Raw genomic sequence first — 69,735 nt, 5'->3', positions numbered from 1 at the left:
AATTAAGAACAATTTGGGAATGAATAAAAATTCTAATCCTTCTACCAATGTCCAATTCCTCGTTTTCCTCTTGTGTAATGTGGTGATAACAGTACCTACCTATATATGTTACACAATTGAGAGAAACAACAATAAAAATACCATAATTTGGTTCCTTCATCTAGAAAGTACTCAGATATGTACCTGACTCTGTCTAGGGAGGCTGTCTGTTATGCCCTAATGGCTGATAATTCTGTGACTAACAGCTCAAAGATGGAATAATTGAAAGTGATCTCTATACATTAGATAAATGATCCATTGAAACCAAGACACGTTATGGCAGGAAAACTTCTGAGGCAGAACAACTCCAAAGTAAGGAAAGACTTTCTAAACCCAAGTCTGACATAAAAATACTTAATACTTGTAATGAGAAATAAATTATAAATGAACCAGCAACAGGAGGTTGTATGCAGAAAAGCAAAGAGGATATAATTAATTATGAAGAGAATGATAATCCTTTAGCCTTACAAATGAACAGTTTCTTGCTGATTATTAAAAAGTCTAGATTTGGTTTCTACATTCTAAACGGGATTTAAAAAAAACTGATGGGCTGGTCAAAAGTTCGAGGAAAAGGACTTATAAAATTTGTGGGGATTTATATTTAAGGAGAGTATACAACCCACTTTACACCTGTGGTTCCGGCATAAGTATTTTTGATGGTAAATTATGCAGTCTCCGTATTTCATAACCGTTTTCCCGTGGATGGAAATGGTTATGAAGAAGATATCGAGCAACTTCTTTCCATCTCCCCCGTATCTTACAGTAAAGAAGACGGGAAAGAGATAAAATTATTTTTCTCTGGCTCTAGTCTTACCATATGGCACTTATCTTAGTAGAACCCCTGAGTGGCTTCATATTTACTGTTAGAACAAAGCTCAAAATGTGAAGCATGGATCACAAGGCCATTTGTGAACCTGTCCCTGCTTATCTTCCCAGGCTCATCTCTTTATCCATCTTCCCTCAACCTGAGCTCCCCAGTCAGAGTAAACTTCTTGGAATTTTATTCAAACAACACTCTCTTATCTCCAGACTTGGACCAACAAACGTCCTGCTGGAATATTCTCTCGGCCCATGCTTCTCACCCTGTACCTTGCTTTACTGACTCCTAGTTGTCCTAGTGGTTTCGGTTCAGGAGTGGCTTCCTCCAGAAAGCAGTTCCTGGACCACTAGCAGCATCCCTCCCAGGCGTCGTCCACCTTAGGTACTTCGGTAGCACTTTGCACTTCCTGCAGTCACGACACTCATCGGAGCACGCTCTGTCTGTTTACTTTACTGTATGCCTAATTAAACCGGACATTCCTCACAGACAGGGCCCTGTCGAAACTCAGTGTGTAGCCTAGAGCTTGGTATGGAATAAGCGCTTAGTGAGTATATGCTGACTTGGTCTGTTGAGTTAAAAACACTCTCTAGTATTAAGATTTTCTGTGTTAACATAAATAACTGGCCAGGTCAGGACAAAAGTAAATTTGAGCTACAATCTGTAGCTCTGGGTTGATCAAACACAAAGCTTCTAGGACTTGTCAGTTCTACCGATGTTTCCAGTTCACGCTTCAGCTGCCCCAGACAAAGTCTGCCACGTTTGTCTTCAGTCCCTGGGGACCGGCAAACCACACTCCTTTGGCAATGTCGTTGCTTCGATCACATTAAGGAATTCACAAGAATCAACTTTTTAAAAAATACGAAGTTTTAATTAATTCTCTATGTATTCCAAATAACTTTTTTTCCTCAAGAAAGGCAGACGGTTTTCACTGAAGCAATGCATTTGTTATTAGAGAGGACCTATTCTTGTGTGAAAAATGGATGTCAAGCTACAGACGAATATACATCTAACAATGTAGTATTCTACAAAAAACTAGCTCTGAACAAGCATTGCTAAGTTTCTTCATATAACAGTTTTAAAAAATAATTGGACCTAAAATTTTTGGGATCTTAATATCTTTTTAAAAAAATGTATCAATAGTACTGTTACAAATTGGGTTAATATTTTCCAAGTCATTTGGATGAAGAGAGGGAATTCAGGTATTCAGGACAGCTTTTGTCTAGTAAATATATTCTACTTTAGATATTTTCTTTAATTATAAAGATTTGCAAATCTGATAAAGTTTTACCATGACTTAAGTGACTTACCATGACTTTAAGATGCTGACTTAAGTGTGTTCATGGATGAGCTAGTTCTCACAACTCTATGAAGTGAGAACATTGTTACTAAACAATAACAAATAAGGAAATAAATAAGGAAATATTTTTCTTACAAATGAGGAAAATAAATCCCAGTGTTTTTATAATAAATTAACATAGCCAGTGAGTAATAGATCTGAAGCCAGGGATGCTTAACCACTATGCTGTTAATATTATGAAGTTAAATATAAATATTTCTCTTAATAGACTAATGAGAGGAATTGTTCACTTAGAAGTGGAACAAGTCATCTGAATATGGTGGACTAGCCCATGAAGCAGAATATGGTAAACTCACGATGAACAATCAGAGATTTCATGGGATGGGGAACCAGGCTCACACTTTCAAGGGGAAGCCTACACATGAGGCTGGGAGACATTACAGATGGAGTCACGTGGAGCATCTCCAAACACATGTCCACTCATCCATCAATCCATTAATTTAATATTCATTGAACTCTTAATCACATAATGTCTGTAAGTTCCAATAGTAAGCACTGTGAAAAATTCAAAATAAAATATGACCCCTTTCCCATGATCTTATTTAAGTATGAACAAATGTACGTACTTTAGGGTCTTGCTGAAATTTTGCCTTAAGATTGGGATGATGGTATTGATAATATAAATAACAAAGCTTACAAGCCCCAAAAGGCACAGTGCAGAGTACCCTGCTTCCATGAAGTACTTTCTAGAGTTAAGTACAGCTCCCCAGGTGGTTTTCAGGCTCTGTAAATTTAGAGAACCATGGAGACGTTAACCTCGAACTTTCTTTGTTGTCATATGTCACATCATACAACAGGGTTCTTAATTTTTTTGTGGGGCATCCATCCTTTCAGCAGTCTGTTGAAGCCTGTTGTAGATGTGTGTTCCTGAAATACTTAGAGCACAAACGAGATATAGCGTGGTGAACATTCTGAGTTAAACTGTGTTCCTTCAAAATTGGTATTTTTGAAATGTTATCTCCCAGTGTCTCTGAATATGACCTTATTTGGAAGCAGGGCTGCTTTAGATGTAATTATGGTGAGGTCATATTGAAGTAGAGTGGGCCTCTATCCAACATGACGGGAGTCCTTATAAAAGGGACACACACAGGAGAACACCGTGTGGATTGGAGTTATGCTCCACAAACTACAGAACTCCCCAGAGAGGCCCGGACGGATCCTAGCACTTTCGGAGGGGGTGGGCTCTGCTGACGCCTTGATCGCAGACTTCTCGTTTCCAGAAAAGTGAGACGGTAAATTTCTGCTGTTTAAACCACCCAGTTTGTGGTCCTTTGTTATGGCAGCACCAGCAAGCCAATACAGCAGGGAAGAAGATACTCTTTTCCAAAATTCTTGATTAGGCTTCTAGATTATCACTGTGTAGAAGTAACAGATACATTGAGGTTTGGGTCGCCCAGAAATATTCTGGAAGTGGAGGGAAGCTTGGGAAAGAAGTTAATGGTTGGGGAAACAATATTTTTTATGGAAAATGGGCTTTAATGTTAGAAAGACCTGGGTCCCAAATCCAACTCTGCTGTTTATTAGCTGTGGCACCCACAGTATGTTAACCTTTCTGGGCCTTAGAGTTCTCATCTGTTGAATGGCAAATATAGACAATGTCTACCTCATATGGTTGAGGAGATGAAAAGAGATAATATCTGAAAACAGACAAAAAACCTTAAAATTGTGCTGTGTCCTATGGAAGTATTCAATAAATGAGAACTCGCCTTCCTACCTATTGTTATTATTATCCTTCAATTAGTGTTAATCCTATAATGATTACCCTATAGAAAGAGAGCAAAACCAGTTTTATCATTGCTTTTCCCCCTTAGACTAGATATGAGAACCTTAGGAGCTTCCTGGTTTGATGGCTGGAGAATTGTGATGCCTCCTTACGAGCCTCACCAGGCAATTTATTGGTAGATAGAATTTACAGCCTTGTTAGTAAAGTGATTTAACTTTTAAATAAATACTTCAGTTTATCTACAATCCAGTGCAGCCCTGACTCCTCCCAGAGAGCCCGTTCACCAGATCAGACAGGTCCAGCCTAGACAGGTCCGCTCGTGAAACATGCTTCTTTGTGTCCCAGGACAATTTACTTTGAACATGCAAACTGACGCAGTGGGACAGCAGGCAACTCAAGAACATTATTTTTTGATAATAAAAGTAACGCTTCTTATTTTAGAAATTTAGAAAATATAGAAAAGAAAATGAAAGTCACTCTTCATCACAATAGCCTGAGATTAAAAAAAAAAAAATCAGGGGCTGGTCCCGTGGCTGAGTGGTTAAGTTCATGCACTGTGCTTTGGTAGCCCATGCTTCGCCAATTTGGATCCTCAGCACAGACCTATACACTGCTCATCAAGCCATGCTGTGGCAGCATCCCACATGGAAGAACTAGAATGACCTACAACTAGGATATACAACTATGTCCTGGGGCTGTGGGGAGAGGAAAAAAAACAGGAAGATTGGCAACAGATATTAGCAGAGGGCCAATCTTCCTCACCAAAAAAAAAGTAAAAAAAAAATCACTAACTTCTTCATGTATTTCCATATATGTGTATGTGCATTTTAAATAATATATATTTAACATATATAGATATATAAGTGTGTGTGTATGAGCAAAAGTGAATAAATAAATATGGCTCAGTCTGTCCGACTTATTTTGTAATTTTTCTTTTCTTTTAAAAAAATTTTATGTTCTGAACATGAATATCATTTTTCAAGAATATGAGACAATAACTTGAAATATGTGTCCATATATTTGTATATTTCATTCTTTCCTAACCAATCCCATATTTTATACATTTATATTGTTGTTTTAAAGCATTAAAAACCATTGGTGTGAATATTGTTGAACATAATTCTTTGTGAATGTTTCTGATTATTTCCTTAGAATAAATTCCTAAAATTAGACCACACAAACCTTACTTTCAGGTGACTGATGATTAAAAAAAAAGGCAAGAAATCTGAAATAGGATGCATTTTTCACATGGAGCCTATTTTGACTAAATTCAGTGAAAAATAAAGTTGTAATTAAATAGCCAATGGATTTGTGACATATGAGAACCAACCATCAGGCTTCTTGTTTTTGTGTTCTGTACACAAGGCCTTCGGCGGCCTGGACCCCAGCCTGGCTGGAAAACACCGCTGTCTCACGGTTGTCAGCATCATCACTATTATAAAAGCTAACATTGCTGAAATGCTGCAATAGGTGCTTTTTGTATTATTTTAGTAAATCCTTTCAGTAGCATTATGTAGAAGGTATTACCATGTCCATTTTGAATAGGAAAAAGCAGTCTAAGAAATACCAAGTGAGTTTCCGGGTTCCTACAGTATATGGCAGAACAAGGTGAAAGTTAAGCCCGAGGCTGACTCCAGAGCCCGAGCTCTTGTGCAGGAAAATTCTCCAAAGGTTCCCAGGAGTCTCACGCCATGCACAGCTTGGATCAAGTGTCATCACTCTTGGTCGGGCACCTCTCACACCTTCCTTCGTGTTTCTGCTTTTGGATGATGCTGGCTTCCTGTTAAATACCTAAGTCCTGGTAATATTCCCAGGGTGTTTGAAAGTCTGTGCATTCTAGAAGGTGGACCGTGGCAAACCTTGCCTGTGCCCACTCTCCTGAGCTTCCTGGCAAAGGCACTGTGTTCTGCATGCTTTCTCCGCATAACCTTAGGACTAATCCAGAAATTATGCAGTTAAAATTTAGTTTGAGGAGCCAGCGCTGTGGCTGAGTGGTTACAGTTCCATGTGCTCTGCTTTGTGGCCTGGGTTTGCGGCTCCCAGGCTCAGATCTACACACCGCTCATCAGGCTGTGCTGTGGAGGCATCCCACATACAAAATAGAGGCATATTGGCACAGATGTTAGCTCAGGGCTGATCTTCTTTAAGCAAAAAATGAGGAAGATTTGGGCCAGCCTGGTTGTGCAGTGGTTAAGATTGCACACTCTGCTTTGGCGGCCTGACGTTTACCAGTTTGGATCGTGGGTGTGAACCTACACACTGCTCATCAAGCCATTCTGTGGCAGGCATCCCACATATAAAATAGAGGAAGATGGGCACAGATGTTAGCTGAGGGTCAATCTTCCTCAGCAAGAAGAGGGGAATTGGCAGTGGATGTTAGCTCAGGGCTAATCTTCCTCAAAAAAAAAAAAAAAGTAACAAAAGAGGAAGATTGGCAACACATGTTAGCTCAGGGCAAATCTTCCTCACCAAAAAAAGAATAAAAAAAATTAGCTTGAAACACCACTGATGATGACTGGGGTGGAAAGTACAGGTTTCTACTTTTGATTTAGCATGAGGAGCATATGTGGTTGTTAAAATCTTATAAACTTGACATCTGATCTTGTTATAATTCCCAGAGAGCAATGTCCAAAGGAAATATTCAAAATATCAGACGTGATATAGAGAAATAAGCCCTTTATATTGACTAAAGACAGACAAAAGAAAAAACGTTTATTTGAAGAAAAGGATTTACATAATATTTTAAACGTTTAGAAAAATGTCATAAGAGATATGGATAAGTTTAAACAATGCTATAACCACAAATGAACTTATCAGTTTGATTAAAAAATTAAGTAAAAGGTTTGGATAATGAGTCTTCCTTTTAAATAATTATTTCAGTATTGTTAGAATAATCTAAATTCAGTTATTGAGAAATATATTTTGTCCTAGACTTGGAAAAGAGACTAAAAGGAATGGAGTGCGGAAGTTTGGAAATTAGATCCTGCCCATCCATAATGCTCATGTTCTTGTCAATCCATTAGGCTGCCTTTTTTTTAATGTAAAATTTAAGCTGTACTTAGAAGAACTGTTTGTATCTGTTCCTTAAGAAAACGAAAACAGATGGATTTCGAGAGTTCCCGTTGATATATTCATCACAGTATAAAGATAAAGGACAGAGAGAATGAATTACTTCCATCTTTTCGTTTTGGATCTCATTTGCGAGGATGTTTGCAAACCAGAAAGATGATGCTTGGCTAAACTTTCATTGTTCCCCAGTGTCTAGTCAGTAAAAATCTGCTTGAGTCAGAGGTTTTGTGCTGTGGGATGGGGAACGATATGTGGTTTTTGCTAAATCTAAGATTCTGCATAACCCTCAGGTTTATATCTTGAGTATGGGGTTTGGAGCTGGAGAGAGTGGTTAGACCATTAAGAAAAGAGAAGAAAGAGCACACATTACAATGCCTAGCACAGAAGTTGACACCCAGTAAGTGCTTTCTTTTTCCCTCTGGAGTAGTAAGAGAAGAGGGGAAAGTTCTGGGGAAGTTTGCAATCGCTTAGGATGAAGAACAGAATTGAAGCTGACAAAGCGAATGAAATATGCTTTCTCTTGTCTCTCTCTGTCTCACAAACCAACCATCAAAAATTGACATCAAAAAGGCACTGACATCTGACATTCTTTGGTGAAGTAATGAAATTAGTGTTATGTATCAGTGTATCTCAGGTTTCACAAAATCATATAAGAAAATGCACATTTTGATAAATTAGCTTATTCTTACATGCTTAACAGGATTCTTATAATGGTAGGCTCAAATAATACTGGGAGACAATTCTCCACGGGTCTGTCCCATTTCTAAACATTTTGTGAGTGAGGCACTAGTGGAACGAAATTCTAGACTGTCTTTTCAGGGATGTCTGAAGAGTGAACGGCCTTGAAGAACAGAGATAGTCTCCCTCCAGAGGAAAGGGCAGGCGGGCTCCTGTGCACTGCAGAAGACTCAGGATGTCCAAGCTCAGAGTTTCCTCCTTGTAATGCGGCCCACTGTGGGGGAACGCATTCGTCTGAGCCCATCCCTGTCACCCCCATGGCACTTGGGGAGGAGGGGAGCTGCTGCCAATATGGTGATGCCCACACTGCCTGCTGTGCCATAAATAGTAAATGTCTTTGTCTCTGACCCAGGAGTCTCGTCTTCTGCCAGCATCCACAAAACTTGTTAGTTTGCGAGTACGGTGAATTCAGACCCTTCGCAGTTATTGCAGACAGATTTTCAATAAACATCTGTTGAGTAACTGAAAAGTTTTCATGGCTAAAATGAGAATAGAATTTGATTTACATAAAGTTGACTTAACAACTTAAAAAAAACGTTTATACTGGATAACGTAAGATGTATCTATACTGACTGGATTCAGAATTGTCCCTCGGAACTGAAAAGAGAAAATCATCCTGACTCTTGTTAAAATGGGATGGAAGGCTTTATTCAAGACTCTTGCAATAGGAGTACAGCAATAGGGGAGAGAGATTGGGCTCAGCCCCAAACAGAGCAAAGGCAGTGGGGATTTGCAGCCAATGAGCAGAGTGAGGGGGTCAGTAGATGGAAAATCACTAAGATGAGACGTCAAAGATAGGGGAATTCTTGCTAAACTGGCTTAATAAGATTTTTGCTGAAGGCAAGCTAAGGGCTTACACATCAAGGGTAAGGAATGAGGAATTTGATAGATATCCAGGGTGATCAGATGTCAAGGGTGGGGGAATTCTCAATAACTGACAGGATGGGGGCCGAGGTTGAGGCCTAGTTAAAAAGAGACTTCAGAGGAGCCTAATTAAGTTTGGTCCAGGGAGAGTCTTTGTCAGAGTTCAAAGTCACGTGTAGAAAAATTCTGTTGTTTGAATGAGAGGCAGGCATAGGGCAGTGGACACTGTATGGTTTCTCTATAGGAAAATGTAGCTCTACTATTTAACATCCCTTTGTTACGCAGGATTTCTACTGACTTCATAGGAGTAAATGTTCATTACAATTTCTGCTCAGATGACGCTTCAACTGAGAAACCTTTCCAGATCAACCTAGTCAGAAATATTTATTGCTTCTAGGAATTCCCGCAGCTCGCTCTCTGTTTCTGAAGCTGAAGTTTGGCAGCTCATGACTTATTGCTGTGCACTATAGCTTGCAGTATGTGAATTCTAATTTGTATTATGTAAAATTTTGTTATCCTCCTGAGATTCAAAATTTATTGAAGTTTTAGTTATTGTCTGACTCATATTTGTAATCCCAGCAATAGTTCACACAATTCCTTAGTCAAAGTATCAAAACTCCCTTTTCCTCTCCCTCCCTCCCTGTTATAAGTGTATATATATATGGGCAAATATATGTGCATACACACACACACTCTGTATATACATATACATACACACATATGTTTAAACTTTTGCTTTTCAAGCTTTGAGATTATACAGGGTGTAACATTTCAATGCACTGCATATGGGAAAACCAGGATGGATGATGGCTATTGCAATAACCATGTTTAATGTATCACTTGGCAAAAACTGGGAAGAGATTACAAAGTTCTAAAAGGCATAATCTGAGGTACAAGGTTTGATTTTGAATTAGCAGCTAATGGGGGAACCACCTTTGATATTTCCAGAGCAGCTGGGTGCAGCCTTAGGTGAATTAACCACAAAGGGAGTTTGGTTCCAGTTTTTACTATTTTAGTTTTGTTTAAAATATATATTTGTTTTTCCTGAGCCACAGTGTGTTAGGATTGATTTCTGCTGAGAATCTTAAAGGCGGGGGAATGTTTTTGTGATACCTGCACAACCCATGATGCGCATCGTCATTTCCCAAGAAACGTTTGATCAATAAAATGAAAGTCTTGGCATTCTTTTATGAATTGTGAATGATACTTTGCATCTGGTTATAAAAGAAATTCATATTCATTGTGCAAAATTTTGAGAGTAAAGATATAATATATATACCCAAAGAAAGGAAAAGCATCTATAATTCCAGTACCAAGATAACCACTTTTAACATGCTAAACACACCTATTTCATTTCTTGTTATCATATGTATTTCAGAACTTTCATTACTATATACATATTTTTAAAAATGAAATCAGTACGTAGGCTATTTTGTAATACAATATGCATTCTGTTAATACCATTCTAAATACTTTCCTGTGACGTTAAATACTTGCTAGCTAATTAGCTGCATAGGGCTCCATTTTATAGATGTAGTACAATTTCCTTAATTGATTATCTACTTTGGAAATTTAATTTATTTCCAATCTATTTCTTGTTGAAAATACAGTTTTGAAGAATATCATCACCGAAAAAATCTGTATATACCCATTGTCATTACCTTAAATATAACCCTGAAAATGAAATTTCTGTATCAAATACATGCATAATTAGGTTCCAGAACAAAGATACTGATTTAAACTACTGCTAGTGGTGATAAACACTGATAATTGATGTTATTAATGTTTTAAATATAAATGTACAGGCAATGATGAAAAATAACATATGCTATCAAATTATATTAGATTCACCTGCCTACTGCTTGTCCAACTTTACAACACATATGTATTTAACTGTCTTACTTTGCATGTGAACATCAGCCTTCCTATTCAGTTTCTTAAACAAGACTGATGAGTCTAACCAAATATTTTTAAAAACATCAATATTGAATAAGAGATATTTCATAAGACACTTAGGTTAATCAGCTCTGGCTTAAAACAACTTCACGAGAATGATATTCCTTGATTCTGATATGAATATTTACTCTGGGTATTTATTTTGATTAGTCATCAGTAATTGTTATTTGCACATGAGTCTGTACTAAGTGTAGGTGTGGAAAGTGCCATCTTGTGAATTTTAAGTTAAATCTTATTTTCACAAGTAACACTAGAACAAAATCTCTGTCACAAAGCATTTCAAAGACTCAGCTGAGGATACAAATAGGTTAAAGGTAGAAACACAGGTAGATTAGAAGGGGTGGGTCAGACAATGTTAGGAAACACAACCATGTCTGTGTATTTTTTAACTTTCAACACATTAAACGAAAAGGCAGGTACATAATTTGAGCTTCATTATGTAAGAAAATATCATCATATTTGCAAGGGAAAGTCTCAAAGGAAGAGCACTAAAATGTTAACCTCCATGCCAAAAAAAAAGATGGGAAAAACAAAAAACACTAACACTAATCAAAAGAAAGTAGCTATCTTATTATCAGAAAAATTATATTTCAGAGATAAGAATATTGCCAGAAATAAAGGACATCGTTTTATAATAACAAAGGCATCATTTAGTTGAAAGGACATGCAATATGAAACGATCATGCACCTAGTAACAGAGTTTGGAAAACAGTTTCAGAGAAGCAAAACTGATAGAACTGAAAGGTGAAATAGACAAATCCTCGATTGTAGTCAGAGATTTCAATACCTTTCACTATGTGATAGAACAATTAGGAAGCATCAATAGGAATTTGGAATTGAGCAACACCTATCATCAAATTGACGTTTTCAGACCACCATCCCTACCAAGAGCAGAAGACACATTCTTTTCAAGTGTTCATGAAACATTTACCAAGACAGACCATGTTCTGGGCCATAAAACAAGTCTCAACAAATTTAAAAAGATTCACACCGTACAAAGTATATTTTTTTATTGTGATGGAATTAAAGTAGAAATCAATAACAGAAAGGTCACTGGAAAATTCTCAAACATTTAGAAACTAAATAACAGACTTCTAAATAACCCATGAGCCAAATATGGATCAAAAGGGAAATTAGAAAGTGTTTTGAACTTAATGAGAATTAAACACAAATATATCAAAATCTGTGACTCAGCAGTAATTAGAAATTTATAGTCCTACACATACATATTAAGGCAGAAGAAGGTCTCAGATCAGGACCTCAGCTTCCATTTTAAGAAACTAGAAAAAGAAGAGCTAACAAAACCCAGGAAAGCAGAAGAAAGGAAGAAATAACAGAGCAGAAATCAGTTAAATAGAAAACAGAAGCAAAATAAAGAAAAATCTATGAAATCAAATATTCCTTCTTTGAGAAGGTCTATAAAACTGATAAATCTCTACCCAGGCTGACTAGAAAAATGAGAAGACAGAAATTACCAATAAAGGTGTAATATCATTACAGATGGTATAGATTTAAAAAGCAATGAGAAATATTATGAACAAGTTTTTGTGAATAATTTGATACATAGCATCAAAGCTCATTCGGAAAGAAATAAGCTGAATAGCCCTATTAAAGCAACTGAATCTGTAGTTAAAAACCAACTCACAAAGGAAACTCCACGCCCAGACAGCTTCACTGGTGAATTCTACCAAACATTTAACGAAGAAATAATACCAATTTTACTTGAACTCCAGTAGAAAATTGAAGAAAAGAGAAAACTGGAGAATACTGATTTTTGGCAAAGGTACAAAAATAATTGAGTGGAGAAAGATTGGTATTTCTAACAAATGGTGCTTGGAAATCGCAAATCTGAATGCCAAAACAAAAAATCATAAAGTTAAATGTAAGTCTAAAACTATGAAATTCCTAAAATAAATCATAAGAATAAACCTTTGTAAACTTGGATTGGGCAAACATTTCTTAGATATGAAGCCAAAATCATGATCCATAAAGGAACAAATTGGTATGTTGCCCTTCATCAAAATCTAAAACTTCTGCTGTTTGAACTTCATTGTTAAAGGCATGAAAAACCAAGCACAAACTGGGAGAAAAAATTTGCAAATATCCATTTATCTGATAAAGAATTTGTATGCAGAATATATAGAGAACACTCAAAACTCAATAATAAGTCAACAAAAACGCAATATAAAATGGGTGAAGATTGAACATACCCGTTACATAATAGCCTATACAATGGCTATTAGGCACAGGAAAAGGTGCTCAGCATCATTAGTCATTAGGTAAATGCAAACTGAATCAGAATAAGATGCCATTAAACGCTTATTAGCATGGCTGAAATTAAAAAGATTGATCCTACCGAGTGCCGGTGTGCAGGTAGAGGACCTTCAAACACAGCTGGTGCGAACGTGGAATGGTGCCACCAACTTGGAAAACAGCCTGGCAGTTAATTCTAGGATTAAAAATCTACCTACATGTGATTCCATCATTCTACTCTAGGTTTTACCCAAAAGAACGGAAACCACATGTCTATACAAATACTTGTGAAGAAATATTCATAGCAGCTTTATTTGTAATAGGCGAAACCCAGAAACAATTCAAACATCCACCAACAGTGGAACGGAAGAACAGACTGTAGCATATCCATACCATGGAGTGCCACTCAGCAGGAGAAAGGGGTGAACTGTTGCTCATTGTATCTGAGCATATATGTGTACATGTGTATGTTCACGTGTATTTTGTAACAAAACAGATGATCCTTGTAGTAATTATGCTGAGGGAGAGAAGCTAGATTAAAGAAAAAGTACTTACTGTATAATTCCATTGACATAAAATTCTAGAAAATGCAAAGTAATCTATTGCAGTGAAAAGCAAATCAATATTTGCCCGGGGAAGGGAGGAGGCAGGAAGCTGGCGGGGATTACAAAGGAGCATGAGGAAACTTTGGGGGGCGAAGGAGATGTTCATTATCTTGATTATGGTGATGGTTTTATGAATATATAAGTATGCCAAAAGCTTCCAGATGGTACACTTTAAGTATGGGTCAATTTTTGTCAACGTGAGAATTATACTTCAATACGAAATGCTAAATGAAATTAAATTTTTTTTAATGTTTATTTGAGCATTTCCTCTAGGAGTTTATTGTAATTACTAGTCAGTCATTGTCACTTGTGTGAGATCTTGTTTAGAGTCTGAGTCAGGTACTATTTTATCATTTTAGTTTAAATCCTTTTCTAATAAGTAACATTAAACCAAAATATCTCGAGAACAAACAATTTTGAAGATTTAGCCGGTGAACTGATATAACGACTAAAATGATGTGAGGACGTGCTTACCTTTTCAACATCTCATTGCTAGTTCTACTTTAAATTGACAGTTCTTTTTTTTGGAATTCAAAAATGTTTTAAATGTGAACGTGTTCTAGACAAGTGTTTGCAAATCATTAAGATTACACATGTGTTATATAGCGAGGCCTGGAATATTCCTGTGCTTGGTGAAAGTGTGCCATGTGGGAGGAGGCAGAATATCTCAAGGTCCCTTCTTGGCAAATGTGACCGCCTGCTGCTGTCCCTCATTTCTGACATACAGAAGGAGAGGGGTCAAAGTCCAAGTCGTATGTGCCACGGCAGGCTGCTCGGTTGTCATGACGGGCATCTCTTCACAATCGTTGAGACACCAGCTTACGTTCTTCCATCCCACTCCACCCTGATGGCTGAGTAAAATGTGATTTTTTTTCTGTCATATCCATTTTATTTGGATCAAATACCGACATAAGACTTACAGAAAGTGTGAATCTTATTTTGAGAAACTGGGCTATCAACGTCTGTTAGATCGAGTGAGTGCCCACAATTTGTTAGGCATACGTGGAAATAAAAACCTTTAAGATGTGCACGTTGTAGAGATGTCTGAGGAATCCTTCCCTGAGCACGTTATTATTCTTTTCCCGACAACCCACTAATGGTGACAATAGGATTTCTGTGTGTGGATGAGGCTGAAAAGACAATATAGAACTCGTGTCACCTCTACACTGTGTACACTTGATATTTGTCATTTGCTTCATGCTGGCAGCTGCAATTTGAGTGTCTCGTTACAGTTTATTCTGAGCTGTGGCTAAAGAATTTCTTTTGTAGCTGGATGTCATCTTGATTTGTCTGTCACTGCTTTCCACAATTGCACCATGTTGCTTGAAAATGTTAATCAATGGCTCATGGAAACCTCTCTTGTTTGTGACGACCTCTCTTTGGTTCACTTATACAATAGCTGGTAGATTGTCCTGTTGTTGTTTTCCTTTGAAATTCTTGATCACGTCTTGGGGTAGCTGTAAGGTATGATATGAACTCTTTGCTGTTGGAATGGGCTCTTTTCCAGAAATTCATGACAGCTCATCTTGGCTTTCTATAGAAAGCTGTATCAAGTGAATGCTTGAGATCCTGAAAACGTTGCGTGTGGTTGGTCCATGTCTCACAGCCGGATCATAGGGGAGAGACGTGGAGATTCACGGACTAAATTCATTCGCCCGGCTTGTTGCTGGGGCTACGGCGTTAGACTTCTAAAGCAGACGCCAGCTTCAGGATTCCAATCTGAGCCCATGTACCATGTTTAATTTTTCATTTATTCAACAAATATTTCTTAATTACTTTTTTGGATCAGGTACTGGGGCTTTAGTGGAAAATAATAAAAAACTGTCATTTATCGTTGGGTCATCGGCTAGTAATAATTTTAGTTTGGGTAAGATCTTGTACGTATAGGTTATGAGTTGAGCTGTATCCTCCTGAAAATAAACTTTGGAGCCTTAACTCCCAATACCTCAGAAGGTGACCTTATTCGGAAATAGGGTCATTGCAAATGTAATTAGTTAAGAGGCGGTCATGCTGGATTAGGGTGGATTAGAGAGGGCCCCTAATCCAGCATGACTGTGGTCCTTATAAAAAGGAGACCATGTGAAGACAGAGACATGGGGAGCGCTGTGTGGTGACAAAGGCAGAGACTGGAGTCAGGCGGTGGCAAGCCAAGGAATGCCAAAGATTGCCAGCAAACCACCAGCAGCTGGGAAGAGGCAAGGAAGGACTCCCGGCAGGTCTCAGAGGGAGCCTGGCTCCATTGACACCTTGATTTCAGACCTGTAGCTTCCAGGGCCGTGAGACAGGAAATCTCTGTTGTGTAAGACGGCAAGTGGTACTTTGTGATGCAGCCCTCGGAAACTGATACAATAGGGGTTCAATATTTTTACTGGCTTAAATTATTGCCTCTTCGGAGAAATTGTTTCTCTGAAGTTGTCAATCTCCTTTGGGCACTTACTCCTACAAGAATTTGATAAAAGATATGTAAACTCTCCAAAAGAAAAATTCAGTGATAAAAATCCTAAACTCTTAAATTTGGAAAAGACCTTTCAAGGTCTCTGTTTCAACCTTCTGCTTAATGCAGGGCTGCTTCCATACCCTCAGTTCCCTACCAGAGAACTTGCAAAAAGGAGTGGTCACCGCCTTACAGGGTGGTACCTTCCACTCTAAATTTTTTAATTTCTTTTTTAACTGTGATTAATACATATAACATAACATTTACTATCTTAATCGTTTTGAGTGTATAGTTAAGTAGTGTTAAATATCTACATTGTTGTGGAACCAATTTCAAAAAAGTTTGCAAGAGCTTTTATTTCATCTTGCAAAGCTGCAATTCTATATCTGTTAAACAGACTCCCCAGTTCCCATAGGAAAGCTTTTCCAGAAAGTTCTTTTTTTCTAATGATTTCTAGAAGAGAGAATTATCTTCTTAGCTACTGACCTGAGCTCATTTCAATTCTACCCTCTGGAGTTGATGCAACTGGCATAACACCTCTTCTGCACGAAAACCCTATAAATGATTACTGTTATTGTTGTTGTGTCATTTGCCTCCCAGGAACCCAGTCTCTAAAGTGTCCACATCTAACCAGGCAGCAGCACCTCTGACTTGGGTCTAACAGTCCCTGGATTTTTGATCTCTTTTTGGAATCCATTTCCACAAGGATTACTCTGATCTATATTTACTCACTTCTCTTCATGTCCTTTGATTTCCATAAATCTATTTCAACCTTTGAAAATTATCATCTAGCTTCATGTAGGTACCAGGATAGTATTTGAAACACACCTTTGTGTCACGTTTCTCCTTTAGGACCTGTATGTTAGTCCTCCATTTCCCGTCCTAGTCCATCTAGTTCCTCAGGCCAGCGTTCTTTCCAGGTCTTTGATTAACACCCCCGCCCTCTGGTTCTGAGTCACCTCTTGACCCACCTTGCCATGCTCCTCCTGCTCCTTCCTTCGAGCCGCAAAGTCTTAGGATGTGTAGCATTTCCCAGCGCCATCTTTCAAGACAGACAGAACTGTGATTGAATTTTGTCACTTCCAGGTATGTGACCTGGGCCAATATATTTAGTTTCCTAGAATTAGGTTTTCCTCCTCTGTAAAGTGGGGATAATGTCTTTTTTATTTACTGTATTTTTATGAGAACTAAATGAGAAAAGGTAAGAAAAATGCTTGGTAAAGTGTTTCATAGTAAAAAATCAATACATTTTAATGTTTTTATTCATGTTATTATTATTTCTGTCCATTTGACGTGATGACCATTTTATGTACGTAAATCTTATTTCTCTGGTTAGAATTTAAGACTTCTAGAGGCAAGAACCAAGCCTTAAACTTCTTTTGAACTGTCCATAGTCATTGAGACAATGCTGTCCACATAGCAGTAAATGAAATCATGTATTAAATGAATACGTGAAGATAGTTTTTCTGAAAATAGGGTGAGTTAGACTAAGAGATTGCTGCAAAGTTGGCAGATGCCATATTTCAGATACTATTCTCTTGTACCCTTATGAAGATGTGTACAGATCTGTCTTATAAACAGGAACATTTTATGCCTCATTAGGGCACTGTAGCAACATTGAAGCTGTTTTGACAACAATATGGTCGGGGCATCTGTGAGGCAGCAACAGGATGGCTAATGATGGATGCGTGTATCTGCCCACATGTCCTTCTTTGGTCAGATGTGTAAATAACGAGAATCTCTTCATTAAGATGTGGCTTTGAAAACTTCACTTTCTAGAATCACTGTGACACATGCTACAGAAAAAAGCATTGAACTCTTCTTTCAGAGCAAGAGGCTGTGATGATCTCCAATCATGTGTTCTGTAATGTGTTAGTCATTGCATCTTACTGTGTTACCACAAAAAGCTCCACATCAGCCACAGTCTATACCATCATTTAATATTTATGCTATATCATTTCAAATGTAATTATAGTGTAAAGCAAGTTTTGCTTTGATACAGAAATCAAGGTAAATACTCACATATGGAATACAAGGTCATTATTAATGACAATGAAGGCTCCTTTTGAATTTCCTTAATATTTAGCATACCATATGTTTGCCCAGCCAGCACAGTGACGTTTGCTTTATATCACCTAGATTCTCTTTTCTCCTCTGCTGTACGTAGTTGCCTTCATTTCTGATTATGTACTTTCTTACTGTGACCCAACTTTTAAGTGAACTCGTTAATGTAGGAAATATTTACTGGGTGCTTTCTACACATCAGACTGCAAAGGGCAGGGGAGATGCTGTTGAATAAAAGAGATACAGTTACAGCCCTAAAGAGCTTACCTAATTAATTATTTCATTACAAATAAAATTAAAGATGACTTTAATTTTAGCAAAGAAATAACATAGGCTACATATAAGTGATGCCAAAACCAAACAGTGATGCCTGAAAATAGTTATTCTAATTGGCATTATGTAACAGCACTAACTCAATATGCTCTTAGAAATTTCAGTTCGAATTTACAAGATGAGTGAATTACAATGCATTTTGTGGCAGAAGAGAGTAATTACTTTCCTTATTTATCACACAAATTAAGGCACATTACTTCAAAATACTTCTACATTTTCAGAATGCTTTGGTTTATTTTTATTATGAGCTATGAATTATGCTTCAATGTCTGTGATTTTATGAATTAAGACAGAAATAAGTTCTGCTGATTTAAAATGATTTTGTAGATATAAAAACATTATTCTCGCAATGCCTCATCTTGTTTCTTTGCATTAGTTCACTTCTCTTCTAAAGCTTGAAAAATGCCTGTGCTGTTAATATTACTTTATGAAGCCAGATCGCCACATGCTCGTTACATGTTCTTTTGAAGATGAGGGCTTTTTTGGGTAGTGATTCACAGTGTCAATATTTTTCCCCATAAATAAAGATGATAGCACATTATTTAATTTATAGAACTAATTTTTACTAAATGTAGATTTTTATTAAATGCAAATTGACTACTAAGTAGTCAAATTTCTTAATGACCATGTAAGAATTAGTTGAGAAATGACTTACATTTCTGTTCTCTGATTGGTGAATAATGAAGGAGATTTTCTACTTACTTTGGTTTACTCAGCATTTCAAAAAGAGTTCTCTAGAATCTATCCAGTTTTCTAAATCCTGGTGGAGTTATTGTTGAGGCTTGGCCTGCAGTGTGAAAATATACCCTTGAAATGAAAATAGAATGACAATTAGAATTCCCTTTTCCGTTTTGGGGTCTTTATATTTTAAATGGTGTTGTTTTAGGCTAAGGTATTTCCTAGTGAATTTAGTGTAAACTGGGGGGTGAGAAACATTATAAAATTCAACTTGTGGCTTTTCTAATTCTGCTTATTCTAGGTCATATGTAATCTCTGGTGATATTACTTGGAAATATAAATTAGTGTTTGTTGTGATGTTGCAGAGAATTATAAATAATCTTAGCTTTTTTTTTTCTTTTTCAATTTGTTATTCGCTCAGAGGCTCTTTCCTCACTCTGAAGATCTGTGAAAAGAAGATAACGTTGCCCCTGCACCCCTAGATTATCGCTGCTTGAAATCTCCCTGGACATGATTCCTCGTACATTATGGAATTGAACAATGTCCAGTTCAATTTAATACAACATGACTGTGAAATGTTATCCCAGGTTTTTTTTAAAGAGGTTGATCCTGGGCTGGCCCCATGGCTGAGTGGTTGAATTCCCGGGCTCTGCTTTGGCGGCACAGGGTTTGGCCGGTTTGGATCCTGGGCGGGGACGTGGCACTGCTTGTCAGGCCATATTGAGGCGGCATCCCACATGCTACAACTAGAAGGACCTACAACTAAAAAAATATATATACAACTATATACTGGGGGGATTTGGGGAGACAAAGCAGAAAAAAAAAAAGATTGGCAACAGTGGTTAGCTCAGGTGCCAATCTTTAAAAAAAAAAAAAAAAAGAAGGATGCAGCATCTGTGAAGGATCAAAAGAAGGGATTGATTTGAGCCAAGAAAAAAAAAAAAAAAGAGGTTGATCCTCACATGAACTTTAGAAACAGATTGAGATATGCTTTTGAAACTTCATGTTTCATCAGATTCTTTCGACGTTAGGTCTCCTTTCCAACCTTCCAGCATATCGTATCATACTGTGTCATCCGAAACTCTGGGCTTAAGGCTTATCTCAACTATAATTATGATTTTTTCCATGAGAGTGGGCTTTCTTTCAGCATCACTTTCCTTCATATTACTAAGTTTAGTCACTTCCGTATACAACATAGGAATTTTTGTTGGCTAAGGTGCCCAGGAGATGGTCAGAAAAGTTTATCTGCAAATATGAGGTAAAGTTGTCCTGGGATGTAATCTTTATTATAGACCTGGTGACAAGTTATCTTTATGTGACAAAAGACACAAAGAATAAACTCCAGTATAAAATAGTAACTGATCTGCTGGGATGGGTGGGCTATATTTTAGGCACTGGTTTAAGAAGAAATGTGTGATTAAATTCATAGCAATGACAACACACAATGCTTTGACTGAGGGAAGGCTTGCCGGCCTTTGCTTATGCTGTTGTTTCCCGCCTGAGACAGTCTTCAGTCTGTGCGCCTTCCCATTCAAGCTCTTCAGATTTCCTAAGGAATCAGACAACCATCCTGCAAAAGTCTTTTTTCTGCTCTTCCAGTTCTCAGCATACATTAGATGGTCTTTTTGCTGGTTGTTGTTAAAAAAATATTGCTGAGAGGAAAAATTGGGAAAAGCCTGTCATCACATTATTTTTTCTCAATTCACCATCATAAAGCAACACAGATGGTGCTCTACTGTTTTATATTAACTGTGCTTATCGTTAGTTATTTTGAATTTGGAGAAGTCTAACAATTCTTTCCTTTTGACCACTTACTTTGCCTTGAAAGCTTTTGTAACTGCTCCTAATTTCTGGATTATTCTCACGAAGAATGCCTTTTGGAGTGAGGCAACTTATAGACAGGGTTATCTACGCTGTGTTGCCTGGGTTGTTGAAGATGCTCCAATTCAGACCTGATGATCAGTTATACAATAGACACACATTCCGAAGAGCTTCAGAATGTTCCCGCAATGTTTCCACTTTGGAACCGAAAGGGAGTGAACAATCACTGCTTATGTCCTTGTGTGTTGGGAAGCTAAATTATACAGAGCACTCCTATGTAGTAAAGTCCTTTTAGCAGGAGCCATAAATCTTTCAAAAAGCTCTAAACTAAAATATTGAAAATGTTCTCAAGCTAAAATGTTCAATGGCATAGAGATGCATTCTTAAATAGTTACTAGCTGGACTTGATTGGAAGCAAAATGGGTATTGAATTATCAGAAACAGTGATCAGCAAGAGGTCAGAGTCTTTACATAGAGACGCACAAAAAGTCAGCTGTTAGTCGCTGCCCGTTTTAGCTACTTGCAACTTTGGGAGAGTCATTTAAACTCTTTGAGTAACTATTTCCCTCTTTGTAAGTTAGGGACTTAAACTAATAACCCCAAACACATCTTTCACTCTGAAATTATCAGCTATCTGGATGGTTTTGAGTAGTATATGTTTCTGTGAATAAAGTAGAAAGTAATGAAATGATTACATAACTATTAAATATTTACCTTTACTAAGTAAAGCCAGTTTAACCAAACTTCTGTAAATCTTCTAACAGGCCATTGATTCATGATTTTGAATACTATTTTCTCATGAAAAATTCATTGAGGCATGATGCGTGATGTGCAAAGGATGAAGAATGAGATTCCTCTTTCGTCTTCGCCTTTCATAGACTTTACAAGCGTCATTTATGCAGAACCATCCAGGCCATGCCTGCAGGAGGCCAGTGCTCTCTTATACTGGACTGAACTGAGCCTCCTATCAAGAGCCCCCACACTGATGTCCTTACAGAGTCGCCTTCCTTCTCCGGCTTCCCTTCTACCTCATGGCCCTCTGTAGAATTTACCGCCTCTGCCTTGTATCAGGCACATTTTTTCTCTGTGCCAAACACCCTACTAGACTGAAGACTTCCTGGCTATGCAAACTATGCTTTGATTATATTTTCCACAGTCCTTAAAATTGACTTAGCATGTAGTCCTTTAGTAAGTATTTGTTGAATTGAATTCATCTGCTTTTATTTACATGTCCACAAAGGTTAGATTAACAATTTTTGGACATGCATGAGGTGACTTGATCTGTGAGATCAAACCACATTCAGAATGTCATTTCCAGTGAACGTGTGGTCAGGCCTGGGTGGTTGGGATGACTAGAATGGTCTAAGACTGCCCTCCAATCTAGGGTTTCAATTGAGAGGTGACCGTAGCCTGTGGCCTTGAGACTTGCCAACACCAGGGATTTTCAAGGTTGACCTTATCCACTGTACTTTCCTTATTATAAGATACTGTCCAAAATCTTTGTATTCTTTTACCAGGTCATCACGTTTTGGCACCTTAGTTGTAGGATGATTTTAATTTAAGAATTTAAGCAGCTCAGTAGTGAAGAAGGGGACAGTGGAAAAGCAATGATGTTCAATAGTTCATGTCAGAAAATGAGTGAAAATGAAATGTGTCACTGAAACCACAGGGCGATCCAGGGAATCACCCTAATAGATAGATACCTGGCCCCGATCCTGGATTGAACTCTGATTAGCAGATCTACTGGTTCTTGGTTTTACGGTTTGGCCAAAGAATAAGGTGGTAATTTACATGTGCTATTAAACTGAAAGAATGGTCAGATGATTAGAATGAAGCATCAGGTTGTTGGAGCAGTTGCTCTCCTTCTTGGGATGCACCCACACTGAGTACCAAGCCAAGTGGCTGCAAATTACTGTCACCACAGTTGTGAGCAAAATTAAATTGCCTTTGAGCACTAAGGAAATCATGTTCTTTAGATCATTTAATGGCAGATACTTTCATCACTATTTTGTTTGTCTAAAAAAGGGGAATAAATCAGATCTACAATTATTGTGATAAAGGGTAACTTTTAACAGCTGAACTGGGTTAAAGGGAAGCACAAATAAATCAAAGGTGCAAATTAAATTTCCGTAATGATAAAAATTTTGCATGATATCAAATAGTGAGATATCCTATTAGCTGATAATCTCATTGTTATGTACCTTAGTACACCTTTCTCACATTTTATGATAATTATTTCTTGCCCAGGAACATTTGTTAAGAAAAACATTCAACACTCACCAACAGAAAGGTCACAAGATACAACTTTTCTAATTAAATTTTAGGATGAATCAAACACATTCTTTGATTTGTGCTGTGTCTACGGAATTTTGCTGATATGATTGTAGTTGACTTGTGGCAACCACAAGAATGTAAAAACAAGTCAAATAAACAGAAAGGGGTAATAATAGTATAATTAGTGTATTTTGATGCAGCTTTTAAGGGCATGTGTTATAAATGAACACATCCATAAGTAGCTCTTTTTGGTAAATTTGATATATGCAAATATTAAATATTAATCGTTTTTGGACCAGATGACCAAGCTTTTCATTAAGCACCTTCCCATTACCCTTTTCTATATCTCTGTGCCATTTCATTTCTTTTCTGTCCTGTTTATTCCTTAGGATAGATGCTCAATATTGAGGGTGTTTTTGAAAGCAAAGATGAAAATTCAATTTCTGTCTCTCAATTTGTTCATCAAAGATTTTAAAGAAAGGTCCATTTTCCATTTGGTGTAAGATGGCTAATAGGGGTTCCTGCTTCACAGAAGGAGACAAGTTGCAATAGGTTGCCCCAAGGATGTTCTGGTTTAGAAAATCATAACCATAATAAAAATTGTTCAAAGAACAATAAAAATCAATATTGTTATAATAATAGTTAACTTTTACTGAGCACACCTGTGTCAAGCCCTATGTTCACATTGAAATATTCATTTATCTTCTTAACGGTTCTGTGAGCTGTGAGATAGTTCCTAGTATCACCATTGTATGGATGATTCAGAGCAGGATAGTGTGTGTGTGTATTTATGAATGTATGCATGTAGGTGTCTATGTATGCACATGCATACAGTGAAATAATCACACTTACATCTATTTTAAAATCTGAATTGTTCACATAGCAGTATGTTAAACAAACATTTCCAAATCAGTTGAGATAAATCACTACCTTTTTAGCTACCTAACATTTTAATCCTATTGGCAGATATTCAGATTGCTATTTTTTTTCTATCATTAATGATGCTATAATAAAATACCTATACACATTTATATTTATTCAGTTATCTGTTATTTTAAGTGGAATTGCTAGGTCAGAGAGTTGCATTCATTTACATTTTGATACATATTGTGAAACTGCTGTCCAGAAAGATTTTCCCAATGTGCATTCAAATCAATAATGTACCTGAGTCCTCATTTTTCCCACTCGCTTATTAGTGCTTGGTATTACCAATCTCACTAATTGTTGAAAGCTGCCCAATAAAAATTGGTAGGGTAGCATGTTATTACTTCAATTTGTATTTCTTTTATTATGAATGAAACTTTATTTTCATTATATTCATTCAAGATTTTTAATATTCATTTTATGACATGTCTGGAAAATTGTGTTGCCTTCTACTCTAAGGAAATTTCTTTCATCTATTTATATCAGTCTGGATTCATGGATTCTAATTTTTTTTTCTTATAGGTTATAATCACTTGCTATCATTAAATTGTCCCAGATTGACCTGTGAGAGCCTTTCTATGCTGGCTATTGTGTTCTATTAATATTTGCCACTTTTTTTTTTTTTTTTTTGGTGAGGAATATTGACACTGAGCTAACATGTGTGCCAATCTTCCACTATTTTATATGTGGGATGCTGCCACAGCGTGGCTTGATAAGCAGTGTGTAGGTCTGCACCGGCAAACCCTGGGCTGCCAAGCAGAACATGCAAACTGAACCACTACACCACTCGGCCAGCCCCATGCCACCATTGTTTTTAAAGCACATCTTTACTTTCTGACACAGCAAGGTGTAGAGAAATGAAGGCATAAGAAAAACTGTCATTTGGCAATTGCCAGTAATGCCTGTTTTAAGCAGAATCATTAATGGATGCTAAAACTAGCTAGTGAAAGCACGATGAGAGGCAAGATGCTTACATGGTCTCAAAATATCTCCCACAAGATGCTTATAATCACAAAGGGAAAATGAATAACTTTAAAGTGGAGAAACCTGAGGACTCCATCTTAACCAAGGAATTAAAGGTAACATCACCAGCAATAAGACCAATACATTCCCGCATCTCCTGACATGGTGCCCTGAGAGGCACACACTCTTACTGATAATCCTTTCCCCAGTGGCATAAACTACATCTAATCCTGAAGAAACATCATACAAAACTGAGGAAGATTATACAAAATAACTGACCTGTACTCTTGAAAAATGTCAAGGTTCTCAAGGACATAGAGGAAACTTCTAGACTTCCCCTAAAGAGACATGCCAAGTAAATGCAACATCTGATCCTGAATTAAATCTTGGACCAGAAGAAAAACTATGTTTCTTTTGCTATAAAGGATCTAAGCGGGATATTGGCAGAATTTGAATACAGTGTCTAGAATAGATTGTATTTCACTTTCTGATTGATAGATGTAACTGTAAGATAATGTCCTTATTTTCAGGAAATACGCACTGACTCATTTCAGGATAAGGCACATTGTGTCCTCAACTTACTCTCTAACGTTCAGAAAAAAGTAAGTAATATGTATGTAAACATATATATTGAGAGAGAAGAGAGACGGAAGTGGGTGGAGAAAGAGAGAGAGGAAGTAAACGTGTTACAATGTTAACATTTGGGGACTTTGGTGAGGTGTATGAGAATTCCTTGTACTATTTCTCTAACTCCTCTGTAAGTCTTAAATTATTTCAGCACAAAAAAATTGAAAAGAAGTTGATTGCCTTTGACTCTATTCTGGTATCAGTCCTTTCCTTATTGATTTGTATGTTCTGCTTTTTAAAGAGTGTCATAATGTTCTTTAATGGGATGAAAGCTTTTTAGTTTATCCCTTTGCTGGAATTTCTAATAGGGCTGCATTTTCCCTCCAGGCCAGGGAATTCAAAGAAGATTGAATTGGCGTTTTGATCCCTTGTGTTGATGCAAGTAATCCATAATTACTCTATAAATCAAAACTAAGATGAGTTTATCATGAGCCAATTTGAGGCCCATAGCCCAGGAGAACTTTTCCATCAAGGAAGGAAGCTCGCCGAAGAAGTGGGGTCTGCAGAGTGATTGTATACCATCTTGGAACAAAGAGCATACATCACATATCACAGGAATCTCTCTTTTACGACCGTCACGAGATGCTTTGCTAGCACAGCAGGTCAATAATTAATCCTTAGTTTCTAGGAGGAAATGCTTATCCTTAAAGAAATGTTGATATAGGGGGAGGAAACATCCCTATCTTTAAGGATATCATTCTTGGCTTTGGGACACTGTAAACATTTAAAGCAGATGTACAATGCATGCTCAACAGGACATGTCAGGCCATTCTGGAAAAGCAAGGTCAGGCTGAGTTAGTTTTAAACCAAATGGCTTCCTCATAGACTCCAATAGATCCTACTGCTTTCCACTTATTTATTACTTGCTAACTCTGGATGATAAATATCAACATGGCTAAGAGATCTATGACCTAATTTAGATTCACTTATCATATGGAGAAGTAACTTAAATGTGTTTTAATTGTGTGTTTTGATTTCCCCATATGGGTTATAGTCTATTATTCTAATCTCATTCAGGTTATTAAAAAATCTTAAAACATATTTATGATATTTCCTTTTTAACAGCAGATACTAATTTTTACTTGCATAGGATTTAAATAAAATTTCATATCTTCTAGCATTAACAAGGCAACTGCATCTTTGAAACTGAGGATGAAGCTGCTGTCATGAGTTTCTTCCAGCACTTTTCTTTCTTTCTTTTTTATTTTGAGAACATTGGTTTATAACAGTATATAAATTTCAGGTGTACATCATTATATTTTCATTCCTGTGTAGATTACGTCGTGTTCACCACCCAAGACTAACTAATATCCATCACTGCACACATGTGCATAACCACCCCTTCACTCTCTTCCCTCCCCCCCTCCTCTGGTAGCTACCAATCCAGTCTCTGTCTCTATGTGATTGTTTGTCGTTGTTTTTATCTTCTACTTATGAGTGAGATCATACGGTGTTTGACTTTCTCCCTCTGCCTTATTTCACTTAGCATACTGCCCTCAAGATCCATCCATGTTGTTACAAATGGCTCGATGTCATCATTTCTTACAACTGAGTAGTATTCCATTGTGTATAGATACATCTTTTTTATCCATTCGTCCCTTGATGGGCACCTAAGTTGCTTCCAGGTCTTGGCTATTGTAAATAGTGCTGCGATGAACATAGAGGTGCATGTGTCTTTATACATTTCTGTTTTCACGTTCTTTGGATAAATACCCAGCTGGATCCTATGGTGGTTCTATTCTTAATTTTTTGAGGAATCTCCGTACTGTTTTTCATAGTGGCTGCACCAGCAGTATACCAGGGTTCCCATCTCGCCTCATCCTCTCCAACACTTGTTGTTTCCTGTCTTGTTAATTATAGCCCTTCTGACAGGAGTGAGATGATATCTCATTGTAGTTTTGATTTGCATTTCCCTGATAGTCAGTGACGTTGAACCCCTGTGTGGGCTACATGTGTCCTTCTGTTGTGGCAGGGTTGCTCTTGCTGCAGTTGCACAGGGAGGCTAGGCTGTCCCCCTGGCTGGCTGGTTGTAATGCTTAGCTGTGTGTGGCTGCTATGTACCCTTCAGTTGCTTTTTCAGGCTTGGGAGCCCCAGCACAATTGGCTGCAACAGGAATAGCACATTCCTGTTGCAGTTTTTCTGCTAGGTGAGTAGGTCCCCAGCACGGCTGGCTGCTAGCCTCAGGGGCTCACAATTTCTCTAGGCCTCTGGCCTGCAAGGCTCTTGTCAGCTCTCTCAGGATTGCAGCTGAGTGGGGCCAGCCTCAGGCACGGGAGCACCCAATTGTTTCAGGCTGTCAAAGGTGGAGCTGATCCCCTGTGTGGCTATTTGAGAAGCACAGTTCTGCAGCTGACAGGCCCTACTGCCCACAGGGCCGCACACACCGTCCACACAGTCCTGCCCAGTGCACATGCCCCAACCCCCTGAAGCAGACTCAGTCGCTCCACTGCAGAGGCCCCACACCACCAACACCTCCCACACTCTACCCTCTCCTCGTGCATGCCTTGCCCTGCAGAGGTGGACCCACTCACCCAGCTGCAGAAGATCCAGGCACCCCACCTATGCAGGGCCACAAGTTGCCTGAGGGCTTGCTGTTGGGTGGAGCCAGTCCCTAAGGCAGGTTCTCTGCCCTGTTTGAGCTGGATTAAATCATTGCTGTAGTGGGTGGGGCAGACTCTGGGCTAACTGGCCAGGGGAAGAACTCCAGTGGTGTCTGCCAGCGTCTATGTCAGCACGCCTGTACTTAGATTGCAATAATGGCTGCTGCTGATGTCTCAGTCCCTGGAGAGGTCTCACCTGTCATCAAGATGCACCAAGAGCCTATCAGGTGAGTCTCTTTTCACCAAAGGACTGTGTACCTTTCTTTCTCCTGATTTTAGGTTGCTTTCCAAAATGGGTGAATTTTAAGAACAGGCTTTTTTCTGCTTATGTTCAATAGATTTTCTGGGGGTATTCCCTGTTGTTGTTAGTAGCCAGCAAAACCAGATATTATGACACTTGTCTCAGTTGTGCTGAGTCCAAAACTTCTTATAGCAGTAATGCTCCCCCGTTCAGATCCCCCACTCCTCGAGGGAAGGCTGTGTACCTTAGGATTGCTCCCAGCTGGCCGTGAAGCTCTGCAGCTCATGAAAGTGGCTTTTTTCCTCTCCAGAAAGGAATTTCTGCCTCTTCCACCGCAGTCAGGACTGTCCCTTGTTGTGGGAGTTCTTTTTATCCAGTTTTCAGTTCTCTCTCAGCGGCAATTGTTCCCAGAGTAGTTGTAAATTGGTTGTGTCTGTGGGAGGAGGTGAGTTCAGTATTCACCTACACTGCCATCTTGACCCAAATCTTCTAGTACTTTTCATAATTAACTTCTTGGATGGGATTCAGTCTGGACCTGCCTTATACTCTCACACAAAAGGGAGCTGGACTGAAATAAGACCATAGAGTATTCTAACCTATAATAATAGCAGGTTTTCAAAGATGAGGACTTATTTTAAAAGGCTGTGGGTTTCCTTAATGCAGGATACACCAAATATCCCACGGACCAACTTAGGTTTAGAAGTGAGACAGGTGCAAGCTGAATTTGACTCTTAGTGAGGACCACAGAACCCTGGATGTAAAGATAACATCCCCACTGCTTAGATAAGATGGGAGAGCACTGGAGAAAGGAATGGGCACACAGTGCTACTGAGAGGAAATGCACAGAGGAAGAGATGTTTTCAAAAGCAAAGGCAAACTAGAAATTTTAAAAAGAAAAGGATGCAGTAAATTATGCAACAAAAACTTCAGTTAAATGTGATTTATAGTGACATAAAAATCCCTCCCCATTTAGCAAAGACCAGCTGTAAAAAGCATCTCATAAAGCCCAAGGTAATGCTGATGCTTTGAGATGCGTTCTAATTATCTCCTGAGTCCTTGTTTGGGTGCTTTAATTAACCTTGGTAACCCAGTCCTCAGCCTAAACTTCAACCATAGCTGAGCTGCTACAGAATTAGGATCCTGTTCAGCAGTGGGTCACTGAACTGAATGATGTATGTCTGCTGATTCCTAGCCTTGTTTCCGTTCTGGGACTGTGCAACGAAATGAACCATGAAGAATTCTGGTGACCCTAGGGTGTGGTACGTTTTAGCTTTTACTTCTCTCCCTGAATAATTTCCCTTTCCTTAGATAAAGTAATTCACATTACTTGTGAATATCTACCAGAAGATTCAGTCTTACTAAATTTATCATTATTTTGATGAGAAATTTTTCATAAAGGATTAAACGGAATATTTGGGGAGGCATTTTATGATAAACCAATGCTGCCTGAGTGCTCAACACAGTTGTTGGAACCAGCGAAGCCCTCTTAGCCTGGCCAGCTTCGTGAAGAATATAGTGCATGAGGGAGTGTTCAGAACTCGTCAGAGGAAGGGGCTAGTCTCTGAGTGACATGGGAATCTTGGGGAGCCAAGTTGGCAAACATCTGGAATCACAGTTTAGATTCCTTTCAGAGAATAAACTTACACATGTCATAAAAACAGGTAAGATAACTGGCATATTTACAAATTTCCATTTTATTTTTCCTTCTGCAGGAACTTTGGAGTATTAGATAGTAAGATCAGCATGGCAGATCGCTGGCTTCATGATAAAAACATGGGAAACCTAGTGGTGTTGACAGCTCATGGCTAAGGAAGGGGAGAGCGATGTGTGTCTGTGTCGTGTGCATGGCTGGAGTGCACTCCTGGCTTTGCCTGTGTGTGACTGGACCGTGAGCAGAAATGGGTCTAACTGCCAGGCAGGATCCTTCATGTTTTTCCTTTTTAGCTTGCCCCTGGCATCCAGTTGAAGGTACAGAGTTAGGTGCAGAGTTTCCATCATCATGAGTTCCAAAATAATTGAGTAGAGCAGAACCCCACTTCCAAGGACTACACTGGAATGTTAATATGAGTTAGGAATAAGTTCCTGCATATGAAGCTACTGAAAAGTTAGGGTTTATTTATCATAACATCTAGCATTACCCTAACTAATATAGAGGGTGATAATTAACAGCATGATAAAGTACTGCTGAATTTAAAAGTGAATGGCAGAAGAATGTAAGAGTAGATAAAAAAAAGTAATGAAAATATTATGAAATAACTATAGCAGCTGGGCCGGTGGTGTAGTGGTTAAGTTTGCACGCTCTGCTTTGGTGGCCTGGGGTTCACCGGTTCAGATCCTGGGTGCGGACCTATGCACCGCTTGTCAAGCCATGCTGTGGCAGGCGTCCCAAGTGTAAAATGGAGGAAGATGGGCACGGATGTTAGCTCAGGGGTAATCGACCTCAAGAAAATAAATAAATAAATAAATATAGAGAGCAAGCAATGATGCTAAATAAGAAATCAACATAAAGTAGATGAAAGAAATAAAATGAAGTATATGCCTAGTATGAATGGGATGATTTCCACTAAAAGGCAGACTGCTAGACAGAGCTAGAACACAAAATCGTGCTGTGTGCTTTTTACAAGAGAAACAAACTACAAAAACAGGGAAGAAAGATTGACAGCAGAGAGATCTTGGCAAAGACAGACAGTATTGGGCAAATGCAAACCTAAAGAGAGCAGGGGGGGCAATATTAATAACAAGGTCCTATTTAAAATTAAGAGCTCTAAACAAGATAAAATAGGACAATGTGTAATACAAAAGGCATATTTCTGAAGAAGATACATTAGTAATAAACCTGTATGAAATGTACTTGGCAACAAAGAAAACTTCTGCAATTTTTAAAAAATGGACAATTTTATTGTAATACTCTCTGTTCATAAGTCAATACAATTGAAATAAGTAATTAGAAATTGAACAAAATATTTCAACTACTTAGAAAACATTACCTAGATAACTCTTATATCAATCAAGAAATAAAAAAAAAGAAATCGTAAGCCATACAAAAAGCAATGGGAGAGAACCCTGCCTATATGGTATGTAGAAAAAGCTAAATGCACAGGATGCTGTACGGCCTTGAAAGTCTTCTTATCAAAGAAGAGAAAACCAATACAGAAATCAAGTACTCATCTTAAGAATTTGAAAAAGTGCACTGGCTAGGAATTCAAATTATATAAATTTCATGACCATGGGAATTAGTCTATTTCTTCCCCCACCCCCCGAGTTTTATTGAGATATGACTGACATACATCACTGTAAAAGTTTAAGGTATATAGCATAATGGTTTGACTTACATATATTGTGAAATGATTCCCTCAATGAGTTTAGTTAGTATCCATCATCTCATATAGATACAAGAAAGAGAAAAAGCAAAACAAGAAGAAAAAAATTTTTCCTGGTGGTGAGAACTCTTAGGATCTACTCTCTTAACAGCTCTCCTGTACATTGTACTGCAGTGTTAACCAGTCATCACCTTGTACGTTACATCTTCAGTACTTACTTACAACTGGAACTTTGTACCTTTTGATCACCTTCCTCCAACCCACCCCTGCCCCCCCCCCCCCGCCCCGGTATCCACAAATCTGATCTCTTTTTCTGTGAGTTTGGGTTATGTCTTTTTTAGATTCTACATATAAGTGGGATCATATGGTATTTATGTTTCTCTGTCTGACCTATTTCACTTGGCGTAATGCCCTCAAGGTCCATCCGTGTTGTTGCAAACGGCAGGATTTCCTTGTTTGTTATGGCTGAATAATATTCCATTGTACATACATATGGCAACTTCTTTAGCCATCCACCCCTCACACTTTGGTTGCTTCTGTGTCTTGGCTGTTGCAAATAATGCTGCTATGGACATGGGGCTGAAGATATCTTTTCAAGTTAGTGTTTTCATTTCCTTTGGATAAATTCCCAAAAGTGGAATTGATGGATCATATAGTAGTTCTATTTTTAATTTTTTGAGGAAGTCTGTTTCTTTAGATTTGTAATGTCAGGTCTTAGTAGAATGCTAAGCTCAAAAGAGGCCTTTGGCAAAAATTTGTTCAACAAATAAACCATAGGAAACCCAATAATAAAAATAGCTACTGTTTACTAAGCATTTACCACATGCCGGTCACTGAGCTTTGCATGGATTACTTCACCCACTCAGCAATCCTATGAAGGTATCAGATTTTTATAAATGAGAAAATGGAAGCTTAGGGAAAGGTTTAATGAATTGTCTAACCTAGAAAAGCTAGCAAGTGCAAGGGCTGACATTGGAACCCATGAGTCTTATTTCAGAAATTCATGAGCTAAACCACTATTTCACCTGGGAATGAGAGAACCTGAATAACCTTGCAAAAAGAGGATTACATTTTTCTTATAATTAGGGGATATCAAATTTTGACCTGTCCAGCCAGATGTAAACATGGCTCTACACGAGTCCAGGTGTCTGCATGACAAGCTAAGGTTATCTGTATGCTGCATTATATTCCCTCTGTGAGGAGTAATGGGTCAGTCAACAAACTTATTTGCTGGACCATATTAGTTTCCTGTGGCTACTGTAACAAGTCACCACAAACTGGTGGCTTAAAGCAACAGAAATATAATCTCTCCCAGTTCCAGAGCCAGAAGTCTGAAGTCATGGTCAGCAGGGCTGTGTTCCCACAGACTCTAGGGGAGAATTGATTCCCTGCATCTTCCTGTGTCATGTAGCTATCGGTGGCCTTGGTTTGTGGCCGAATCGCTCCAGTCTCTGTCCTCCATTGCCCCCTCCTCTGTGCGTGTGCGATCTCCCTTTGCTTGTCTTTTGTAGAGACACTTGTGAAAGCATTTAGAGCCCTCCTGGGTCACCCTGGGCCATCTCTTCATCTCAGCATGCTCAACTTCATTGCCTCTGCAAAGGCCCTTTATCCAGACAAGGCAACATCTGCAACCTTCCGGGATTAGGACTTGCTATCTTTGAGTGGCCTTTATTCCACCTACTTCAAGAACTCATCAAGAGAGAGCTACCAGCCTAGTGGGGAAGCAGGAACACGTCAATGTGGACGGGGGATAAAAACTGCTGAAAGAATTGGGAAAAGAGGGGAATCGTTTGGACTCCGGTTTTGGGTGAAAGCTTCATAAAAATAGGATCTGAGGTGCATTAGGCAGGCTTTCAATGATTTTGTGGAGGAAGGGTGAGCAGAGACGTGGAGCTGGGAATGTCTAAGATGAACTTTGGGATGATGAGGAGGTCTCTTGGCCAGGATCTGAGAAATATCACTCAGGACAGTCAATATTCATCTGTTGTTAAGTGATTAATATCAAATCATTATTTTTTAAAAACTACTGTGCATGAAATTTTAAATGTGAGACAGCTTTCTCCAATAAAACTTCATTCTCTGGCAGATGTTGAAGGAGCAGTTCAGAAATCCCAAATGTTCGCCCATATGCACATTGAGAAGCCATTTGTCTTCCTGCATTAGGGCTCAAAGCCCACAGCATCAGGACGGGGGTCTCTGAGACCCCAGAGTGGGATGTGGTCCAAACACACAAATACTTTAGGAAGGCTGAGGTAACATCTAGGAATCGGAGAACCAGAGCCTCTGCTCCTGGAAGATTATCAGTCTTTACGGATGCTGCTTCGTTATAAATATAAATCCTCATTTACCAGAGCTCTTTGCACATGCTTTCAGCTCAGTTCTATGTCTTACAGCTTCCCCTCACTTGGGGCTCACAGTGACTCTGGTAGCTTGATTTTTGCATGAGATGTATTTATTCTGCTGGGGAATATCACCATTTTTCTTCATTTTCTCTGACATTTCATCCATTATATTCTGAGTTTGCCCAAAGGACAGAAATAAATAGCTCAGTCTTCTTTAAAAACAGTGAGAATTGAATAAATTTAGAAGCAGCTTGGTGCTCTGGATGCTGATCAAAGAGGGTCTTTCATCAATTTATTGAGTCCCCTCTCTTCCTAAAGGAGATTGGTTATTTATTTTGGTTCATGGAAAGAGCTCTTGGCACCATGGTCGGAGCCAGAATAATTGCAAGTAGTAGTTGGACTTAACCATAGCTGAGTAACGATATAACTGGAAATCAGATTTACTTTGTTTTCTAAGGTAAAAGCAACAGCCTTATATCAAGCACATTGTGTTTGTAACTTAACACTTTAACATTTAAAAATCCTACTCTAGTGCAATTAATTGTGTGCTTGTGTTTCTGGGAGAGGCAGTGTCCGCGTAGTCTTCAGTGATTTTTGGTTTATTTCCACAGGGGGCTGGTAATTCTCAGGAAACCTGGCTCTCAGCTGCCTGTCCAAATGGAGGGTTCTTTCAAGCAGCAATTTCATGGTGAAACCCTTTTGGTCTAGGAGGATCAGAGCATCCTTACAGGAGGTGGAATTCAAGAGTCTTCTTCAAAGCACCTTCTAGACTTTCTTATCCCTCCTTAGCTTTTGAAGGATGTTAAGGACCCTGCTGTTGCTTTGAATTTTCCCTGGCTGCACTTCTGACCCTGAGACTCGGGCCTCTTCTGGGTTCCATCACCCACGTGGTAAAGAAGAAGGTCAGGGAGAGAAAACTAATATCCTCACTCCCCTCTGTCACTGAATTACGTCCTGGGACATTTCCTGATGTCCCAGCATGCTACTCAACAGACATGGGCATGATCTGAAGAAAATAGATAAAATTGGATAGCTCCAGATTTACATGGAAGAAGTTTTAGGATGCAAATAATGCCAGAAAGGGTTAGGAATAGAATTAGCTAAAGAGAGAAAAGACTAGAAGACTGATGGCCAAGTATTAATAATTTCAAGTACCTACATTCACTCTGCTGATGTGGGGATGTGCATAAAATTTTTGAGAATTTTTGACATGTGGTTTCCTGTCATACCAAGTTTACATATGAGCTTAACTATTGTAGCAATGCTATATTCTAACAGAATCATAATTTGAGTGGGTTCATATTTCTTGGGTTACAAACTCTGGTGTGTGTTATATAGAACCATTTTTAAAGAAATTTTCCAATATTGATTGATTTCTATCCTGATTTATATTCCACTAGAACTGACTAGAAATTTCATCCTAGTCAGTTCAACATAAACATGCTCAATTAGGGGTTTCTAAGTCAATTCCAGATTTCCTAGGTCAATTCTCTCCTCCCACTCTGTGGTAGGCAGAGTTCTAAGAGAGACCCCATGGTTCCCGCCCTCTGGAGTTCACACGCTTTCTTTCAGTTACTCAGTCAAGCACTAATCTAGGCCCTGCTGTGAATGGATTTTGAAGATATAATTAAGCGTACAAATTAGTTGACTTTAAGCAAAGGAGGCTATCTGGGTGAGTCTGACCTAATCGCATGGGTCCTTTCCATCTGGGTCTAGAGGTCAGAGACAAGGAAGTCAGAGAGACCTTAAGCTAGAGAAGGATTTGATGTGAGGGAGGTTCTTCATGGATTGCATTAAAGATGGAAGAGGCCACACGGCAAGGAGTGCAGGCAGTCTCCAAGAGCTGAGAGTGGCTGTTTGGCCTCTAGGAGCTGACAGCTGGCCAGGAAAAAGGCCTTCAGCCCTATAGGCACAAGGATCTGAATTCTGCCAACAACCTCAATGGAAGCAGATTTTTCCTGAGCCTCCAGACAAGAACCCAGCCTGGCAGACACCTTCATCTCAGCCTGTGACGTAGTAAGCAGGGAACTCGGTGTGGCTGCTCTAGACTTTAACCCACAGAACTGTGAACCTACAGGCATTAAGTCCCCTAAATTCGTGGTAATTTGCTGCACAGCAATAGCTAATACACCCTCTTTCTTTGGGGCTGCATGTCAATTCTAACAGGCCAACATACTGTCAAAGTCTTGGCTTGGGGGAGAGGTCAGGAAATAACACCAGGTGCTGAGTTGCCCTCAGTCCCTGCTAGAAACCCCCTGCCACGTCATCATCTCCTCCCACTTCTGTCTCCAGTAAGCAGGCCTTCCACGCTGGCATTTGTTCTATATTCTCAGTTCTGCTCCTTCTCCCGTTATTCCGTGCTGGCATCTGCTGCTGTGTCCTTCTGTGCTCACCACCAGCCTCTCTGGGCTGAGCCCTCAGGGTCTCTGTGAAGCTGCCCACAGGATGAAAGTCCTGGAGTCCTTCTGCAGGCATTTCTAATCATTGTTCCTCACCATCTGGACATGGGATTTCTTACAAGCCTGAAAAAATTCCTGGAGCTTTACTGGGGCAAAAAGAAGTTGTCCTCGGTGCTCTTCAAAGCACAGACTTTTCTGAGGTCCTGGCATTCTCAGCGATCCATTTCTCCAACCCTCACGCCAGATGTGTGAGTCAGGCGAGGGTCAGGGTATAAATTGCCTTCTTTAGAGATCGTATTAACATCTAACATCTATGGCTTCGCTCCTCATCGTTTTTCAGGGAAATTCTATATCCCCTTGCCTGGGAAAAACCTGTAGAGTAAGTATTCTTCCAGTTTTATTTGTGTCATACCTGGGTTTTGTTATATTAAAGTGGGAGCCAATAATGTGCCTCATGTGTTGTTTGGTTTTTCTGTGACAACTCCATCGTAAGATGATGAGGGCTGCGGGTTTAAAAGGACCTTAGAGGAGAGAGGAACAAGTGAATTAATGCTTTAAATACCCTTCACTATACACGATTTTTTAGAGTAAATTAAGAAAGGTAGAGCCATTTAAAGAGAATATTAATGTCTAGTTGTCAAGTAAAATTACACAAGAATGATGACTGAGGAACTAAAAGTATTCTCCATAGGACAGGGTACTTAAAGTTGTTTTAGAAAGATAAAGAATTAGTTTAATTAGCATGCTATTACATAATATTTTTCAAATATTTATTAGGATAAATATTTTGTTAAGATTTTTCAAATTGTAATCCAACATTCAGTTTTGAAAGGATAATTTAAAAAGATGAAGCTTTGGAAAGTTCTTCTGGGGAAATTGGCCCAAGTGTTCTGATTTTCCCTATGTGACTCTAAAACATCGGCTTATATATTTTTTCTCACCTGAAAAAGCATTTTTATTAGATACTGAATATAGTTTAACAAAATAATTCAAGAATTTGTAGAACAATAAAGTCCTGGGAGTATAAGGGGACTTACTGATAATTTGCTTTAAATCTCAACTGTTAATGCCACACTGTATTTACCTAACTTACTCATGTTTATAATGGGCATTTGTTCAGTTTCAGCCTGCACTGTTTTTCAGTAGGAGTTTTAACCATATTTAGGTCATATATTTAAAATTGATCTATTTATGAAAAATTCATAAAACTAAATGTTTTAGATTTTGGATTTTAAAATTTGTCTTTAGGAAAGTAAACAATGATGGAAATCAATTTTACAACCCTTTTTTTTTTTTTTTTGAGGAGGATTTGCCCTGAGCTAACATCTGTGCCAGTCTTCCTCTATTTTGTATGTGGGTTGCCACCACAGCATGGCTGCCCACGAGTGGTATAAGTCCGGGAACCAAACCCAGGCCACTGAAGCGGAGTGTGCTGAACTTAAGCACTGGGCCACGGGGCCAACTCCCAATACTACATTCTTAATTTGAAAACTTGCTTTCTATTAATGAAATGTTTCCACAAATGTAAGTGATAAGGAGAGGACTGTGTTGATAGCACCATATGAAACAGACATTTTTAAATATTACAAAGTTGTTGCAGCTCAGGGTTCAATACTTTTGTGTGTACATTGTACACAAAGTAAAATTGACTGTCAAATGTTACGATTTACCAATTAAAAATATTACTTCTGTAAATGGTAAGGGGTAATATTTGTGAATAGCAAGTTTTAGCAATATCATCTCATTCAAATTTTGAGCACTCCATTAACTGGTGGATACTGAGGTTAAATGCATCAGGTTTGCCATTGGAAATGAAGAAATTGGCTTAGTCTACAGCTACTTGTCTTTGATGAGTATCTTACATTATTTAGTAGCTATTTAGCAGACATCAGGGTGTATAGGAAGAACATGGGTCTAGAAATTAGGAAACAAATTGTATTTAGGATCCTTACCTTTGCAAATGATAGAAACCCGACTTCCACAGGTTAAACAAATGATGGAAGGACCAGGAATGTTAGCTGCAGCCTGAGGCAGTTTCCAATGATGTCAACATTTATTCTCTTCTCTTTTCTCTCTCCACTCTGTATTTTAGCTAAGCTTTGGTCTCAGAGCAGCATCCGTCTAAAGAGAGAGATGACTTTTAAAGAACTCTTATGTCCTTACTTGAGCTACAATTCCACCCTGGACCAATTACAGTGACCCAGAGGTGAAGTGGGGTACTCTGCGTGGCCAGCCTGGGTAACATGACATGCGAATGTCAGAGGAAAGCAGGCCTACCTAGTTTACCACCTCATGCAAAAAACACTGAGTGGAGGAAATGTGGTTCCCAAATAGGAAAGATCCTGATAACCAAATCCTCTCTACCTGTGTTCCATCACATTCTTTCTTTCATTGACTAGAACTGTGGCCCACAATGAGTCGCTTAAGTAGTCTGGGCCTCACTGTCTTCAAAATGAAGTGTTGTGCTCTATGATTCATAGTCATCCATCTGTCCATCTATCCATCCTTCAGTTAGTCACCACTCTCTGCCAGGCACTGTGCTATTTGTTAAGAATTCAAAGAAGATTAAATACACTCACTCCTTTTGATGGTCTAGGGTGGGGTGGATGTAAGCTAAGCAATGACAATGCATGCCTGTGTAGAGTGTGTGGATTGCCAACAGTGACAGCTACCATTGGCTAAGAACCTATTGTGTGCTGGGTTCTGTTCTCCACGTCTTGTGTATGTTATAGGATCTGGCCCTCATGTTACATGACAAGGCATTTGCTGAGCTAAAGTCCTTTAAAGATGAGGAAAGCAAGATTAGAGGGATTTGGTAAGTTCCTCAGGATCAGGTGATCAGTGGTAGAGGCTGGAAATTTGGATTATTGCCCGACTCTGGCTTGTCTGTTCTCTTCACTGCGCCATAAGCAGAGAGGGAAGAACCACCTGTGCCACAAGGCTCAGAGAAACCTTCACGGCAGAGGTGACAGGACAACTAAGTAGAGAGATAGGAACTTGCCAAGTGGAGAAGAGAAAAACGCCTGAAAATGTGTGGTCTTCACGGGGAACAGTGAGCAAGCGTTCCTGCAGAGTCGAGTCAGGGCTGCAGGGGAAACCGAGAGGGACCCAGTGAGAAGAGGAGGTGGCACAAACCTGTGACGGGCTCTGGACGAAGGACACTGGACTGGACTTGTGGGAAGTAGAGATACTGTGGAGGCCTTAGGATGGAACTCTGAAGAACCATATTTTGATTTGGAAATATCATCTGAAGTCCTTTAGATGCTAGTATTTTATCATCTAGTGTGACACGCAGTTGTACATTTCATTAGATCATTTAAACAGAGGAGCTAGAAATATTAGTGTGTTGAACAAATATTATAGGATTTATTATAACTCAAGTTTTGAATTCTATAACGTCTTTCATATAAGAGTTAACATGTTCTCTCTTTTTTTTTTTTTTTTTTTTCATCCCAGTTCTCTTCTTGGTTGGTATTTCCTGAGCATTGCATGATGCAGAACTTTAGATCTTATATTTTTACCTGGTACCATGATTATCTTGTTTTACATAAAGGAAAACTGAGATACAGAAAGCTCTGACTTGTGTGTGGTTGTGTCTATGACTAGCTTTTCAATTCAACACCTTTTTCATACAGAGCACCTTTGTGTTAATCAACCACTAGGATGATTGAAGAGTCTCAGGGTCCTTGTCTCCACGGGAAGAGACAGCATGAGCTGAGGGTGATCGGAGCTGCCGTGCTGACCGCACAGGCTGCCGCTGCGTTAGACTTTTTATTTATTTTACAAGGTGGACTCTCATAAATTAAATGGAATGAGCAAATCAACTCACTGTATATTAACAATGCTGTTAAATTATTTTTGACTCATTTTATCTGGGATTTAATTATGTTTTCATGTTAAACCATTATTCATTTGAAAATGCCCCCTAGTACTTACAGTGCTGTCTCATTCATTACAATAATTTGAGTGTATGACATAAAAATTGTACTTGAGTTATTATGGCTTTTCTTGAGAGGATGTTAACCCTCTGGCCTGGTGCTGAAAATGTCTCGCCGCTTTAAATAGATTAGACAATGTCTTGATACATGTAATAAAGAATGGTCCTACAGGATCCTGGAATTGCATGAAAGTTAAACCTTGTATGCTTTGAGAAATTAAAAGTACAACACAAGTCTATTGTATTTTTATCTATTTTTCATTATGTAAGGTATAGATTCTACTGGTATTTTTATTTTAAGTGGAAGTTTAACTCCATTTAGATAACCAAACTCATCAAACTTCCCTTTCTTGATTCTTTTTCCTTGACTCTCATTTCTGGACGCAGGAGCTGCGTGACAATTCTAGTGTTACAAACGTATTGCAAGTCATGCTGGGTGAACACATTCAGAAATGAAGTGCCATGTCCAGCATGTACAATGGTTCAGTCACATTCATCTTGGAAAAGGCTCTCTCTCTCTCATATATATACGAATGAGTTGAATAAGTGTTTGGCCTCAGTCAACATACTTACACTCACAATGGCACTTTTCCTTTCAATAATCCTTTCTATCTATGGACACTTAAAAGCCAATGCCCACCTGGTTTGACTCCCAGTCTCACTGCATGATTTGTTGCTTGGTTTATTTGCTTTACAGATGTATCCATGATTTATGCGTAATTATGTTTGCTCTGTGACCCCCTGGTGCTGAGCGGACACAGTACTATTTCTCATGGTTGACTAAAGGAGAGTCTTCGGTACACAATTATGCTGTTCCATATTTGCTAGTGCAGGAGTTCAGAGAAGGTTATGGATTAGAAGTATATAGTCTTTATTTGACATTGTATAATGTCCTTGCTGACATAGGGAAGTTTATACACTTAGTAGTAAAATTCTCTGTTCACTGCTCAAATAGTCTAGGAAAAGCTAACTTTTAAAATGCAGTATTGATGAGAGAAGGGCTGAATATGTGGAAATTATTTCTACCTAAGGGCATAGTGGGTAAAACTGAGAGGAGAAAATGAATTAAGAAAAACTGTTCTGGAATTTGGTTAAAAACTGGGTCTGCTTATGGTGCTTTCCCGGGTTAGTGCTCCTTTGAGGATAAGAGCCCCTCTGAGGAGACCATGCAAAGGCCACGGGCATTTTCATTCCTCTTCGAAAAAATAGATCAGACTCCAGAAGACGGCCTGCAAACTGCTTAGAACGAATTTTCGTTTTCTAAGAAATAATGTGAACCTTCCCTACTAGAGAAGTAGGTGACATTTTACAGAATGAAGTTCATCCAATGAAGTATTACCTAAGAAGAAATATTTCAGTAAATGTTCAAAACAGCTTTATGGAGGTGTAATTGACAGACAATAAACGGTGCATGTTTAAAGGGTACAATATTTAAGATATTATGTCTAGATACAATTCCTTTATTGGATATATGATTTTCAAGTATTTTCTCACATGTGTGGCTTGTCTTTTCATTTTCTTAATGCTATGTTTCAAAGAGCACACGTTTCAATTTTGATGAAGTCTAATTTATCAGTTTTTCCTTTATGGATTGTACTTTTGGCACTGTGCCTAAGAAATCTTTGCCTATCCCAAGGTCACAAAGATTTTTGTCCTATATTTTCTACTATTTTTTTTGTAGTTGCAGCCTTTATAGCTTTGTTCATGATCCATTTTGAGTTAATTTTTGTATAAGATGCGAGGTATAAATTGAAGTTTATTTTTGTATATGGACATCCAAATTTTCCATCACCATTTGTTGAAAAGACTGTCGTTTCTCTACCGAATTGTCTTTGCAACTTTGTTGAAAGTCAGTTGTCTGTGTCGATATGTTTCTGGGCTCTCCCATTATTTTTCTATTTTTACAGCTATGCGTCACTGTCTTGATTACTCTAGATTTTTAAGAAGCCTTGAAATCAGGTGGTGTTGGTTCTCCAACATTGTTCTTTTCCAAGTCGTTTGGGCTAGTTCCGTGTCTCATGGTCCTTTGCATTTCCATGAGGATTTTAGAATCAGTTTGCCAATTTCTACCAAAAAGCCCCCTGAGATTTGGATTGTAGTGTATTGAATCTATAGATCAATTTGAGAGAATTGACATCTTCACAATATCGAGTCCTCTGACTCATCAACATGGTATATTTCTCCTTTTAAATTTCCCTCAGCACTATTTTGTAGTGTTTAGATCTTGCAATAATTTGTCAGATGTATAGCTGAGTATGCCATACGTCTGTGATTATTGTAAATGGTATTGTTATAAAATTTCAATTTTCATTTACTTGTAGTTATTTTATAGAAATGAAATTGATTTTTGCATATTGAGTTTGTGTCCTGCAACCTTGCTATTAGTTTTGTGTAATAGCTTACACTGAGTTGTCTATATATTTAAATAATTTTATACTAATAGTTTCATCTATCACTATGCTTGACATTTAGGGCCCATAAACACTTAGCAGTTGCTTTGTCTAAGGTCGCCTGTGAAGAATTTAACAATTCTGTAACAATTAACATTTAGATCTCTAACAGAGATACATGGTGTTTTAAGAGTTATGGCTAGGACCCAAATGCAGTTAGAAATAAAATAACCATCTTTTGCCAGAGACTGTCGCTAACTTGAAATTTTAAACAGCTCCCTATATATATTGTTAATGCTCAATAAATATTAAATATTAGTGAAGTTAAGTGGGCTAAAACTCTTTCCTCCCAATATTGATTTCCTTCATATAGCATTTATCTTCTAAAGAAACAGAATAATGCATTGAGGCAATCACAATGTCTCTCTTTTAGATCATTATTTTCTGTTCTTTGTCCTTTGGAACATTATAAAGAGCTTTAATTAGGATTAGTAACAGTACTTTGCCATTATCAAAGTGCATTTGGTGAAGGTGTTCGGGTTAGTTTTTCCTGAATAATTTCAAGTATTAAAACTTTGTTCTTTCAGGATGTTTACAGAGAACTAATCATTGCCAATAAATCACTTTCAGAAGAAATCCGTTCCAAGACAGATTTATATTGAGAGCATTCTCTCTCTGTCTATTTAAAGATGCGAAAGTGCACAAAAGCAAATTCTAACTTGCATGGAATTTTTCAGGTAGATAGTTTCTTTTGATCTCTTGTAGGGAACCACTTTGTAATAGAAAAGCGTTTTATTTCAATTATTAGGCAATTAGATAAGGCTTTCTCTAGAGAATCATTCTTACCCTGTAAGTCTGGATTAGGGAGCGGGCCTGGGTGCTCCCACAGATCTGTCTTCCTCTCATCCTGGCTATGCTCGTTGTGTGTGGGGGCTGCCTGCTTACATGTGGTGAATCTCTCTGGACTGTCCGCTCTGTGCAGTCAAGGGTCTCATCTCACCTTACTACTGCCTAGAACAGTGCAGGAGACAGAAGGCATTCAACATGTGCTACTTGTCAATGAAAGAATCGTTTTAAAACGTGGTTGTACAAATAAGTAGATTCTATGGATTGTGTCAAATTTAGAATTTTGTGACCTAACTTTCATGCATTTAAACATTATATAAGTAAATTCTAGTAGTAGTAGGTAACCAAGTAGAATCATTTTTTTAAAAAATTTAAGATCCTTTTTATGTCCAGGAAATTAAAAATTTTGACATCATGTGATGCTAATACTCAAAACAGAATGTTAGTTAATGTTTTGCTCTCCTATGTTACTGTCTATCGTTGGGCATATTGCAAAATTGTTATTGTAACATTTCTTCCTAACATACTTTTTACAAAGTATGCAAATATCAATCACAAAAGAATTTTCAAAGGAAAGGAAAGTAGATAAATTTTCAGCTAGCAGTATTTGTTTATAATTCTAGTTAAAATTAAATGGAAATGAAGCTTGAAACTCGTTATTACAATGTGGTTTATCCCTCTTTGTAGATGTTGCTATTCATGCAACCCCCTCTCTGATTACAGAGTTCGAGAAAATGAGAAGTGAAGGAGACATTCCCTTCCCCTTTGGTTGCCTCATATTTAGACCGTCTACTCCTTCTGCTTCAGTTACTAAAGGTTTCTAAACTTTCCAGACAAAGGGAGTGCTTTTGCCTTTTCCAGTTGGTACACTATGGAACTCAGCACCCAATACAGAATTATAAATTTCAAAAAGAATTGAGTGTTGCCTCATCCCCTCTATTTTGCAGAAGGAAACTGAAGGCTAGAGTCATATATTATGCTTGGAATTTTTATGATAACAGACAAAATAATTTCTTATTTTTAGGGATTTAGAATTTACTTAAATCTGCTCAACAAAATCCTCCTAGGTGAATGAAAACAATAAAAATAAGAGGAGAAAATCCCCTGTTTGCATGAGGCAAGCTCCTATATAACTCTAAATCTCCATCAGGATGCATATTGATTTGAACATTTGAATTTATTTGATCCTGGGTTGCCAAGGGAATAATACTTTAGTTTAAATCACAAGAACTTGGACAGCAACAGGCTACCAGAAAGTTTGTGGATATTAACTTAAGTTCCATATTGCAGAGAAATGGGTGGAAAGGGCTTAAAGAGAAATTGTACATATTTATCTTAGTTTAGGTTTCTACAAAGCAGAGCTTATGACAAGGATTTTGACGCAGAGATTATTTAGACAGTGATTCCAGAAACAGGATTTTAGGGATCAGAGAGGGAGCCACGAGGACGGAGGGAAAGCCAACGTGCGGGTGTGTCATCAAAGTTGCTGTGGTGATTAGCAAACATAAGATCCCGATGGGACCTCTGAGAAGTGTACAGAATGCCTCTCAGAATTTTCCACTTGAAGGAAGGAGGTAGAACATTTATTTACAGGCTTCCAGCTCTTATTGGCTGACAGTTGCCTCAGGGGTCCTAACTAACCCATGCTTCCAAGCAGCTGGGGGAGAGACCAGCAGGCTCCTGAAGCATCTGGGAAAGAGTTGAGACTGAAAGCAGGAAGACACACAGTTCCCATTTCAGACTGGGTGCTGGTGGTGTGAGGTGGCGCTGAGCCCACTCAGAACTGTCTGGTAGAGCTGGAGCTGAAATCCGAAGTGGAGGGATGTGAGGCACCAGCAGCATTGGGTCTAAACTGAGATGATTACTTTATGCAACCAGGAGTTCTAATACAAAAAAGGGGAACAGAGATGCGTAGGAGAGAGGAGGGAGGGGAAACAAAAACTAGATTTGTACTTTTTGAGCCATAAAAAATTCCAAATCTCCTGGTGACTATTTCACTTTGTGTTTTAGAATTTCAGAGAGAGCAGATCATGACAATGGGACCATTTAGTTTATATTAGAAGAGCAGAATTTGACTCCAAAAAGTAAAAGAGAACGTGAATTCTGGAAAAAAAAAAAAGAGAAAGAAATGACAGAATTCCAGAGAAGTTAAAAGAGTTCAAAGAGAAGAGAAAAATGGAAGAAATTGAAAAGTGAGATGGGTGAGCTAAGGAAAGAAATTGAAGATAACAATGAAACCATTATGGAAATTAAAACCATTTTGGAAGCAATAAGAAGTAGAGCACATGATGAATAAAGAACCAGTGATAATTTACAATGCTAATAAAGGTAATATTTACTTACTACATACCTACAAACTTACTACAACTCTTCAAAGAGTATTACTCTTGTAGGCTCATTGAATTCTCAGAAGACTTCCATTAGTTAGGAGTTACTATTGTCCACATCCCATAGATGAGAAACCTGAGGCACAGACATCACGCCCCAGCTACACCTCTTTATTAGGAGTCCAGACTGTATAAAATTTAATCACATACGTGTAAAATCCTCTCAGCTCTGTACTCTCACTGCTAGACACTGTGGAAGCAGAGCGTGTCTGAGGAAATTATGCAGACAAAACCATGAGAGCAATTAGCCATGAAGACTAAAGAGTGGAGAAACAACATTTGCATAATTGTTGTCTCTGAATTGGAGATTGAAATAAATAGAAAAAAGCAGTAAAACTTTCCATATATGAAAAAAGAACTGAATTTACAAATCTAAGCTGGACACTATATTTTAAGACAAGGTAGAATTATCCAACCTGAGGAGCAGTATGGTATAAATATTAATAATCAAGATTAAATAAAGAGTACTACAGTCATCTATCAGAAAAAGCAGTTACGTACAAGAGGGAAGAATTGGGCTAGACTCAGACTCTTCATAGTGATATGTAATGTCGAAAGACGAGGTGGGACATGTCTGCAAAATTCTAAGGTTAGAAAATTGTGATCCCAAAATTTACTGGCTAGCTAACTTTTTATCCATGAATAAAGGCAACAGCAAATCATTCTTAAACAAAGGACTCAGAGGATGTGCCACCCCTGAGAGACTATGGGGAAAAAACCCTTGGTTATGAGTTCTCTAAACCAACCTGTGTAAGTTAGCCTTTGCTGTGAAACAAACCACCCCAAAACTTAGTGGTGTAAAAGCCATAACCCTTTATTCAGCTCATGCTTCTGTGTGTGGGCTGAGCCATTTTTCTGATCTGGGCAACTTGATTGATCTTTCTGGGCTCTCCTGCCTCTGCTTTTAGCTGAATGTCCCCCCATGGTGGATGCTCTAGGAGAGACTCACTCAAAAGTCTGATGGCTGGCAGGCTGGGGGCCAGAGGGCAAGAAGGTGACTGGGAACATGTCCTCGTCATCCATGAGACTTCCCCAGACTTCTTCACAGGTGGAGGTGGCAGAGGTCTCAAAAGCAAAAGTGCCGCAAGAGCAGAAATTGGAGGGCCCGCTGAGTTCTTGGTTCAGAACTCGCATGGCATCACTCTGCAGTGTTCCACTGGTCAAAAGTGTCCCAAAGGATAAGGATGTAGGCTAGCCTCTCATGGGAGAAGTTGAAAAGTGCTGGGGCCAGTTTTGCAATCTGTCACACAGCTGAAAAGTTAAAGTTACACACAAAACAAAACACCAATACTAGGAACTGGGTAAGCTATAGTATCAAGAACAGCCTGTGCACTTTGAATGCATATAAATGTAGAGGTAAGGGTAAAAATTTGTAGGCATGTTATGTTTAGAGATCAGAACATAAACTCATAAAGATCAAAACATAAAAGTAATAAAACTAACTAGGGAGAAGAGGTGTTAGAATAAGTGGAAGTGTCTACCTAATCTGAACAACTTTCAAATATACAACACAGTAATATTGTATATTGTATACAGTAGATTGAATAACTGTAGTCACCATACTGCACATTACGTCCGCAGGACTTATTTATCTTAAAACTGGAGGTTTGTACCTTTTCACCACCTTTACCCACTCACCCGCACCCTGCCCTTTGCCTCTGGCAGCCACTAAACTGTTCTCTGTATCTATGAGTTCGGTTTTTTTTTTTTTTAATTCCACACATAAGTGAGATCATAGAAGATTTGTCTTTTTCTGTCTGATTTATTTCACTTAGCATAATGCCCTCAAGATCCATCTGTGCTGTCACAAATGATAAGATTTCTTTCTTTCTTATGGCAGAATAATATTCCATTGTAATATATACATTTTCTTTATCCATTCACCCATCGATGGAAACGTTGCTTCCACGTCCGGCCATGGGAAATAATGCTGCAGTGGACCTAGGGATGTAGATATCTTTGTAAGTTAGTGTTTTCAGATTGTTCCTTTTTTCTTCATAGAATTGTAGCAGTTCTTTATATATTTTGGATATTGACCCCTTATCAGATAAATGATTTGGAAATATTTTCTCCCATTTAGTAGGCTGCCTTTTCATTTTGTGGATGGTTTCCTTTGCTGAGCAGAAGCTTTTTAGTTTGTTATAGTCCCACTTGTTCATTTTTGCTTTTGTTGTCTTTGCTTTTGGCGTCATAGCCAAAAAATCTTTGCCAAGACCAACATCAAGGAGCTTATCTTCTATGTTTTCTTCCAGTAGTTTTACAGTTTCAGGTATTACATTCAAGTCTTTAATCCATTTTGAGTTAGTTTTTGTATACAGTGTAAGATAGGAGCCCATTTTCATTCTTTTGCACGTGGCTGTCCAGTTCTTCTAACACCATTTATTAAAGAGACTGTCCTTTCCCCATTATATGTTCTTGGCTCCTTTGTTGTAAATTCATTGACTATATATGCATAGATTTATTTCTGGGCTCTCTAGTCTGTTTTATTAATCTGTGTGTCTGTTTTTAGGCCAATACCATACTGTTTTGATTACTATGGCTTTGTAATATTGTTTGAAATCAGGGGGTGTGCTGCCTGCAGCTTTGTTCTTCTTACTCAGGATTGCTTTGGCTATTGGAGGTCTTTTGTGGTTCCATACAAATTTTAGGATTGTTTGTTCTATTTCTGTGAAAAATGCCACTGAAATTTTGATGAGATTGTATTGAATCTGTAGATGGCTTGGGGTACTATGGACATTTTAACAACACTAATTCTAATCCTTGAGCATGGAATATCTTTCTGTTTACTTGTGTCTTCCTCAGTTTTTGTCATCAATGTCTTACAGTTTTCGGTGTATAGGTATTTTTCCTCTTGGTTAAATTTAATCCTAGATATTTTATTCTTCTTGATGCAATTGTAAATGGGATTGTTTTTAAATTTCTCTTTCTGATTTGTTATTAGTGCATAGAAATGCAACAAATTTTTGTATATGGATTTTATATCCTGCAACTTTACTGAATTTGTTTATTAGCACTAACAGTTTTTTGGTGGAGTCTTTAGGGTTTTCTATATATATATATATATATATATATATCATGTAATCTGCAGATAGTGACAGTTTTACATCTTCCTTTCAATTTGGATGCATTTTATTTCTTTTTCTTGCCTAATTGCTCTGGCTAGGACTTCCTATTCTATGTTGAGTAAAAGTGATGAGAGTGGGCATCCTTGTCTTGTTCCTGATCTTGAAGAAAAAGCTTCAGGTTTTCACCATTGAGTATGATGATAGCTGTGGGCCTGTCATATATAATCTTTATTATGTTGAGGTACATTTTCTCTATACCTACTTTGTGGAGAGTTTTTATCATAAATGGATGCTAAATTTTGTCAAATGCTTTTTCTGCATCTATTGAGATGACCATATGATTTCTAACTTTCTCTTTGTTAATGTGACGTATCACGATTGGTTTGCAAATGTCGAACCATCCTTACATTTCTGGAATAAATCCCACTTGGTTATTGTGTATGATTCTTTCAATGTATCGTTGAATTTGGTTTACTAAGGTTTTGTTGAGGACTTTTGCATCTATATTCATCATGGATATTGGCCTGTAATTTTCTTTTCTTGAGGTGTCCTTGTCTGGATTTTGTTATCAGGGTAATGCTGGCCTTGTAAAATGAGTTTGGGAGTGGTCCCTCCTCTTGTATTTTTTGGAAGAGTTTGAGAAGGATTGGTGTTAATTCTTCTTTAAATGTTTGCTAGAATTCACAATGAAGCCATCTTGTCTTGGACTTTTGTTTGTTGGGAAGTTTTTGGATACTGGTTCAATCTCTTTATTAGTAATCAGTCTGTTCAGATTTTCCATTTCTTCATGATTCATTCCTGCTAGGTTGTATGTTCCTAGGAACTGATCCATTTCTTCGAGGTTGTCCCATTGTTGGCATATGATTGTTTATAGTAGCCTTTTATGAACCTTTGTATTTCTGTGGTATCAGCTGTAATGTCTCCTCTTTCATTTCTGATTTTGTTTGTTTTCTCTCTCCTTTTTTCTTGGTGAGTCTAGAAAAAGTTTTGTCAATTTTTTTTTATCTTTTCAAAGAACCAGTTCATAGTTTCATTGATCTTTTCAGTCTCTTTTTTACTTATTTCTGCTCTGATCTTTGTTATCTCTTTCCTTCTACTAACTTTGAGCTTAGTTTGTTATTCTTTCTCTTGTTCTGTGAGGCCTAAAGTTAGATTGTTTATCTGAGATCCTTCTTGTTTCTTGAGATAGGCATTTATCACTATGAACCTTCCTCTTAGTACTGCTTTTGCTGCATCCCTTAAGTTTAGTATGTTGCATTTCCATTTTCATTTGTCTCAAGGTATTTCGTTATTTTTCTTTTAGTCTCTTCTTTGACCCATTGGTTGCTCAGCAGCATGGTTTTTAATCTCCACATATTTGTGAATTTTCCAGTTTTATTCTTATAATTGATTTCATTTCATACCATTGTGGTCAGAAAAGATGCTTGATGTAATTTCAGTCTGAGTGGCCTCGTATAGGAAATGAACCTTATTGTCCAACACTGCCATAGTCTTGGTTTCCTCTCAAACCTCTGTGATTACCCAGACACCTATTTTATTTTTGTGGCTCCAAAGATTTAAGAATGTGCCAACATCTGTCAGTGTCTCCAAAGGGAGAATCCCAGTCAGCACCTAAATTCCAGCTGATTGGAAGCCCGAGTTTCAGGCAGCGACTTTTAAAGTATGAAAATATATGTCTGTGGGACCACGAGCATAAGCCCTGCTAGCCACTTTAACCAGGCAACCTAAAGGTGTCCCCTCTGTGGCAACTGCAAAAATTGAGATGCCAGACCACTGTACAAGCTCCATTCTGGGTGATACTGGATAACTGAATGAGCCAGAGGGGAATGCAAAGATGGTGCCCACCAGTCTCTGTCCCCAGAGAGCACCTCACTAGGCCCCTAAATGTGTAACAAACCAGAAGCCTGCCCCTCACGCTGAAGCCCCAGGACCAGCAAACAGGCCTCTTTCTCAGAAGGACTGGGCTATGTTTTAGTCTGCTGTCAGTGCTGTGCCCTGGCCGTGGTGGTCGGCCAAGAACTGTCTTTCTGATTGTTATAGTCCCGTGGGATCCTGGACTGGAAGCCTCACTGGTCACCAGAGCCAGGCAATCAAGGGGCGTCCTGTAGGCAGCAGCCACAAGAACCAGGCACCAGATGGATGTGAAAGCTCCCCTTTGGGGAATATGGACACTCTGGAGTGTGGCAGAGGGAGAGCACAAGCTAGCGGCCACCCTGCAAACTCTCTGGAGAGGACCCAGTGCCCTTGGATGTGTGTTTGGTCCCTCGGCAGCTGTGCAGATCAGCTGATGGGCCTCTTGCAGGAAGGCTGGACTCTGTGGCCTCTAGGTGCGCCCTGGGGTGGGAGCTGGTTAGGAACTCTGTCCCATCTCTTAAGTCCTGTGGGACCCATGAGTTTAAGCCCCACTGGACACCAGAGTCAGGTGATGTAGAGGTGTCTCCTGGGCAGCAGCCTCAAAAATTGGGGCACCACATGAGCGTCCAGCTTTCCAGGAGATTCGGTGAACTGGAGAGAGGCAGAGGGATCTGAAAGAGGCCAGTGGGCCTCTGTCCGTGGAGAGTTTCTCACTAGACCCCTGGATGTGTGTTGAATTAGGTGCTTGCCCCTCAGGCCATCAGCTTCAGATAGTCAAATGAGCCTCTTTCGTGGAAAGCCAGCTTTTCACTTGGTTGCCTCTGCATTGGGCCCTGGGCAGATGGAGTCCCAGAGGGAAACGCTTTAAGAACTACTTCTCTGTTCTTGGTAGCCTTGTGGGTCTCGAGGATGCGAGCCTCCTTGGCTTCCAAAGCTGGACGTCTTGAGGGTCACCTCTCAGGGGCAGGTCTTAAAGCTGGGCTGCCAGGTGTGGGTTTCAAAGCCTTCACTTCAGGGAAGCTCAGGTTTATGAGGTCCCTTCCGCTAGTAGGTCATCACGCAGGGGCGGCGTTTATGGCGAGATTGTGTCTCAGTGTCTCCTACCCACTTCAATATGAGTTTTTTCCTCAGTCACCCAATATGTAGCAGTTGCTCAGCTAGTTTTTGTTTTGTTTTCAGAGGAAATTGTTCCATATGTAGTGGCAGATTCAGTGTATCTCCTGCATTGCCATCCTCAACTGGAACCTATTAATTAGGTTTTTATTTTTAAAATGGACAAACAATAAAACAAGCACTATATTAGGAAAAAACAGATAAACTGGAAGCTGCCAGCTTTCAGTCTGCCCCGTTGATGTCCCACTTAGTATAATCTTTCACCAGAAGGGGACTTGCAACACAAGTTGGACAGTTTAGTCTGTGTATTCAAGCTCCATCCACTTATATACAACCCCCCATGGCCACCCCTCAAGGCTCAGTGTGTGCTCTTGCAATCCACCCCGTGAAGGACAGACCCAGGGAAGTGATCCTTCCAGTGCCTGGAAGCGGGCTCAGGGCTGTCTGGACTGTATAGTCCCAGGGACTCAGATTATGATCAAGAGTAGAGTGTATAGGTTCTGGGTGGGCATAGCCCCCTGGTTCTGGGATTCCTCCCAGTTTTGGCAGAACTATGGTTGGAGCAAGACCAGGGGAGCCCTCTAACATATGGCTTAGGATAGGGGTCCCGGTTGCCCAGCTCTAAGGGTGGTCTTGAGTAAAAGTATAGATTAACATCTTTATGGAAGACTTTGAATAATACCTATTGAAATATGAAGCTACCCTGATGTCCATCAACAGGTAGTTAAATAAATTTTGATACAATCATACAATGAAGTATCACGTAGCTGTGTCAGACATTGAGATACTGAAATAGGGCTGTTGTATACCAAAAAGTATAAAACAAAATAAAATAGCAAAGACCAAGGTGTAGAATGATGCATTTATGACCGTACTACGTTATATTTCTTTCCGTTTTCACCATCCTGAAATATTACCCCAAGATTTCCTACACTACATTCTTCCCATTGTCTGTGATTCCATCATGACTCAACATGGCTCACTTGCTTCCTTTTAGAATTGATGCCAGTAAACACCAGTCAACAGACCATAACTCAGAGGAGCTGGCTTTTTGAGCCAGAGTGTTGGAGATGGAGAGCAGGTTTTTAAAAGGTTACACCCACCCGTATTTTTTTGACATGGAACATAAATTAATTTATTATTAATCATAAGAATAACGTGAAAGGAGACAGAATGGATGTGATTTTCATCTTCATTTTACAACTGAGTAGACAGAGGCTCAGAAGGATTGGGCTTGCTCGGGTGAGACAGAAAGACAGAAAAGCGGCCAGAAAAGACAAGTGGACGAGGGTACGCAAGTAACATCTTCAAGGTGGCTTGCTGCAGGGATAGTTTACTTTGTGAGCGCTCTCGTCAGTAAAGTTTAGACCCAAGTTTTAATTCCAATCACTCTGGGACTTGAAGTTCAACCTAAATGGTGGTTGATCAAAGGCAGGTTCAGAGTTGGAGAGCGTGCCCAGGACACAGCATGGGATGAGAAAGGAGATAGCTCCTTTTTTATTCTTCTTGGGCTTTCTTCTGAGTGCATTTTTCCAGCCAAGACTGAGGAAACAAAAGGGAGAAGAAGAGATAGAGGGATTTCTTCTCTATTCCTAAAGAGTTATGAAAGGAGGGAAAAGGGCCATCTTCCAAGACATCGTTCTTTTCTGGCTAAATCACAACCAACCAACCAAATAGCAACATTACAACTGTAGGTCTGAAGGTAGTGGCCAGAGATGGTGGAAATGGAGGAAAAAAAATTCAAATTTGTTGAACCATAAAGACATCTAAGGAAACTCTGTTCTCTCCATTGATAGGAGCAATTCATATATGCTATTTAATTCAACTTTCATGCTTTAAAAAGTTTAAACAGTGACAGGAATTTCACAACAGAAAAGATTTTATCAGCAGAAAACAGGCATCACACTTTTAATTCCAGAAATGTTACTTGCCCATTCTAACACGTATACACACACAAGAAGTTGTGGTATACACACAAGAAATGGCAGATGACTAAATTTTGGCCAAGAATTCCTTTTGTCCTTTTGCACTTAGATTGTGTGCAAGAGAAACAATGTTTCTAGGCAGAGAACAGATGGCTTATCCTTGAAGGAGAAAAGTCTGCAGGAACAGCAATTCATCACCTGAGTGTAGTCTTAATGGCTTCCTCTGGATATAGTTTTGTTCTAATCAGCCCTGAAAATTCTGTAAAGAAGTGCATTAACTGGTCTTCCCGGATCCGATTTTCTACCCTAACTGTCAACATATTAGTCAATGGCCAGCTTCACCATTGTGGTTGATAGTATTACTATCTCCACTTACAGTGAACGACTGAGAATAAAAATTCATTGTCTTTTATAGTCAGGCGTTTGATAATAGGCCTTTAAAGGCATTCCTTTAATTACTGAGGTAGTGGATCAAATCCATTGTACCCCAACCCCTGGGAGTGTAACATCTGTTATATTTATTACCTCTCCCCCAATATGCCTGTGCAGGGTTGATTAACTAAGCATGTGGCCCTTCCAATTTGGTCAGTCAAGAGAGTCCATATATCATTTAGCACATCAGAAAGTATGTTCAATTGCTTTTGCCTTCATTTATTACCCCACAGGACAGAAACGACTCTTAGCTTTCCTGATTAAAACACTGTGACCGTGCTTTAATTGTACATATTGCTAGTTAACAGCAAACACTTCCCTTGGGCATAAACTTTTAAATCTCGTTTAGATTGGCTCTGTGTTATGATAGAGGCTCTGGCTCGGGAAGAAGGACAACGATGGCCACATCTTTGGTCTCTAGCCATATGTAGTGTATCCCAGAAGTTCACAGAAAAAGAAACTTCAGGTACATTTTAGAGATAAAACCCCAAATAAATAGTCCTCAGAAAATATTTGATTTAAATTTAAAAAGTTCTGATAGTTCATGCATAAGGAAAACAGATTGATTTATATGGAACATGCAGGCAACTTGAAACTAGAATAAAGAGTTCTGGAAAATATGTGATCAATTGCAAATATTACTATCTGGTGAATTTCCCTTAACGGCTAGTAAAAAAAGACAACAATAAGTACATGTAAGTCTGGAGGAAACACAATCTTAAACGTTGAACAAACTTAAGCCATTTTCATTGTTACTTTTAAAGTCCTTGAACAGTCTCAAAACTTTAATAAAAGCATAATTTAAATGAACATTTTTATTATTATTAATCGAGAGTTTAAGTGGAATTTTAGACAGCACTTTTTTGTTTTTAGCAATCAAGAGTTATTAATATAAGGAAATATTTATTAGTATTATTGTTTAAGATTTCCTTTGTTATAAGGAGGGTAGGTCCCGGGGAGGGAGAGGTCTCACAATCAAATCTGACCACAAGCTAGTGCAGATCTAGAGATTTCCAGGCATCAGCCCAAGATATACATTTATCATTAATCAACACAGTGTGCTATATCCTGAAGAGAGGGGAACAAAATAAATTCAGAAAAACTGGAATTTAAAATACAATTTGAAGGGCCAGTCCTGTGGCCAAGTGGTTAAGTTCCTGCACTCTGCTTCAGCGGCCCAGGGTTTCACTGATTCAGATCCCGGCTGCAGACATGGCACTACTCATCAAACCATGCTGAGGCGGCGTCCCACAATAGCACAACCAGAGGCACTCACAACTAGAATATACAACTGTGTACTGGGGGGGATTTGGAGAGAAGAAATAAAAAAGATTTTAAAATATAATTTGAGCAATCATATGTTGGGAGTAAGTAGTCTGTATTCATATTTGCATATAAGATGAACATGACAGCAACCTATGCAAGAAAGGATCTTTTTTTTTTTTTTTGGTGAGGAAGATTAGCCCTGAACTAACATCTGCTGCCAATCCTCCTCTGTTTGCTGAGGAAGACAGGCTCTGAGCTAACATGTGTGCCCATCTTCCTCTGTTTTATATGTGGGATGCCACCACAGCATGGCCTGATGCCATGCATGCATAGGTCTGCACCCAGGATCTGAACCTGCGAACCCTGGGCTGTTGAAGTGGAGCACATGAACTTAACTGCTACACCACCAGGCCGGCCCCAGAAAGGATCATTTTTTATGGACAAAAGATGGTCTTGGTGTGGTGGTGGTGGATGAACAAATTGTGTTACCTGTTTAAAATTTTGGTTTAGGACCAGTCCTGTCGCATAGTGGTTAAGTTTGGGGCACTCTGCTTCAATGGACTGAGTTTGTGGGTTCGGATCCCAGGTATGGACCTCCACCACTTGTCAGCCATGCTGTGGCAGTGAGCCACATACAAAATACAGGATGACTGGCACAGATGTTAGCGCAGGGCTTATTTTCCTCAGGAAAAAAAAGTTGGTTTAGTGACACCTCCCCTTTTTCTCAGCTGATTTAGTTAAATGAAATACAGATGTAAGATCTCATTTTATATCTACCAATTTCTTATTAAAGAGTCATTTTGATAATTTTTTTTTCTTTTTGAGGGAGATTATCCCTGAGCTACCTTCTGCTGCCAATCCTCCTCTTTTTGCTCAGGAAGACTGGCCCTGAGCTAACATCTGTGCCCATCTTCCTCTACTTTGTATGTGGGAAGCCTGTCACAGCATGGTGTGACAAGTGGTGTGTAGGTCCACATCTGGGATCCCAACTGATGAACCCTGGACTGCCTAAGTGGAATGTGCAAACTTAACTGATGTGCCACCAGACCGGCCCTTGATAATTTTTGCATTAGTATTGCTGTATATTTTAATCAGTTCCATACCCATTGAAAAGCAAGACTATGTTAGATGACAATTTTGAAAGCTAGCTAAAATAGCAATTCATCTAAAATACTTACAGACCACTTACTATGTGCTGGGTACCATTCTAGACACTGGGGGTATAGTGGTGAACTCTACCAATGACGTCGCTGACCTCGTTGAGTTTACATTCTAGTGGGAGGGACAGACAATATGCAAATGAGCTCATACGTATGTAATAGACTAGGAAGATAAATGAAGCAGCATGAGAGGATCCAGGATAATGGGAGATGGGTGCTCTTTTAGACAGCATGAACAGGGAAGACCTGTCTGACAGCATGATGCTTGAGCAGAGCCCGAATGTGCTAAGTGCAGGTCGTGTGAAAGTTTGTGTATGGATGGGAAGGTGGCGGGAGTTGGGGAAGGTGCTTTGAGTCATAGTGACCAAAGGCCAAAGGCTGTGAGTGGAGAGTGTGGCTGGCGTGTTGGAGAAACCACAAAGAAGATAGGAAATCTAGAGCAGAGCAAGAGAAGAGGAGAGTGGCAAAAGGAAGGTCAGGGGTCAGATCATGGAGGCAGGGTGTGAAGAAAAGGGTGAGAAAAACTGATTTTAGTCTCAATACAGTTGGGGAGACTTTGAGCAGGGGGAGTGAAATGGTCAGATTTGCATTTTAAATGCACTACTCCAGGTGCCCCGTGAAAAGGAGTGTAGGTGGACCAAGGGTGGAAACAGCAAAGCCAGTCAGGAGATGTTGCAGCAGGCCACGAAAGAGAAGCTTGTGTTGGGACCCGAGTGGCAGCAATGGCGAGCAGTGACAGGGCTCTGCATTATATTTGGATGGTAGAGGTGATAGAATTTGTGGATGGATGTGGCGGTGGCGGGGTAGATGAGGGAAACGCAAGAGTTAAGAATGACTCCAGAGTTTTAGCACGGAACAACAGAGGGGACGTGGCTCCCGTTTCTGAAATGGGGACACATCAGAGGTCCGGGGAGTAATTCAAGGACTGTGTTTTGGACTTGTAAAGTTTGAGAAAAGAGATGTTGAATGTGCCTGCACATATAAAATGGTCACTCAAGGAAGAGACCAAGGCCAGATATACATTTCCAGTTCATCAGTGTACAAATGCTATATAAAGCCACAAGGCTGGGGGAGGCAACTATGGTGTAATTCCAGAATAGAAGAGGAGAGGATGGTGAACAGAAATACTCCAAAATTAGGAAGAGAAGTAGAAATCATCAATGAGAGCCTAGGACTTGCCAGTGAGATAAGGGAAACCAAGTTTAATAGTTATAACCTGACATCGAATGATCATTGCTGGTTGGGGTAATAATCTCTTCCTGAAACACAGGCAAAGATGCTTTGATCACAGAAGCAGAGGGTGAATTTTATGTACCCGGACATCGTGTCCTGGATTCATTGAGAGATGTGGACACAGATGGTATTGGTTTCTCTACTGTGCTATGAAAATGATGAATTCTTTCCTCGGAAGTTTCCTAAGTCATTGCAAAGTAGGATAAATAGTAGCATCGCACTATTTGCTAGAAGGAAGCCCTACTTAAAGTGTGGCTGTTGTTGGGGGGAGAGTAAAGTGTAGGGGCATCAAGTGTGGACCCAGGGAAGCCCATTAGGAGGCCATTGTGGTGGTCCAGGACAGAGATGAGGGTGGCTTGGGCCAGGTGATGATGGCATTCTGAGAGGTCTGGAACCCAGCCGTGCTAGCTAACTTGGAACCAATGGGAGTGATTCTAGTGCCAACTGGGTTTAGTAGTTTCAATCCCTAAAGAGGTTCCTTTAACATAGGACTTCATAAAATATCGTTATTTATTGAGAAGAGTTAAATTACTCTTTTGAATAAACTGCCTGTATTTTACCAAAAAATGATTTTAAAGATGCTTATTCACAATACACAGTATAATTGCATATTTTTTAGAGTTATGACTCCAGGTTGGCTCTATCCCCTTTCTCTAGGAAACTGGGGATGTCCTGCTTCAGGAGAGGCTCTCTAAAGATTCTGTCCTTGTTCTGGTCTCGGCATCCTCTTCTTTTGTCTTCTGATTCTGTGTCTTTCTTCAGGCTGCTTCAGTGGACCATGACAGTCAGTGTCGAATGGATTCATGCCTTGCCGACTTCTTTACATCGCTGTGGATGCACAGAGTTCTGCATCTCTTACACTGCTTTAAAGTTCAGTCTTCAGAATATTTTAACTGAGTTTCTGTTCCTGAGTTGTTTCTCTTATTTACTATTGGGCACAGGTGAAATGCACTAAAAAAAATGTCTGCGTATTCCTCTTACGGAAATGTCTGCCAGGAGTGAGAGGGATTATATAGAAAACCTCCTTGGAATTAGATGAGAAAGAAAAGCTTTGTGATTGGCTGATTGATTGATCTATCTATCTATCTGTCAATAGACTTGTAATTGACACATATATATATATAATGTGTGTATATATGTGATACATGTATATAAAAACGTATACATATTTTAAATATTTACAATATATGCAAATATTATATATAAATATGTAATATTTATGTAGTGTAATAAATATGTAATATTTACATGTATGCAAATATATGTGCATATCTATTTATATACACACCTGGCACAAAGTTAGCCGTAACTGAGCTCACCATCCCACTGTGAAAAAATAAATGCCTCTTCTTTTTTGACCTGGCGCAGTTCTACAATAAATTACTCAGTAATCAGATAGGCAAAGGGAAAATGTAAAATTGTAAAATGACCTGGCACCTCTCCTCTCTCACTCGCATGCCTTTACCCCCATCTTTGTTTCCCTTTGGTATCCAAGACAGACAGGGAAAAAGTCAATAGGTAGGTGAAAGGCAAACTAAACTGTTAGTCTCTTTTTATTGGTTCCTTTTGGCTAATTCTTCATGTTTGGGGGAAATTCTAGGTGTGCCCAATGACTTGCTTAGTATCAAAGATAAACACTTGCCAAAATACACAGCTTGTAAACCTGGGTTCAGTTCCAGAATGAAAGCACGTGAACAAAACCAGTGACTCGGAAGTAGCCTGAACATGGTACGCATGAGGGCATTTGTGTGTTTAAAAATATGTAAAACCAGTGGGTAATCACAGAATAAAAGAGATACACATACACACACACACATACACACACACACACATGATAAAATACCTGAAATTTCTTTTTGCCGTAATACAGGATAAGAAAAATTTCAAGGCACTTATAAACTAGAAAAATATTTGCAAAATATATCACCAAGTATTACTATACTTAATACATGAATGTTAGAAGTCTATGAGACAAAATTTAAACATTTTCCTCAATAAAAATGGTAAGTCCAAAACTGCAGAAATAAATTTATAAAAATGTTCAACCCCACTAGAAAGCAGACAAATATTAATAATTAAAATTCAAATACAAAATTTTATCAAAATGATTAAAATGAAAAAAACTATGTATATACATAGCCAGGTTTGTAAGGATAAGAAGAAATGGATATTAAGTTAATTTTTCTGGAGAACAATTTAGTAATACAAATTTTGAAAAAGGCCTTGAGAACATACATCTTTTTTATCTGATAATTTTATTTATAGTAAATAAGCATTAATTCTAATAGTAAAAGAAAAAACATCTGTAAATGTCCATCATCTGAGCTTGATTTAGAATCCCTCTGGCAAACTCACAGAGTAGAATACAGTGCAGGCATAAAATGATGTTGCCCGAGGATATTTAATTATTTGGAGAAGTGTTCCAAAACACTGTTAGGAATGCGCGTGTGTGCATATTTGAGCATCTGAGTATTGTGAGAGAGAGAAAGAAAGGAGAGAGTGAACTGGTGGCTGAGCGTTTGGCTCTGAGGCCAGAGTCCTTGCGTTCGTCCAGTTCCATCATTTCCTAACTCTATCCTGAGCAAATTGTTCAACATCCTTGTGCCTCAACCTCCTCATTCATAAGATGGGAAAAAATAATACCTTTCTCATCTGATTGTTGGGAGGTTTAAATACGTTTACACACATAAAGCTTTTAGAAGAACGGCTGGCCCAAATAATCACTGTAAAACATTATTTTTTATTTTTATAACCAAGATGTGAACATTGGGTGTTCATTTACTCAGCAAATATTTATTGAGAGCGTACTATCGGTCAAGAGCTTTGTCAGCCCTGTGGATGCATTTATGAACAAAACAGGTCAAGTTCCCGTCCTTAAGGAGCTCACATTTTGGTGGATAAAGTGAATGAGCGATATGAAGGTAGGTAGTGCTAAGTGCTGCTGAGGTTAAGGAATGGCAGGGTAAAGGAGAGGGAGCCTTGTTGCTTCAGTTGGGGTGTCCGGGGAGCCTCTCTGAGGGGGTGTGCTTGAGCAGAGACCTGAACGAAGCGCACAGCAAAGGCTGTGAGATGCTGAGTGAAGAGCACTCCAGTGAAGGAACGGCGGAGATGCCCTGTGGTAGGAATGTGCTCCGTGTGTTTGAGAAATCCCAGCTCAGTCCTGAGCTGGAGCAGAACAAGCCAGGGGAAGAGTGGTGGGAAAGTAGGGAGAAAGAGAGAGAGCCTGGGGCCAGGCCGTTGGGGCTGTGGAGGCATGGAAAATAAAGTAGGCTTTGTTTTAGGTGCACCAGGGGGCCTCTGAGCAGATTAGCGATTGAAGAAATCGCAGTAGTCGCCTCCTATGAAATGCACTGTGCTGGTGCAAAGGTAGTTAGCTGGAAAATGGATTATTTACATGGTCCTCTTTTTGTCCATCAACATTTTCCAAGTTGCTTACAATGGACAGGTATTCCTTTATAAGAAAATGTTAGCCTTTTAAATGAAGGTTTTGGGTAACAATTAGGCACATGGGATAATTATTGTTTTTACCATTTTCCCTAATTTTCAAAAGGGCCTGACTTTTGTACAGACATATAAGATCTGTGTGTTTCTGTTTTTTGTCTTCTTTTCCTAACCAATTATTTTTTTTCTTAAAGACTGGCCCTGAGCTAACATCTGTTGCCAATCTTATTTTTTTTTCTGTCTCCCCAAAGCCCCCCAGTACATAGTTGTATATTCTAGTTGTAGGTCCTTCTGGTTGTCTGTGTGGGATGCTGCCTCAGCATGGCCTGATGAGAGGTGCTAGGTCTGTGCCCAGGATGCGAACCGGCAAAACCCTGGGCCAGCGAAGCAGAGCATGTGAACTTAACCACTCGGCCACGGTGCCAGCCCCTAACCAAGCCTTAAAAGTTATTTCTATGATCTATCCTTTTTCAGACCTAGAAATCAGTTCACTTTTTTATTTTTCTTTCTGTAGACATCTATCATTTCACGAGGACATCTTCACATCCACTGCAGAAAACAGAACACTTTTCAGATTGCCTGCCTTAGCTTTGTTTTCAAGACCCTAATATGAGCACCATTGTTGTCAAAACACCTTCTTTCCATTGTGCAGTTAACGCTTCAGTCAACATGAGCAAGCCATTATTGATTTTCTAGACCAACAGAAACTTTGATAGTTACTGCTGAAAACTGTCACATTTGAGCTTCTACATCAGTATCTACTGACTGACTTTGGCCAAAAAAAAAAGAACATCCCTCATGCTGGCCATGAAACATGGCAAGTCACAAAGATGAGATTCTTCTTACTTGATGCCACATCGCCTGTGTGGACGCATGGCCGTGCTCAATCACTACCTGAAGCGTGTGGTTCATGAGGGATAACATGAGCTTAGGCATTTGCAGTCATGGAGAGGGTGTCTTTCTCATCATCATTTTTCTAAACAGCTACTTCATATCTGACCCTGATGCCAGATTTCTTAGGAACACATAGAAAAGATTCAGTTTGAAAAAAGTCTCAAGTATGGCCCTCATTAAATGTTGCGATCTCAGACATTTTATATAACACACTGTTAAGTTCATAAAATATAACAGCATTATGTTGATATATTTTAAAAATAATGACAGAAAGTAGCTCATAGTTTAAATTCAGGAGAAATAACAAATCATTTTTGAAAATACCTCTTTGTGGAAGCACCACTTTTCGTATGCGATGGTACTCTTTGCCCTGGACTCTGCCTCAGAGGAAGGGAGAGGAAAAGAGCACCAGACGCCTCTTGCTTACATAAACAGATGGCTCTAATTCAGCCTATTCTGCTCGCTCTTCTTGAGCACAAAACAAAGGATGTAGAACCACAGAACGGAACTGTGTGTTCTAGAAGCTGATAGAGGCCCCCAGATATTACCTCATAGACTTTGCAAGTCAAATGGTAAGTGACATTAAAGTGAAAACAAATAACTAAAACTAATATTTCCTGAGCTGCTACTCCGTCGAAGTGTTAAGTGCATTATATATGTAGTTCATTTTATCCTCTCGATAACCTATACGGTAGAAACTATTATTATCTCGATTATACATATGGAAAAAATTGAAGTCAAAGAAGTTAAATAAATCGTTCAAGATCGCACAACTAGTAGATGACAGAATCAGAATTGAAACCAGGCAGTCTGACTCCAGATCCTATGTCCTCAATCCCTTTGCTGTTTGGTGGAGCAATGTCCACACGTGGTATTCTTGGGGGCATAACATTTGAACTCGTGGAGTTCATTCATTGCATCATACACAATAATTGTTCTCTCAAAGTCGATCTCATAAGATGACATTATTCATGACTTTTCTAGAACTCAGATCACACTGGTAGGATTTATTAAATATTTCAGAAAAACAAGTTGAGTCAAATCAGCTACATAATTTTTCTTCCTCAGCCAAGATATTCCTACAGGCACATACCTCCCTCATTGTTTTCTTTCAAGGAAAGATCTATTCTAAGTGCTACTCCTGTCCTCAATCAAATGTTTTGCACAATATTTAGACTGTCTGAGTCACTGTGTGACTGGAGCTAAGGCATTTTCCTTGATTCATTTTTGCTTTTTCCCTTGAACAGATTGAATAAGCCTCCATTATTTTCTCTGTGGTTTAGGAACCCAGCTAGGTCTACAGACATATGCTTACAACATACCCTAAATACACAAAGGCCCATTAGGCTCATGTATTATGTTCAGACAGATAATTAGAGTAATCAAAATCTACTCACAGCCTCTGCAGAATCATTTTGACCGAAGGTACTAGCAACTGAATGTTTCACGTTAGACCCAGAGAGAGCACGAACTTATCACCAGTGGCAGGAATGGCTGCAAAGAAAGTCTTTGCTCTTGTGCATACTTACGATTTGTCACACGTCTGGACAGAGCTGCTAAGCCATGCTAACAATTATCTGGGAAATTTGGTTATCCATTTGAAGAAAGCAACCCTCTTCTTATTAGCTTCTAAATTCATTTTAACTTTCATTGACGCAAATTAAAATGAGAATCTTGCTGTCTATTGATCGATTCAGTAGTAGATTTTTTTCTCTCTCTAGAATTCATTTTTAAAGACTTTACTTTTATTAAACTAAATACTGCCGGTTAACTAAAGTCTCGGCTTTTACAGACTCAGGAGAGCAGAATCCAGCATAAATTAACCATGACTTAATTGACTGAGCTAACTCAAGGTCCCTCGGGTCCACCGCACAATATTCTTGTCTTCCCAATGAAGGCTCAATGCTACCTTGCTTCAGGTGTATCAACTTTTACATCTTTAGCACCGCATTTTTTTCTGAGATCCAAAGTTTTAACATTCTTGGAATTGCCTACAAATGTCTTCATGGTTAGGAAGACTAAATTAATTGACCTTACACATTATAGCTGACCAATTTCCATTATTTATTCCATGCGAGGACTAACATCTTTATTTGGTAATACTGTTACACACACCTCACCCCAATAACAACAATTTATTTAATTGCAATTTACATCTGTTCTTTTCAACCCAAAGAGGACTTAAAAGTGAATTGAATTCTTAATGCTAACACTATATTGCTATAAAACACAAAAAGCATTTAGCAAAATTAGCTAAGTCATCAATGGTAATGGTTTTCTCAAAACACACTTAGACAGAATATTGAGCACCGATAAAGTCGGCAAAGAAACCGTCAAAAAATTATGTTTCCAGGGCTTAGTTTTCTAATATACAAGAAGGCAATGCAGTAGGATGAGAAAATACAAAATACTCAAGATTTTTATATTTTTAACTTAGATATTTTCCTTAAATTACCACCAAAATTTCTAACAACTTTTAAAGCTAAAGGATTATTCACTCTTACACTGGCAGGAGAGAAATATGTAAAGAAAAAATTAAACTTGGTTTTATCTTTTTTCTCCAAATCAGTACTCTATTCATTGCAATAGCACAGGGCACAAAAGAATGCAGAAAAATAATTTAATTTTTCTTTATTAGCGATTAGCATAGTGATGCGAAAACTGGATTTCTTGAGCAGTTTTTTGTTTTGTTATTTGTATTTTTTGTTTCATTTTTTGGTTTTGCCCTATTTTGCTTTTTTATTTATTTGCATTGTTTGTTGGTTGGTTGAATCTGTTTTGTTTTGTTTTGTCTCCCTTAGACAGGCTGTTTAGAGTGTCCAGGGTTGTCACTGATTCCTCAGTGACCATGATCATAAGCAATAAAACGTCACATCATGACAGGAATTAACTGTGGCCAGGTTTCCAAAAGTCAGGGAGTAAAGGACAGCATGATGCAAACAGTGTTCAAGTTTCCATGAGGACCTTCCTATGCCCCATAATATGTTTAGCATAGCAGATTAAGAATATTCCATAATATAAAGGGAAGAGAGATGTGTGTGTAGTCAGAGAAGAAGAATTTTAGTTTTTATTTCTGCTACTTGCTATGTCCACTTGGGCAAATCTAATCCATTTAGGCTTCTTTTCCTCAACAGTAAGGCAGGATTTTATGTACCTTAAATTTACTAATGATCGAATGAAGTTAATGTAAAGCGTTTTACAAACAGACAAACATCTACCTATGAAGAGACCCTGTTTTGCCGTTGAGATGATAATGAACTCAATTTCAGGTGTCCGTTAGTTACTGAATTACACTCTCAGAGATTTTTCTGATTTAATTTTAGTAAACAAAAACCAACCCTGCCATTTGTGGATTGGCACGTTTCTTATGAATTTGGTGTCCAGGTTTTCCACATGGTGTGATGAGGAAAGGAGAGGCAAGACCCCGCCTGAGCCCCTGAAGTCCGTCCAGGATGCTCACGGAGGTGGCCTTGTTAAACACACCCCAGCTCTCTTCTTTCTGCTCAGCCTTCCCTGTGGCCTCTGTGGAGACTTCCGTATGTAACATGTGCCCATCTGAAAGGAGGAAGATCAGACTGTGGCTGCTGACCTTTCATGGATTCCTGTTGAACCACAATTACTGGTTTCTGTCCACAGCTGCTTCTGATTCCCCAAGACCGTAGCTGGGGCACTGGGGAAGGGGAGGACTCGATAAGGTTGAGCAGAAGGATGGTGGCTTCCCTCACGAGTTCCTTGAGACTGAGGACTTATTAGGTAGGAGCTTTAAAATAAAGAACTGAGCATTCGCACAATTTCATTTCCTGGAAGTTAAATTTCTCTCTAATTATATGACACTAAACTAGTATTAAAAAGCCAGCCTGCCTTGGTGGTCTAGTGGTTGAGATCTGGCACTCTCCCCACTATAGCCCCAATTGGTGTCCCCGTCAGGGAACCACAGCACCGGTCTGTTGGTGGTCACATTGTGGTGGCTGCGTGTTGCAACGACGTTGAAAGCTATGCTGCCAGGATTTCAAATACCAGCAGGGTCACCCATGGTGGACAGGTTTCAGCAGAGCTTCTAGAGCAGACAGACTAGGAAGAAGGACCTGGCCACCCACTTCCAAAAAAATTGGCCATGAAAACCCTGTGAACAGCAGAGGAGTATTGTCTGACAGAGCACCAGTAGGTGAGAGGATGGTGCACAAAGACGGGGCAGGGCTCCGCTCTGCTGTCCACAGGGTCACCAGGGGTCAGAATCCACTCCACAGCACTAACAACAGATTGAAAATCCAGTGTGATAGACAATAGATGATCTGACATTTAATGTGAAGCATCTGAAGTGGCACCTGGATTTTGGAAAGCTCTGAGGATGTGGTTAGGTGAAAGATGAAAAAAATAAATGCCCTTTAAATCACACACAAAATTTTTAAGTAGTTATAACTGTTGTTTCTTAGATAATAGTGAGACCAAAATCGAATTCTCAAGTTCTTCATTTTACTATAGAAGTTTCTTTATTCTTTTTTCCACATGATTTCCTAAAAGTGAATTAACAAAGTCAAAAGTTAGATGCATATGGACTTTTTAAAAAGTTTGTGTTATTTACAAATTTAGATTCTGTCTACTTCTTAAGCAAAACTGGAAAATTAACTCCTCGTTGGTATCTCAAACATATAAGACAGATTAATAATATTTTTGCCACTCTTTTGTGGTCATATATTAAGCTAAATCATACAAAAATATTTTGCAAATAAAAACTGATCAAATCTTGGGAGTTTCGCATAGCTCAATCTAGTATATTTCTTTCTATTCTCTAATTTTGCTCTGTGAAGAACATGGTCATTCTTGACATAGAGTAGACACGATCTATGTGTGTAATCAATATTCTTAGGTCCATGAGTATTTTTAAATCATTTTTACTTGGTTTTCTGAAAAGCTTATTATAAAGAAGGGGGTTTATGTCAATGATAAAGACAGAGAATGCATTTCTGCTACCTTGTAGTGTTTTAAATACAGGAAATATTCTAGGTTAAATGCTCTTGAAGCTCTTTCTATTTCCAACACTCAATGTGACACTCACCAGTGAATGTAGTGAAAGCTCTGTTCAGGACTCTGTGTGACACACATTCAACATGCAGCATATTTATTGTGTACAAACCATCAGCTTCTATTTGCTTTTTTGACTCAAAGACTATCAAATATGGGAAAACTACTTCTCCAGCAGTTTTTTTTTTAACAGAAATAGAAATTTACATGCCAGAGTAACTATCCAATTAAATACTGACTCTAGTAAGCTGAGTACATCTTCCTAATATTCTTCCTAAGGGATATTTCATCACCAGGTTTGATTCTTTCACACATCCATTTTGGTTACAGGTCATTAGTTGCTGATAGGTATTATTATATTTTATAATTTTGGTGGTAATGTTTCATTTCCTAAGAACACTCTCTCTTTTTACTAAAACAATGTGACATCCTTGACAAATTGAAGTATTTCTGTACATATCTTGAAAACAGATATAAATGCTGAAGTGTCCTTTAAAGCAGCTGCAAGCATGAAACCTGAAATTAAATTCTAACTTAATAAAGTAGATTGTTTTTTAGTTGAGTGTCTTTCTCCCTCGATTGGGAGTATTCCCATTTTAATTATATTTAATTGAAGAGAAGGAAAATAAAAATCAATTTATGTTATGACAGCTAAAAGAAACCTTAGAATACTTCCCACCAAATATTTAAAGAATTTTCTGATAAAATCTATTACAATAATTTGAAATTGGCCAATTTTAACTTAAAGTTTATAATTTATAAATTGACTTCTGTGCCAAACCATGAGACATAAACATAATTTTAGTATGACTAAAAGTTTGTTGAGGAGCTATTAGGATATTTGGATTGAATATGGATGGGAAAAAAGATGAGAAAATTAAAATGTTTTCTGAATTGATATTGCTTTATATTTTCAGAATACAATAATTTACAGAATTTTAAAAATAGTATCTCAAATTTTAAAATACATTTTAGAAGTAATGCTAATGATTTAGAAGTAATGCTGATGAAATTCAGAGAAGATACAAGAAAGACAAGAAAGGAAATAAATTCAGGCAAACACAACCTAAGTTCTGGTTTAGGAATAGTCTTTTTCTGGTTTTGCATCAGCAAGTTGAGGATGTTACGTATTTCGTTTTGGACACGCTGTCCTTGAGGTGCCTGGGAATGTAGATTCTTTGACATCAAAGTGGAGATCTACAATAAGCCCTCGGATATCGGAAGATGAAAATGCCATAATAATAGTAATGGCAACAGCAGCTCATTTGTTTGGCACTCCCTGTCAACTGTGGGTCTTAAAGCTTTATCTGAGTTATCTCAATAGTGCCTATGAGGTACGTACTATTATTATTGACATTTTACAGATGAAAAGACCGAGACACTGATAAGCAGCTTTTCATGGTCACACTGAGCTGAGATTTAAATCAAGTCAATAGGACTCCACTGCCTACACTTCACACTATACACAGCTAACTCTTGCAGAGGGAGGAGATTGAGATGGAGATATTCATGAACAGACATTGATTGACTTACTATCTGTGTCTGTACCCAAGTACCTTCTCTTCTTTCCTGTTGAAAAGTGAAAGTTTTCAACAGGAAAGAAGACTTTCCAGTGATTCTCTCTGTGCCCATGGGAAGCCAATTTTCTCCACTTGTTCATCAGATCCCTTGCTGTCGTCTATTCAAGGATTTTGCTTCTGTAATTATAGCTTAGTTTTTCTTATAATCAATTTTATCTCTTCTATCTGAAAATTACCATCAACATAAAAAAATTGTAGCATCTTCCTCTTAAAAACAAATTCCAGTCCTGACATCTTCCTCTAGCTCCCTCCCCATTTCTCCACTCTTTTTCCAACATGGATTGTAGACACATTGTTTCTACTTTTCTCTCCTCCCATTCTCTTATCAATCCGCTTCAGTTAAGCTGTTTGCGAGCAATCTACTGAAATTGCTTTTGTCAAAGTAACCAATGTCTGCTATCTTGATAAGTCCAGTGGTCAATTCTTGCTTCTCAACTCAGAAATTGTCAGCAGTATTTTCATGTCCACACCCTCTCCTTACGTGATCTGATACAGTCCTGTGGCGTTTAATATCATCTTATGCTCATGACTATCAAGTTCATACAGTCAGCCCCAATCTCTGAGTTTAACAGTGGTATTCTTGACTATCTTACCTTTTCAACAACTCCATATAGATGTGTAGGAGGCATTCTAAACTTCATTTGTCTCAAACAGAACTCTCAGTTTTGACTCCATCCCTCGCTTCCCATCATCCTGCTCCTGTCCCAGCCTTCTACATCACAGTAAATGATGCTGCCATTCGTCC

At 38.7% G+C, this 69,735-nt stretch overlaps 1 long non-coding RNA gene across 4 annotated transcripts; it reads right to left on the bottom strand.

Annotated features, from left to right (window-relative positions):
* Positions 1 to 17,777: 17,777 nt before the first annotated feature.
* On the bottom strand, positions 17,778 to 62,892 carry LOC139084872 (uncharacterized). Of its 4 annotated transcripts, none has more exons than XR_011542736.1 (7): positions 62,713 to 62,870; positions 43,619 to 43,783; positions 38,398 to 38,566; positions 36,858 to 36,966; positions 28,629 to 28,817; positions 18,958 to 19,062; positions 17,778 to 18,146 (listed from the first exon to the last, which is right to left on the bottom strand). It is a non-coding gene; the product is annotated as an uncharacterized lncRNA (long non-coding RNA). The 4 variants fall into 4 exon arrangements; XR_011542737.1 differs by lacking the exon at positions 43,619 to 43,783 and adding an exon at positions 20,377 to 20,585 and having other exon boundaries at positions 62,713 to 62,859; XR_011542731.1 differs by lacking the exon at positions 43,619 to 43,783 and having other exon boundaries at positions 62,713 to 62,892.
* Positions 62,893 to 69,735: the final 6,843 nt, after the last annotated feature.

The sequence above is a fragment of the Equus przewalskii genome, chromosome 1 (genome assembly GCF_037783145.1).
Source record: "Equus przewalskii isolate Varuska chromosome 1, EquPr2, whole genome shotgun sequence".
Taxonomy (NCBI): domain Eukaryota; kingdom Metazoa; phylum Chordata; class Mammalia; order Perissodactyla; family Equidae; genus Equus; species Equus przewalskii.
Note: the sequence above shows the minus strand (reverse complement) of the source record. Positions and strands in the feature narration are given on the sequence as shown.